Here is a 61,326-nt window from a genome sequence, read left to right as displayed (position 1 = left end):
CACCCAGCACAGCTGAAGCAGTTGGCTGTTTCTTGTGCAACAGCACATTATCAGTGTTTCCTCAGCTCAGCTTGTATCACCAGGGATGTTACCATGGATTACTGCATCTGAACAGAACAGTTTGACACAGTGCTGTTCTCGGCAGAAAACAGGGTCCTGAGCTCATGCTGCTGCCCTGGAAGCAGCACCTGGAAAGGGCCAGGTTTGCTGCTGCCCCTGCAGAGGCCACGCTTGCCGAAGAGCCTGACACATCACAGGAACCATCACAGCTCCCACACAGATGCTTTCCCACATCTTTTTCAGAGCATGCACAACAGTGTGTGTACAAGTGATCTCCTATGGCCACGAAGGAGCCTTAGAAGCTGCATCTCCAGGATGATCACAACCCTTATGTTAAGGTCAAGTGCTAAAATTAAAAACAGACAAGCTTTGTCTGTGTTTTTACAGAAAAGGAAGCAGGGATCATACAAGCCAAGACTAGGACCAGGAAACCTGGTCTAATTCAACAGCAACCAGGCCTAACCCAGGCTGAAAGACAGCGTGCACGTAGGTAACTGTAGTCATTGTGATAGATTTGTATTGCGAAACTGGAAATGTATTTTTAGAATCAGGCCTGGAAACTGTCTCTTCAGAAAGAGATCAAGCATGCCACAGCAGGGTCATTATGGGATTTGCAGAGCACCTTCAAAACACAGGACTGCTGGGGTGACTTCATGTCATCAAACCTTTCCAGATACCAGCCTCATTCTTGCAGGTGTAACTAGCCTGGCAGAGATGGGATTAGAAAGCCTCATCCCCAGCCTACACCACACATCTCAGAGCCACACCACATGCTCACAGTATTGCTTGAACCCAATGGCTGAGTCAGTGAAGGGAATAGGAATAGGGTGCTCTGTCAGTGCTGGGCTACCCACCACCTTCCCAGGGAAAGCCTCCAGCAACCTCCCCATCAACATGCTCCTGCCCTGCTGTGAATCAACACACCAAGCTGCCCCACTTCTGCTCGGGGGGGGGGGGGGGGGGGGGGCGGGGAAGGCTTCATTAGCCAGCTGCTATGCCAAGCTGCTGCCTTCTACCAGTGTTAAATCCATGCAATTTCCTACAGCTGAAAATCAAGTTAGCTCATTAAATCACCTGCATTACACATCACACAAAGAACTGCACAGAACAGAGCAGCCATGCACAAACCAACAGCAGAAAGCTAGCTGCTGATTTCCAGATGCACTTCTGCAGATCTTCACAAAACTTTAATGCTAGAAAAGGGCCTACACTTACCTCATTTCCACATGCATTCCCTCGTCAGTTCCATATACCTATGGTAATCTCACAGGGAATAGTCCTGTCCCATCTGCTCATTGCATCATCAATGCCTCTTTCCATTCAAACCAACCTTTGAAAGCAGGGTAAGGCCACAGATCTCATTTGGGGCTGGTTTTTGCAGGTAAAAGGGGCTGATTTAGGCTGCACCCAAGTGGAGCTGTAATCATCTCAAAGCCAGCACAGTGCAACCTCTTGTACTTCTGCCAGCTCCCAAATTTGTTCAGAAGCAAAAGCCTTTAAATTTCAGAGTGCTTCAGTCAGCTGGTTGAGTCAAAGGTATCATTACACTTTTAATGTGACATTCATTTTACAGTTTACAGAGTACGAGACCTTCTATTTAAATTGTTTATTAAAGAACAGAAGCCCAGAAGGAACTCAAATAAGAAACCACAGTCAAAGCTACTGCTTTTAGTTAGCTTGCATGTTGTATGGAAATTGTTTCTCAAACTACTCAATCACTGCTATCCTGCTTTTGACAGTGGGATTTCTGCGTCTCAGGCATTTGAATGCCCATGTTCTGCCCTTTTAAAAATGGGATTAACAAGCCCAGCTTGGGTCAAGAAAAGTATACAACAGACAGAAAGTGTGGGGCAGACTGTGAAGGGTTATCTTAGCGTAACCCTACCCAGAGAAGCAGCCAGTTCTGCTAAGACTACGCCGTCTTCTGTGGTGTTTGGGGTTTTTTTGGAGGAGGGGGGCAGGACAAAGAAGTATAATGAAAGCATAACATACCATCTTAACATGGTAGAGGCTTAACGATGGTTGTGTTGGGCATGAACCTCTCTTCTTCCCCTCTACAGTCAGACGTGCATGTACCCAACTGCACTATTGGCTCCACACCGGCATCCAGCTGTGCCCCCAACACAGGACAAGTACACCACTTTCTGTATGTCTGCCACCATCCAGTTCTCAATCTGTTTTCACAGTTCATCTTTTTATTACTCATACTGCTTTGTAGCTTTCATCATGTCCTTTTCTGATTTTTCATATCCCCATAATCAACAAGATCAGGACCAGAGAAGAAGCATCAATGTGATTTTGTGGAAGATGGAATCAAGAGCTCTTGACATTTTAGAAGAGCCCAGCCATTTAGTTAAAGTTTTTTGCTTACATTTCATTATTTGAACTTACTCAGGGAAAAGATCATTTAACTGTGTCTTTTGAACAACAATCTTGGCTTTGTTAATGTAACGTTAAATATAAAACACATTGAGAGGTCATATCTGAAAGGAGCCATTCAAATCCATGACCAGGATAACATGCAAACTCTTATTTACAGTTGCTTCTTTTTTATGATCTTAATTCACACATGCAGAACAGACACCTTGGGTGACAGCAGCCACCTCCAGCCACCTTTCTCATCTCGGAAACAAAGCAACAGACAATCCCAGAATTTCTATTTTTGAAAAGTGTTTACTCACATAGTTTGAATAAATTAATTTGCAAATAAAAATTAAACTACAGTATACTATAGTTTGAATAAAATGATTAGAACAACTACAATACAGGGATTTCTTGCTGCATAAGTTTCATTACTTAATGCATATAATCTGGAAAATGTCAAAATCAGTTATATTTCTATGGAAAGGGAGTAACAGCAGTTACTTGTACATGACAGCTAAATGAACTTATAATACAGGTTTCCTGACACATGCATTTCCTGAGTGAACCAAACAATATATATAATTTCTTTTTAAAAATGGAGAAACAATTGACAAAGTAAATAATTCATGACATCGAAGCAACATAGGTCTCTCTTTAACCAAGAAAATTTTAGAACAGCTTTGAAAGGAAAAATTAAAGCTATGCTATAAGGTACAGAAATTTGCTACTGTCAATTATGCAGTACGTATTTTGAGGGAAAAAAAAAAGTATGAAGACAGCCAAAAAAAAAGCTCAACTGAATCCTAAAAAGGTCAGGTTGTGTATTTGCCATGAAGCACAGTGGGTTAGCAGCAAAGCTGGATGTAGTGCACTGGCCTTTTCTGGTGGATACAGAGGGAAAGGAAGGGTAGGGAGGGGAGAGCAGAGAGAGACTACTAACTAGAGCCCACCGCAGCGTGAGCAGACTTTACACAAGCATCCCACACTGAGGTCTAGGAGCCCAGTCCAGTCCCGGCTCAAGCACTCCCCTAACAGATTGCCAATTGTGACAAGTTGCATGAGGATGCTAGGATGTGGGCACGCATCCCTTGGGTACCAGGCTTCAACTTTGTTCCGTGTGCAGCCTAGATGAGTATTTGCACCTTGCAGCAGGGTAAAGGCAAGCACGTGAAGCCCGTGGCTCCCCCACGCCAGTTTGCAATGGGCCAGAAGAAAGGCAGAACATCCGACTGACGAGCGTGTCACAAGTTGGGACTGCGGCCAACTCACAAATTGCTCCCTGCTCCCCACACAAGTGCAAGGACACATCCGCCTCTCCCCTCAGCCCCACCCCAAACAGCACAGAACAAAATGAGCCTTGTCTTTCAGGTTTGTTAATGTTTAGGATTGGAAAAACCCTCACAAATATCACTAATGCTAAATAAAGAGATGTGTTAGCATGAAGGGAGAAAAAATCCTTAATCTAGACTAAGTTGCATATTCAAAGAGTCTGGTAAATATTCTCCTCATAGCCAGACCTTAAGTACAGTCCTACCAAAAAGACATTTTAAGAAGTCCTTCTTACCTACCTTTCAACATGGTTAAAACATACCTTTATGCCCTCATAATTTGCATTAGCTTTGTTTAAAAAGCGTTTTAACTATTCTAAGAACTCAGTATTTTAGATTAAAAAAGATTTTTCTACCATTTCCATCTCAGGTTCTTCTCCATCCAGAACTACTCTACACATCCAATTGCTGGATGTAACACACTACGACCATGCTACTCTCTAAAGATTCTATGTATTTTCAATAATAAAGATAAATAGAAAAGAGTTAATATACACGTTTGTATTTTACAATGTTTGCATCCAAGCTGTAAACTAATGTTCTTTGAACTATTTACCCTCCATATACAAAAAGAAGGAAACAACTTTCAAACACTGTGGGCATCTGATTCAAAGCCATTAAACGGAAGGCATCGAAGTTCACTCTACAACACTTCCTTCACCTCTTCAGAAGTAGTTATTAACTAAAGAAAGCAGGAGTTCTCCCCCTTCTCCCCCCGTTTCTTCCATTCCCAGACTTTTCTCAATAGAGAGGGATTTAGCTGTTGTAACAAAAAAGAAAAAAAATCTTCATCTTAATGCAAACCAGCAAAGCCCAGAGAATACGAAAAACAGTCGATTTAAAAATCAGAATCGCTTAGCTTATCAGTTTACTGCAGTCCTCAGCAACACATGGGTTAGTCAAGAGGTCCTTGGAAAATGAGTCTGATGTAACCTTGCTCACCAGCCAGCTGATGCGCACAGAACGGACAGGCTGCGTGAAAAGTATGAGTACCATGAGGAAGAGGAATTTGGGACCAATATGCAGTTGTCTTTTCTGAGCACACGTGTCCACATGGGCTGAATGCATGTGTTGGAGGTCCTGCATCCACATAAAATCCCGCTTCACATCCAAGCCACAGAGGCACATAGGGGCCAACAGAGCGGCACATGGGACACTCGCGATCCTTGCCGTCTCTCTCCTCTTTGTTTCCCCAGTTGTGATAGCCATGGACATGGCCACAGTTCAGGTACACCCACGGCTGCTTTTCATCTACAACATCTTTTCTCTTCATGCTGGGAAATGCCAAGGTGTTAAACCCCACAGGACACTGAGGCCTTGCTGCATTTATTTCCTGTCTTAGTGCCTCCAGGTGCTTGACAGTAGGAGTGCGTGAAAGCCCTTCTGCAGTGCGCCACAGCAGTGTTGCTCCACACAAGTCAATTAGAGAGCCATCCTGGAGTTGGTTTGTTTCGTTCTCAACCTTGTGATGGACAAAGTGAAAGACAGGTGTCACCTAAGGTTACCTGAAGAGTAACATAATGCACTTTCATAATACAAATCTGCCTGGAAGATCCAGGCAAAAAGTTTCAAGCAGCTCCTTGACTGTCCTACACATGATACCTATAGAGAGCCCAGTTTCAGCTTCTCCCTCCCCTCTTTAAAAAAAAAAACAAAAAAAAAACCCCCCAAAACTTCTTGAGAAGTCTTGTTTAGTCCTCTATCACATTTTAGCCTGTTTTCTTCAAACACACCTTTACACATGGCTTTCCTCTCCTCCAGAAAAACTCAGCTGTCAGCATTCCTAGCTAAATGTATCACTTAAATAACAAAAAGAAATGCTACATGAACGCTTAAGAGATTCCGAGTCATACCAAACCCAATCATCTCCTGGAAATGTCACCGATGCTTTGGAAACAAGAGGAAAACTCAGAATGCCAAGGTGGAAAGGGATATCCAGGTATATAGGCATGTGTCAATAAAACTATAATTATTCTTTATTATTCTATAAAAAAGAAAAATTGGGAAAACCTTAGAAGTGTAAACTCAAGAGGGAGAATCAGAAAAATACTTGAGAATGTGTGCGTAACTATGACAGTTTGCAAAAGAGCATAGTAGACTGGCAACTCAATTTAGGAGAGCAGTCTAGATCTGCAATTAAGTACTATTTTGCACATAAACTCTGTCAGTTATTCAGGTTGAGCCAAGACACCTTCATGTACGAAGACAGACGTATAAAAAGTCAGTGTAACTGATTACAGTTGTGACATCTACACTGAATGAAGCAGATTCCAGCCTCTGTTTGTGCTCAAGTTTTACCACTTATAGTTGTACCCATTTTAAACAGGTTGCAAAAAACATCGGTCACTACTTTTACCATTTTTCCCCTCTGCTGAGCTGATCTGGTTTCACGGAGGCTGAACACATTCCCACATACAGATATCTCTCGCCACACCCCTGGCTTGGAGTCTTCTGTAAATCCATTACGAGGATGCATAACCAGAACTCCATTTGTGGTTAGTCCATCCATTTGCCCATCTGATGTCTTCCACTTTGCAGCTTTCTCCTAAGAGAAATTACATCAATGGAAACTTTTAATTTGGCTGAAGTGGAGCTATGAATTAGTTTAAAAATAAGCCTGCACTGAACTTGGAGGAAAAAAGAAGGAGTTACCTTACCCCAAGAAAAATGTTTTTTGAGGAGTCAAATCCTGCAGCATATATTCTTGCTGTAAAAGGAGGGTTACGTTCACATATGATTCTGCAGGCAAATCTTGATATAGTGCTCTGCACAGACTGCGTATCTGAATTACTCTGACTTCCAGGAACTGTATCTGTCACGACAAAGTCTATAGGACTCTCTGTTGACCGACCAATCTGGAAAGGGAGCAAAAAAAACCCCACCTGTTTAGAAATTTGCCTTTGGGTCCAGGAATATTCAAATTCAAACCATTTAAAAGTGATCAAGAAAAAATCATGACATTCCAGTTTGAAGTACTCCCCTCCACCAATCTAAATTTAGGTTTCTAAAGCCTAATCTGATTTGATGAGTTATTCCACTTCCATGTGACCAAAGTTATTCTGAAGGCTGAGTACAGCCAACTGAAGGAAGGGGAAATAAAATGATGTAATTAAGTCAATTCTGAGATGATTTCCCATTGAAGGCCTTCTCATCAGAAAGGTTACACTCAAGTCAGCTGGACCAGCTGCAGCAGCACCACAACAGCTAGGAAACAGCAGTTAGATGGAAGAAAAGTAATACTCTGTCACTTTGCATATTCACTCAGAATGTTCTGAACAACGCTAGACTAGGTGGAGGTGTAGATGTAGGAAAATTAGATGATGTGAGCTGACTCTCCAGCTCTGGTGGGGCACTAGGAAGCAGCAAATCTGTCAGGAAAGACCAGGTACAAGATGTTTGTGGCAGGGAGGGGTTACATTAATATGCAAAGAACACAACAAGAATGCAACATCTGACTACATTCAGATTTTTCTAGTAGCTGTGCCTTCTTTTCTGGTTGCATAGAAGAATGACTTTTGCAGTCCCACACAACTGTATCGGGTTTGATAGAACTGCATGGGTTTCACTGCTTTTCCAGTCAACTCATCTTGTCCTTTTCCTTATGAAGGATGAAGAGAACTTATATCCCTCTCCCAAACATCCATGTAACCAGGTTTAAAGCCCACTTACACACTATTACCTTTCACTCACTCGCAGAGCTCTCAGCCTCTTATAAAATAGCTGGTTATATTAAGACTGATTAACTGCTGGGCAGAAGACCCAAAAGCCTGAGGTGCTTTTTGGTGAAGGCTGAAGAGCTTTCATGAGACTGAAACTGCTTTGTCAGAATGTATTTTTCTATTGCTTCTTAGGCAGGATAACCCATCAGTACACAGGGAATGCCACTGGCAATTTTAGAGCAGCATACATGCTACAGCATGCCTAAAGAGAGAACGCTTACACAAACAATAGCTTATGCTGCAGTTAGTTCATTACAGCCCTTTTGCTCTGTTGTAGGTATTTGCAGTTGCATAGCAGCATCCTCCACCACTTACCAACACCTCCCACCTCCTTAGATCCTGCAGTGGCGTCACAGCTAAATGCTGTGACAGCAAAACTCCTTGCCATAAATTAGTGACAACAAAAAAATCAACACAAGATCAGTCCAGGAATCAGAAGGAACAAAGCACACAAAAAAAACCCAAAACAAAACCCTTCCTTTTGAGAAAAACAGGAAATAATTATAAGATATGAGCACACACCGCAGCTGCAAGTGTGTTTGTGGTTCCTTCTCATACATACAGCAACTGCAGCAAAGTTGCTCTGAACTGCCAGCACATGAGCATTGGGCCTCCTCTCTCCACACTGTCCAGTGCTTTAGACTTATTTCTGGGTTTGCTTAAAGGAGTTAGGGGTATTTTTCATATTAGTTGTGTCAAAAGCTTTCCTGTATTTTCACTTGGTATTTCTTCTACCCCATCTCCAACTGGCTGATCCCAAATCCCTTTGTAAATGCTAGAAGGAAAATTCCAAGTGCTTCAAAAAACTTTATTCTTCATTTTGCAAGGAGGGACTAGGACACAGCTTACGTGACTTGCAGACCAGCAATCAAAGGCAAAACCATAATCCTGTGCATTAGTCGCAAAAAAAACCCAACCCAAAACCCAACAACTTTCACCTCTGACCAAGCCTAAAAGAGGTGCACAGATATACAGCCTTGTTCATGCGATGGCCTTGGGAATGAACAGAACTAAACACCTCTGAATAGTAAAGTGTCAAAGGTGACACATGCAAACTTTTGGGTCCAAGGGAAAAAGCCTCTTGAGAGGATGTCTCATTAGAAACTACCAAAAGCGAGACTACATTTACATATCATATTAGTTCACATACCTGGAACATATCTGTGTTGCTGTCATGTGTATATTCAACAACTACTGTCTGGGCCCGAGACAAAGTGTAAGATATGCTGTGTTGGTCTTTATTACTTATTGCCTATGGAAAAAGTGCCAAGTATTATTGAAACAGTGAACAATAACTCTACTGAATACAGCAGCAAGCAGGCAATATATATAACCAGGCTCTTGTTCTGCTCAATTAATGCATTAAGGCAGATGGCTCTTAGTGACACACCTGTAGTTAAACTTCACAAAAACCAGTCCTGGCTATTAAAAAAAGCTGTAGGATTGATTCAGCAACAGACCAAACTGGTCTCTTTACTACACACTGCAACAAAATACACGTAACCAAGACATATTATTAGTCATGCTTCATGTTAAAGCAACACTGGCTATAACACAGAACAAAAACAACTGAGTGCAAAGGCTGAAACTGAATGTAACACCTTCATGGCCTTCTCAGCCTGAACTTCTCCAACAGCAAAGTGAGGACAAAAACTTAGAGACTTCATTCTAAAAACGGGATCCAAGTTCATACTAAAGTTAGCGATGATTAATAAGATACATAGAGAAAAAACATAACAAGTAGTCATAGTAAACAGGGTAAAATGGAGAAACTCAGCACAGGTTGCAGAAGTTGTAGCAAAGTAATCTAGGTTTCAGTTTGTTAGTCTAGATTTTCATTCTGCAACTACCTACTAGGAACTGAACACTCTTCTAAAAGTGCTTCTAAATAGCACTTACTTGAAGACCATAAAGAATTAGCAAAAATAAATGTTCTTTTCACATATCTCCTATAGATGTAATTCTATTACAAGAGCTTTGGTTAGCAAAATGCTTTTGATTTCAGAATACTTTATGCCATCCCCTGAATTTAGGAATCAATATTCTTAAGTGTCAAGGTATTTTAGGAGTCAAACACTTAACACTACTGTATATGTTTAAGGGCCTGATCTTGACACTGGAGATCCAGTGGAGATCTGAACAACCAGTAAGCATTCTCGAATTCCATTGGTTTTAGTACAAATCCTCCATTTGTTATTGAACATAACTGCACATACATTTGCATCGCCACAATACAGAAGTATTTAATGGTAATACCTTAGTATAATACATTAGTTTTGTCATGAAATACAATTCAACTTCAGGACCTAAGCCCTTCCTTTACTGCTTCTTAATGGGAACTCTGAAACTGATTACAAGCCCTATAAAACATGCCCTGCAAAAACCGCCTGTCTTCATCCCTGCGGAACTCCTACCCATTGGATGGAGTAGCAAGTGCACACAGAGCTTTGGCAAAGGACCATTTAAAACTCAGCTTCATGCGAAGCAAAGTTAGCCCTAAAGCACGAGTGAGTGCGAAAACAGGAAGTCTAGAACAGATGTCTGTAGTGAATTCAGAAGGAAAACAAAATAGAAGGTGTTTTACATGACTAGCCTGTGCCCTGAACATTCATGTTTCAAAAATAAACATTTTTCTTTCTGGGCACAGTAAGGACTGGGCACCAGATTTGTTTTGCTGAATGATTTCTTGCTAACCCTGACAGGTACCAAAAAACCCTGGATAAAAACAATCCATTCTTTTTGCAGCCAGAACTTCATGCTTTTTACATCATTTACATCTCAGTGTAACAGCAGTGACTCCACCGAACTCTTTAGACAGCACCAGGAGAAATAAGACTTACTCAGACAAATCAAGCTTACCTTTGCTGCTTGAGGGGTACAGGCAATATGCACAGTGCTAGGTTTCACCCCATTTGCCTTGGGCCTTTTAAATAAAGCAAACCTACTTTTTCTTCTTCCTCGATCTCCATTTGGGAGAGACCCATTGTACCTATCAAAAAGCACAGAAAAAGAACAAAGTCCATCTTCCTGTATTAGTTAGCTTCTCATGAGATACAGACCCACAAGAACTTTCATTCTAAGCACAAAGTCGTCTTAATTAGTGTGGTATTAATAATTACAGATTTCCAATTACTCACATTTAAATCTGAGAATTGATACACACAATATTGAAACATGCCCACAGAAATACAGCATTAAACACACAAAGCTTGTAGGGTGAGGAATGCTACCCAGATTAACCTCAAAGCTACTACCAACAAGCAAAAAAGATGTAGGTCCCAAACATGAAAACAAGTAAGGTTATATGCCTACCTGTAGATTTATCTCTAAATGATGTGTTCACATTGTAAATGAAAGATTCTAAGCAGTCACCAACCCTGGTGGAGAGCTAGTATTTTAGAGAATTTTGATTGAAATAAAACCCTGTAAGAAATAGATACGCTGTCCTACAAGACTCCAATTTTACCCATCAGAAAACCCTCAGACTCTCACTTTGAACATGTCTAAACATAAACAGGCCAGTTGGCAAACTTGCTTTATTAAAATCTTCTGTTTGCACTTGGATATTATAGACAGCTACTACGTTCTTATAAAACTCCTTTTATTTTATTTCAAGTCCTAGGGAACCTCTCCTTCCGCATCATCACGTTAGTCATCTGTCTTAGCCCAACCTGGAACCAACTGGGAAACCCTTCACAAATTGGCTGCCTTTGTCATGAAATGCTTACCTGGGAAGAACACATCTACTCAAGTGTTTAGAGTCCTACCTCCACGCTCATGCTGTCACAAAAAGGTATACATACTGCGGTGCAATTTTCCAATATATCCCATTACAAATAACATCCGGTTGTCACTGAAAAAGGCAGCCCTCCCTCTACTCCCTCCCTTACATGAGATCAGCTACCAAAGAAAAGCTGATCAGCTTATTATTCAGTTGCACACTCACTAGATACACTGTGAAAGAGGGAGTTCAAGTGGTAGGTTGTGGGACCATCTCATGGCAACTTGCATTTTATCTGCTTTAAGTGCACCCTGAAATTCTACCTTCATTCTCACTTCCAACCAAAACACAAAACACTTACCCTAATACAATCAATTCACCATATTTTACTGGTGCTTTTGATGGATGATTTTCTTGATCAGGAGAAAACATGAGCTTAGCTAATGACTTCTTCTCAAATTTCAGGTCTCTGATCAAGATTTGTGGCACACTTTTTTCATTATTTCCTGTAACAACAAAGATAAAAATAAGTGTAAGAGAAAAGACTCAAATCCATCAACTACACAAACCTGCACACCTTTCTGATATGGTAGGTACAATGTTTTGTGTTTTCCACATTTTGGTTTTGCCTGAAATAATTTAAAAACATACATATAAAATCAATTAAGGCTGAGTTGCCTGGAAGAACTACCAGATCACAAAAAAAACAAAAGTGCATTTAAAAAATTCCAGTATGGCCTTGATAAAACATCCACAGTTGTTTTCCTTCATGCTAGTTTTTAGTATAAACTGTATATAGCTTCATTTAGTATGTTTGGTTCAACTATCAAGAAGCATAGATGGATAGGGATTAAATTTAAAGAAAAAAAAAAAACAACAACATAGCAAGACCAGTCATTAGGTAGAGAAGTAGAAATTTTCAAGGAAAGTATCTGGTTCAGAGCTTTCCAAGAAACTTCTGGATTTGTAGATGGAAGGAAGTTGTATGACAATTTGATATCAAGTCTGCCATATAAGTCTAGGGTGTGCAATGTGATCTTTCATGTTTAACCACAGACAGAAGTGATACAAACAGCTATTTGAAGGAGATTTCCTGAGGCAATTTCACATAATTCTTAATGAGTCTTTTGAAGTGCAATTTTTTTGTTATATTTCTGCTTTGAGGAACAGTTCACCCTAGCATTTTTTACAGCTTCTCATTAGTAACATTTCCAGACTCCTCTGACCTACCCAACACCCATCTCTGACCTTCCTATAAAGACAGCCTACCCAACAGAGCACTGGGTCAATAAAGAATAAAGCTGATGCTAGCCTGTTTGAGACTTTCTTTAACAGAAATCAGAACATTCCCTTGGTCCTTCCAGGTAAGTTTTCATACCAACTCAAAAAGCTATTAAGCTTTTTTAGTACTGATGGTTAACATTCTGCCTTCTGCACAAATACACATTTTGGCCCATGTAAGATTTCTTGAATCCCATCATCAACTTCAATCATGACTACAGTGCTGTATCTCCATTTTCTTCTACCTCAACTAGATCACAGATACTAGCAGAAAAGACACCATCATGCAGATTTTATCTAGCCCCCATCTTACGTCCTAACAACAGAGAAAAGGATGTGGCAGTGCTTGTCACCCTGCTCACATTCATTCACAGGCTGATGCAAAAGATCCCTTTACTGACCCGACCTCTACCCTCTCCCGGTCCTCTGCTCCTTCATGGAGAAGCCTGGCCTTCAACATCTCTTCTCAATCTACCAATTTCTTATTCAGCATGGATATGTTGATCCCCACCTGCAATCAGCTCACAGTGCTCTCTGAAAAACCAGTATGCTCCTTCATGCTTTCTTACATGCTATCCCACATGTTTGGGAGGGCTTCACACAAATACATGCAAAGACATCTTACTGTCCGACAAACTTTTGCTGTGATGCCTGCAGAACACAACCAGGAGGCTAAATTGAAACCCTTCTTTTTCCTTTCATTTCTCATTATTTTCCAAATCTCTTCTCCTTTGCTCTCAAGTCTGGGTACTGTGGATTTCATAGTGCTTGAAATAAGAAGTTAACTGAAGACTGTCTTTGTGGTTAGCATACATGTAACATTAGCACAACGGTATCCTGACCCACTGCTAGATGTGTGAGCGCAGTTAATAAACCTGACCTGCCCAACACTACTGTGAAACATCTGTGTCCTGTCTACCTGACAGTTACACCAACACATTTTTGTTGCATAGGAAGCAGTGTGTATTTTCACTAGGCAGCTATCCTGGTTCAAGCTTTAGGGTATCCATCATTTAGCTGGTGCAGAAAGTACCTTATACTGATTCAACAGCCCCCATGTGTCACACAGGAATAGCAACAGCAGCACAGGAGCAAGCAAAGCAGTACAGTTTGTTCCAAAGCATTTCTAGATTGCTGACCCATGTGTAGCAGTAACTTAACTGGGATAGTGAAGGTACTTACTGTTGTAGGTAGGACCCCAGGTTTTGCCTTTAAAATTCTAAACCGAAGAATTTAAAGCAAACTTATATGAAAATGTGACCTTAAACTCCTATCATGCCAATAGTCATAACACATCAATGTGGAGATTGTCCCATTTGATAAATGGAACCCCACAAGATTAACCGTGTTCACAATTTTCATGCTTGCTATGGCCATCTGGGGTCTTCCTTGCCTCCTGGCATCACAACCCCACCTTGGAGCACCACACCAGCAATTCTCTGAAACCACATGCCTTTGAAGACACCACAGGTGTGGTTTACTGACATTAATACTAAACTATCTAGCTCTTAGTATTTAATAGCGCTTGGTTCTCTAGCCACATCTCTTTTCTGAAGTATTTCTACTCAAGAAGTGAGTATAAATCTTAAGTATTTATCTGTATATAAAAGGATATAAATACATTTTCTATAAAGTATTTTTACTATCAACTCCAGCATTTCTTGTTTTGCTTTATTTTAAAAATCTTCTTGCATTATAGTTGCTTATATATTGCCGTCTAAAAACAGCTCCTCATATTTTAATCTCCTCCCCAAATGATTAACCTATTTTCTACTTGAATATTGATCTCCTCAGCAGCCTCTCCCCTGCAATTCAGTCTTCTGTACATAAAACTAATTTCAACCTGGCCACTGCATTTCACATACAATGCTTCACATTTCTTTGCTAGAATACATAATGGCTGTCCTTTGAATTGATATTTAACAACTTGTAAGAAATACAGCTATGAAATCTACAGCACCGCCCATTAGGAAATAGCATGACAGGGTAAAAAAAGATTTGAATAGTATCCACCCAATGCTACAGTGTTTGATAAAGAGCTAATCCATTCACTTAGAGAAGGTGGGAAGAAGGCAAACTTTAAAAATAACTTTAACTTTTGCCATTAGTACAATAAAAGGCTTGATGTAACTTCTCTGTTCACCCAAGTAAACAATTCCATGGAAAGCTAAAAAAATACATCTCCCAGTAACTGAGTCAGCTTCTGAGTCTCATTAAAACTAATTACACAGGAACAGTTAAAGGATACTCTTTTAGAGTTACCTGAACAGGTGGCCAGTAACCTCCTTTTAAGACATAACTGAGCAGAAACCATAAAAGGGACCAACAGTTCCAAGTGACAGACTTCAGCAATGCAAGAAATTAATAGAAAGTCTTAGTATAAGGACAAGTGTCCAACATCTAACATGCAGCTCCCCCTTAATACATTTTTTGTTCCACATTTAAAGAAATACAGTCAGGTTTATTTTGGGACCAGCACATATGGTGGAAACCCACTTCTTATTTGACTTAAGGAAGGTTCAAGAGTTAGAAATCTAGAGCTATCATTAGTAAAACAGCTTGCTTGTATATTTTCAAAGGCATAGCTTGAATGTTTGAACTTGATTTTTTTTAAATACATCTCAGAACCTGTATGAGCTGCACAAACCACTTTCACAACTACTAATACCACCCAGTTAACTTCAACTCAAGCACATACAAAATTCAGTGCACCCCCCCCCCCAAAAAAAAATCAGTGCAACATACACACTACTTCTCACCCAGTATGATCTGCTTGATACACTGTACCCAAAAGGAAGACTCATTTTGTTCCCAGAAATAACAAAGATTATTTATATTCTTCCAATGAGGTCCCAAAGACTAGCCTAAGTGAAATCTGACATCTGCAAATAGAACTTAAGTGTTGTCCCACTGCAGACGATCTAATAGGCCATGGGATAACATCTCCACTCCTAAAACAGAGCAGGCTTACAGATCATTTAAACCTGGATAAAGCACTTAAGGGAGGGAATGGTCTTGAGAGGAAGGATGCGCTAATTTATATAATGGGCCTTCTCCTGTAGTATAATCTGACCAGTTTTTATTCCTAGAATACTACAGAACACTTCTTGAAAGTGTTAAGAAAGGCTAATTAAATATGTTAAAAAGACAACTTCGCCCTGAAGTGCCAGTATACAGCTAAGGAACTGACTGCTTGAACAAAATACGCTCAAGTTAGGTTTTTGCTGCTTTTTGCAGTAGCATTTCCAAACACCAGTGGAGTGGGCTTCATCAGAGTAGGCTCTGAACAACAGATTGTTTTAAACTCCTCCAAGAATATTCAACACTGATGAGGAATAAGGTGTTAATTACAAGATCCTACCCCATCCAATTCTTCCAAAAATCATAGAACCGGCAGCAGCAAATTTTTCACGTCAAGATCTCTACTTCTGCTGCAGAGAAGAGACGAAAGCCTGAAAAACACTACCTGTGCACAGTCCTGTATTATAGAATTAAAGAGATTTTCCAAGTAAAGCAACTTGCACACAGAAAAAACTATTTTGGAAAGGCATTACTTGGTTGGGTAAAAGGTGAGCACAACTGTTTGCAGTTAGCATAAAACCACAATGGGTACCAGTTAGCATCTTTCAGTCTCAAAAATAGGAAACTGGAACAGGAAGAAGTCATGAACAATTAATACCTTTTTATTCTTAACACTGGTGCCTCTGGAGACAGGAGAAAGCTCAATGAAGGTAACTTGCACAATGCTGTCACATGCAACTGTTTTGAGGGATTGGAAAGAGATGACATCTAAACTGAAAAAGTATCTAAAATTTGTTTTAAGAATAGAAATCCAGTTCCTTACAAGCCTTCTTGTTCTTCAATATTCACTCAAGTCACAGAAGGCAAAGATTGCTATGGCAGAAAGGAAGCCACAGATTTCTGATTACATTCAAGTAGAAGGAAAAGCCGTATCATTATACTTTTTCCTGTCACATTCAGACACTAGTGTCTGAATCTAGAGGCAGACTATTCTCCAGAAGATCTCACAAACCATGCTTCAGAGTAGATGAAGAGTTTAAGAGTCTGCCCACTTTCACTGAATGTGCCATTTTCAGTGGGGGACATAGAGATATAATGAATTTTGGTTGGTTTTGAACTATCAGCTTTAGCTTACCAGCCACCCTCAATCAGTCAGCTGCCTTTTCTGATCATGAGACTCATACACAACTAGTTTTTGGTGGCTTCTACAGAAAGTCTTCAGATCTTGTTTGCGCTAAGTCATAGCACTTTGTGAATAAGTTCACTATTTAGTAGACCAAGTACAGCTTTTGGAATTGCAGCAAGAATAGCAGTATCTTAATGGTTAAAATGGGGTAGGGGGAGGGGAGAACATAAATTCAATGAGCCCAAGCAGAGATTCATTAAACACTCGGCTGTGAGCTAAAAATGCTAGAATAAAAGTCTCTTTGTAATAAATTACCATGATTTTCTAAACACAGAGCCAGCATTATAGACTGCTAGCAACTGTAGCTAGTGCCAGACTAGCCCTTTTCTAAAATACTGCATAAAAAAACCCACTTTCACAGTATAAAAAGAAGTCCTCTGTCAATGAGTATATTAAAATAAAAAAATGCTGATTCAGATGCAAAAATTGGATTTTTTTTCCCCCATTTTTATATTATCATCATCTTTATAGTCTATATCTACATATTCTAAGGTTTGGATTCTTTTTGGCTTTTAGAAATAAAGCATAAGACAGCTCGTCTACTGATGTTTTTATTTTTATACAATTTGCTATTTGTAGCTCTCCATTCACTATCCTTGCAATTCTCATATCCAGCTCTTCCCTCAGCAATTCCATGTTAAATCAGGTAGGATACGGACAAAATATAATCCAGTCCTTCTGACAAGTATGCAGTGACAGGACAAGAAGCAACAGACAAGCTGCAACACAGAAAATCCTGATTAGCTATTGGGAAAAAAAACAATTCAGAGAGGTTGTGGGATCTCCAATCTTGTAGATACTCAAACCTCAGCTGCATGTGGCCCTGAACAACCTGATCTAAGGCAGTCCAGTCCCACTTTGAGCAGGGGGACTGGACCAGACAACCTCCCAACCTAAATTATTCTAGGAATGCAATTAATTTTAGGAAGCCCAACTCAACTTCATCAAGCAACTGAAACATGCACCTTAGCTACACTTTTGATCAGTTCAACATAAATTATGAGCAACTCCATTACCAATGAAACAAAATTTTATCCTTACCCTCCTGATTTACCCTTACTCTACCCTGTGAGAGTTACACGTTACAGTCTATAGCTTTATTTGGATTTAAAATCCCATACTGCTCTTCAAACAAAGAATTCACATTGAATAGTGCAGTTACCTGACAAAACACAAGTAGGACCCAAGTTTGCCAACATCCATTTACACATTTAAGTTCTTTAGCACTCCAATTTCCACTGGGCAATCTTGCGACTGCAAGATCAGAAACCAAACTCCTCTGAACGCACGCACAGTATTTCAGTGCTGCATATTCTCTTCTATGGTTACGTCTCATCTCTTCAAAGGCAAATCTTGACTTCCAGATTCAAAGGACCAGAATATCAAAGTTACAGTCACTGTGAGACACAAAGGATCCATGCAGAATACTAGTCTCTCAAGATGAAGATATTTGCAAGCATGGAAGAAGGAAGAGGCAGTAAGTGACAAGAGAAGTAAAAAAAAACCCAACAAAAAAACCCCCAAACCAAAGTAATTCCCAGCAGACCAACTTCTTGTTTGATTACAAGTCCCCATCAAGTCCAGGTTGGCAGATTTCACAAACAATATCAACGATGTTACTGCTGATCTCCACAGGTGCGAGCAACAAGGAATCAAGTCCTTGCATCACTATGTTTCTGAAAGCCGAGACAAAGATTGAGAAATCACTTTCTTCTACATGACTGTTAAATCACCACTGGAAAGTTATTCTCCTTTAACTGTTTTTCCTAGCAATCCTTTTGGAAGCTTTTATTAAAATAGTTTTTACTGAAGCGATCACCTGGGTTAAAGAACATGCAGAAGAGTGTATGTTTATCAACCATAGTTTTCATACTTCTCCCAGTCTCCAGTTAAAAACAAGCTCATATTTCCTTCACACACACACCTGAAACTAAGTTCAGCAGGTTTTATATTCCACTTTCAAGATTACCCATATTCTGTCTTCACTACAGATGCATAGGAAAGGTACTGTGATGCAGCTGTTATGTATGCAAATTGCATTGTCACTTTAGATCAGTAGCACTACTTCACCTAAGGAAGGATAATTGCCTCCTTTCTAGAAAATGGAGTTTTTCAGCACAAAGGAAAAAAAAAAAGAGTAAGCCTTGGTAGTGTGGAAAGTCAGTCCAGCCTTTTGCTTTTGTATGGCTTATTCTTTTCTTAGTCTACACTGTTCACCTTTTCTTTTATAACCTCTGAATAAGCTTAGCCATCCACTATACACACAAGAGTGTCTTATGATATGAAAGCATTGAAAATAGGACAACAAGGCCACGCTCTGAAATAAGTGAGTGGTCTCTCCTGCACAGGATACCAAGCATAAAACAATGCAAACAACTATCTGCTGCTGTGCCTTGAGATCATCTGAAAAATCTCAATAGAGGGGTTTTTCATTCTCACAAAGAGAATGAAAGCATATTTTTACCATGGACATCTGCCAGTAGTAGGCTGGTCATCCTGGCAACAAGTCATGCAAGAGTCACAGCACACAAAAAAAGCACGTTGCCTGTAGACACTTTCAAAGGGGCATTAATTTGATAGACAAGAGCAAACCTCCTGCTTTGCACCAAGGTTACAGCTAACTTTTTCCAGTCTAAGAAACAGCAGTTTTAGTCAGATTGGCATCCAGTGTCCTACTTCAAGTTCTGTTTCAGCCTCAGAAGCAAATCTGAGCAGTTCTCAGCAATTTTATGAAAGTCAGAAACAGCGCTGTGAAGACAAGCATCTTTGTTCAATGAACAAGGCAAGTGTTTTACAACAAGACTTCTATTACAGGCACCTATGTGAAAATCTGTACTTTAAGACAGTATTCAAAAATAGCATTCCTGTTCAGAAGACAGGAAAAAAACCATCTAAGCAGAGGGGCCTGATTTCAATCATACCTCTGCTAATTTCAGTCCTGTTATTCTGAACTGCTGTTGATAAGATGAGAATGTGGCTGGGCATATTAAGCCTGTAAGATTTATGTAACTCCTAACGATCCAGTCCAACAGACTGAAAAAAAAATCAATTCTGAAAATATTCCCCCGGAAAAAAAAATATCCAGCGTTTTTTTCAGTTAAGAAAAGTAACAGCTGATCCTCCCCTGAGGAAACCATGATAGCCTCCTACAGGTTATGAATGATGTAATTCAGACTGCATGTGGGAAGCTGAAAACATTTGTCTTTTAGCACAAGGTGTCTATTTTAAAGCTGTCACTGCAATATTATGTATAACCTTAATTAGCTGAGAAAGTTCTTCACCAGTTAAACTGCTACATTTACATGCAGTCTACACCCCCTTAACACCCATGTTCTCCACGTCAGCTTTCGGATATACCAGTGACGATGCACACAACCTCGCACAAGGCAAAGCTCCTCCATTGACCACCCCTGCAGCACAAGGGCCAAATGCTACAGGTTGTACTTGCTCAATCAGCTGAGCTACCTGTGAAACTTATTCACACGAGCTACTCAAGAAGATTAATTTCCAGCTTTCTACATGAGTTTTTGGCTGTACTTGCACTTTGGCTGCTACTACAAGCTCAGTATGTTTTGTTAAAAAAGGATAGTTTTGACTTCATACTCAGATTATCAAATGAAGATTATTTATATAACCTGTAATAGTGAAGCCATAAAACAATATAATAGAGGCATGCTGGCAGAACAACATTAGATGTTCATTAGCCATAGCACTACCTATTTGTATCTTCAGGGAGTACCTTGCAAAATAAAAGCAGTAAAACAAAAAACTTCATACAATACTGGTACAATGTGGTGAAAGTGTGGTTCTGATACAAAGAACTTTGCAGTCAGGATCCTTGAAAGTTATCCTCTTTACTGCCTTCAGACAAATTACACAGTATTACCTTAAAAATAAGCAGTCCCAACTTTCATTGCAAGTTCGTGACAGAAGCACAACTTCCATATACAGATTAAGAGTTTATACCAAAAGAGAGGCATTTTATTTTTAAAAGGGCCGTTACGCAAATAGATAGAGCTTTTTATGCTTTGATAACTGAGCCCAAGGAGATCTACTGTCTGATGCACCTGAACTAGAATACACTGCCAAGGACCCTGTGCTTGCAGAAAACTACAATGACTTCTTGTTCTACAGATCTGAATGTTACCATTTTGCTTTTTATGAGCCTCTGACTTCCTGATGAGGCAGTTTATGTACCAAAGTGTCAGCTAAATAGGTGTTTGTATTACACTAAAGCCTTATCACATAGCATACTACATCATCTTGCAAAAATGAGTTATGATTATATTTAAAGCCTTTTTTTGGTTTAGACAACACAAATATTTAACAGCTTTATGAGAAATTCCCCTTGGTATGGTTTTGTTAGGTAATGATGACAGTTTCAAGGCATCCTGCTCTGCACCCTAAAAACGAGAAACGACTGATACTTCTTACGAATGAGAAGCATTTTTCATACTATGCACTTTGAATGTCTCTTCCTATTTTAGGTGGAAGGGCAGCCCACAGACACACTGCCTGTTCTCAGATTTCCTTTCTACCACATCACTGAACTATCTTTCAACTTCTCACTGAAAAACACTGCAACTGAGGAAGCTTTTAGAAGAGAGACTGAAACAGTACAACACTAGAAGGGAAAAGCGATGGCATGCAGAGCACTTACCAGTATCTTTTTGTCCTTTCAGTATTTCTACAAAGTGGAGAAGAAAAAAAAAACCACCCCTTTGATCTTGTTTAAAACCAGCCAAAATCCACCAACTCCTTTAAAACCCCAGCAACTGCCAGACCGAGTGCCTCTGCTCTGTGTGCTTTTACTTAGGCTGTGGGTAGCGCCTTCTGACTAAAGAGGGGCTGGCTCTGCCTTGCGTAAGCTAGGTAAACACCACTGCACCACGCACCATTGGCTGGAGTCAGAGCCTGCATCCTGCTTGCCGCTCCATAAATTCATCCATCTCTGGCCCCAAAAAGGAAAAAAGGAAGCAGAGGGTGTGTTGAGAACAATCCTGCAGCCCAGTTCTCCAGCAGCATTGTGGATGAGGTTCTCAGAGAAACACTGATCTATTTCCTTCTCCACTTCTCTTACATAACTGTACCCAGGCATGCTATACCATCTTTTTTTTTTTAATCATCATTTATTAGCCCAGCTAGCTTTCCTCACCTCCCACACAAAAAGTGATTTCTTAATACAGTGAGAATTAAACCAGCAGAAACTCTTCAGACATTGCTATCCCCATTTTCACTACTGCTATAGAATTGGACATAGGACACGCCTGCAGACACCACCTGTGTGTACAGGACTCCCATGGTCAATGATACTGTAACAGCTCACTCTTGTAAGATGCACATTTAGCAAGGCAAATCTGCACATGCCAGACCAGGTTCTGAGCTCATTTCTTACTCCACTAACATCTAAATCACTGCATCAATCCAGTGGGTGGGATAATTTAAATGTCTGAGCCATAAAATGGTGATCAAGTTACCACAGCTTCCAAGTTTCTGCCTCTTAGATTTGATCATGCAAATGCTCTGAGGCTGCTGCAAGCATAATATGATGCAGAAGCTTAACCTTTACATCACATTTTACGTCACAGTTGTAGTGGGCCAAGAAGGTGTACATGGTTACCCTGGCTCAAGCGATGTATATGCAGGTTGACATTTGACATCTCCAAGTTCGACAGGCAACTATCACTCCCATTTCTGCTGCTCCTTCCTTGGCTTGCCACCTCAATTTTGCAAGCACAACTTTATGGACTGGTTTCCCTGATCTGTCCACATTTTTAAAAGTTGGTTTACCTTCTCGGTTGTTTTTCAGCACTCAAAGCTAAGCACTGTCGAACAAGCTTTTTGTTCATAATGCCATAACACAGTGTAAGTTGCAAGTCCACATAAGTCAGCTTTGCTGCTGAGAACAAGGTGAATGCATACCTGTTTTCTCTCTCCTCGACCTGTACTCCACAGTCAACCCTCCCCTAAGTAATACCATAAGGCTGTCCTGTTACAGGATCTCGTCACCTACTTGAAAAACTCAACTGCGCAACACCTTACCACAGAATATTCTGGATAATAAAACTATACATAGGCTGAAAGACACTTTTTTTTTCTCCTATCATAGATTACTAAGCACAAAGATATCACTTTGCTCTACAGAAGTGATTGAGCTGCAGCTGCTGAACACTGAGAAGTACGTGGAGAAACATCAATGTACAGGTGTCCCCCTTGTTCCCACTCTTCTTCTGGCCACCATAAAAACCATGCTACTGAATACTGATCTGAGATGGTATGGTCATTATCACCGCTATCAGATTGGTAAACTGGTAAAGGGCTTACAGAAAAACCAAAACAACACACAAACCCCAGCTATTTTAACCCAAATAATTTTGCTTATCTGTTTGTGGGTTTATTCTGTAAACCCACTAGACCAAAGCAAGTGAGGGGATAGAGACCTTCTGAATCAATCTCATCGGTAAAGCCAGAGACTCATCTTGAGATTAAAGTTGAGCCCTCTTCCCTGCCCAAAATCAACGGCCTCACGCTACTGGCACATGAATGTAGCTTTTCCTCTGGTTAACTTGCAGAACCTTAAAATGGCACTTTTTACTGGGGTGGAAGCGTCGCCCCAACCCCACCTCCCCCATCACCTTCAAGTATTTTATACTTTGTCCTGACCTATATACAAGGTTGGCAGCTTTAATACTGTTTTAATCAGAGCTAAGGGTTTGGGTTTGTGGGGTCCGTCCCCCCCCCCCCCTTTTTTTTTTTTTTTAAAGAAAGCCACATCAGGACTGTATTAGTATAACTTAACACAACAAGAGTACAAAAGGTGCTCTGTATTCAGGTATTCAACTGTAGTGATAAGTTACATTAGTATGACCACTTTTAGGTTGCATTACTTTTCTCACACAAGCCCTAACACTTGAGTTGCACTGTTTCAAAAGCGTTCATTCTGAAAAGCAGAACTTAAAGACTAATTTTCTTCTAGAGCTCCTTTATGTTTTCATTTTACAGATGCCACTGTTCAGAGTCCAGGTTAATAAGCCTGTGGATTACTTCATGCTGCAGCCACATAAGAAGCTACAGAATGAGCAACTGCAGGTAGATATGCCTTCTACCGCCCAGCCCAGTCTCCCACAGATAACAATCCTTATCTGTACATCCCACCTGCTTTTGTATTAGTGATCCACAGTATTCTGGAGCAGAGTCTTCTGCTATCAAACAAATACACGATATAATGCCCTTTTCATAGCTAATTGTGCCCCATCTTAAAGCAGGTTTTTTGAGGGTTTATTTTGCCCCTAGCCACACTGCTACGCAGCTGCTTCTGAACCTCACCCTGCAGAGTTTTAGCCACTTTGTTTCCCTGCCTGTGTTTACTCATCTGTTCTTGTGTCAACATTGTCCCTCACTTTTATTAAGAGGGGGGTTTAATGATTTCCACTCCACACAAGAACCATGCAATTCCTTGAGGAATGGAAGCAAATGCCTCAAGTGTGCTGTCGCTAGGCAAGCTATCTGATTTTTCCTGGAGCAGAGATGCTGCCGACTATGCCAGACTAAAACAATGAAATCTGTAGCACTGCTAATTTCATGAAGTGATACTTAACTGCAGGGGAGGTTCTTTCCTTGAAGTTGTTAAAGAAATAAAGGGCTGTATCGTCATGTTCTTCTATCTGACTCATGAGCAGATGCTGTACAGTTTGGAATAATTATGCGATTTCACATGACATTCAAAATCAGCTTTGAAGAGGAATGCGTTTCTAGCTATATCAGTTAAAAAGACAGCCTTGCAGATACGGGCAAAGGGCAATGCTATGTCTCTAGCATGCAGACAGCCGAGAAGCCTGAATGGCAAGCTCTTCGTCCTAGATAGGGTTAACCTGATCAGTATATTACTGCTAAATTTCAAGACAGACATTTTAAACATGTCTGTTGATAATTTTATATAACAAAACAGGCAGGGAGTGGAATAAAAGCCCCACACAGGATAAGTGCTTGAAATTGCTGCACACAGGGTACAGAGGAATGGAGACTGAAGGAAACACTGAGAAAAGAGAGCAAAAAATGTGGAAGACTAGCATCTGTAACAGTCCTAAGGGGAAAGTGTATTTGTACACTCAATACTGAAGGTTGAACATACACTATACACCACCTTAACTCTGTTTCCCACGAAGTCAGTGGCTGAACTCTGATCAAAGCCAATAATACCCAAAAAAGACATACTATTTCATGCGTTGCAAAGCATTAACACTGTTATGGGGTTCTCAGAAGTCTAACCCCAGGTGCACAGGGGAAAAAGAAAGGAGGAAAGATTACTGACTTGCCAGCCCCATTTATCTTTCACTGTGTTATGTCACATGTAATCTCTGCAAGGAGTTCCCATGTTATACAGTTAATAAAGTCATACTACAGTGCTTTAAGGAGATTATGGGGGGGAAGCAGCCTGAAGCCAAGAACATGCTAATTAGAGTATACAATAGAAATGTTAATCAAATAATCTGCAGGAAGAGGAGGGGGGAAGGAAATGACCTAATCCCCTGCCTTACTGTGTGGTGCCTTGTGGCAAGAAGTAAGAAAATTCTTGTAAGGGCAGAGCAAACAAACGTCCATTGTTATAGCTACAGCTTTCAGAGAAGAACACTTCTGCATCTCAAGTTTCTGCAACATGAAGGGTAGATGGTACTTTATGAACTCTTCCACACTGGCCACTTCTGGAAGGGGCAGAAGCTAATTAGATTTGCAGGACAGCTGAGTAAAAGACCCAAGTAGAATCCTAAGTTCTTAAGGCACAGAAAATTCTCCTTCAAAGGGATTTGCCAACTCAAAAATGTCTGTCATCCAACAACCATGGTGATCCTTAGGCAACTGTGGAGCTATTCGTCGCTGAAGCTGCAGTAGCCTAGTTACAGAGAGGCAACAAATCATCACGCTGCAGAGGCATTTCCCGTGACACAAGTCATACTTTGCCATCAGACAAACCCTATCAAGCATTTCTTACAAGTCCTATTCCACCCTTAGATCTTTGTGTGCCTGCTCCTCAGGTACACCAGGGAAGCTCCTCTTCTACTCAAGAACAGCATGTTACCATCAATGCATATCCCATCCTGCAGACAGGAAGAAAACAAACAATTGGCCCTCTGTCTTAAGTTTGATCTCTGCTTTAGTAGGCACACATGGCTTTCAGCACTACCAACTCAGTATTTTCAACTTCCTAGGGGGGAGACCCCATCAAGAAAAAGCACACACAAGATTTCTGATCCTTGGACTGAGAACATATTTCATAGTTGACCTTACTATAAGCTGAAGGAACCGCAGGCAGGAATAAAGAAATACCTACAGGAGAACAGGACTACTGACTCTTATGTACTTCTATGTTTCCAAGAGTCTGAGTCAACTCCTTTCCTTGTAAGGGACTTCACAGAATCACAGCATAATTCAGGAGGTCATTTAGTCCAACTTCCTGCTCAAAGCAGGAGCTGGCTTCCCAGATATCAAGCTATTACTGCAAGAGACTGGGAGCTTTAAGTATGAAACAGCCTCTCAAGACACACATTCCCTCAGGAAATAGGAAAGACATACCAAATGCTAGAGAACTGCAGCTGACAAGCAGTCTTGCAGACCAGTCTGGAGCTTTGTATTTGTTCACAGCCTTCCTATGACTGTTTGATTCAACATTTGCTTAAAAAAAACAATTGGCAAAAATTACTGCAGAGAACTCACTGTAGCCACACCAAAGATTGTTTGGACTGATTAAACACTTGAAAGGGTGAAACCCACAGCATACCCTCAGCTTCACACAAAAAATGCGTTCCAATAAGCAGTTCAGTACTGACAGTACAGAACTCTATATACAGCAATCATTGCCCAAGACAGACATTCAGGAATGGAGCTGCTCTTAAGATGGTCCTTCATCTGGCTTCTCAAGAATGGCCTGAAGCATCTGACATGATGGATTCCTAAAAGTCCAAGACTGAAAGGATGATAGGTAAAGCATCATTCTGAAGAAAACACATTAGTTTCCCAAAAGGTCAAACTGACGTAAGCCATCTGCTAAGTCAGAAACACACAGATGTAGTTGTACCAGGCTTCTTTCCAAGACAGTAAACTTGAGTTTCCCAGGTACCTGGAAACAGCTATTGTGCAAGTTTGTTTGTGGTTTTGGTTTTTGGGGGTTTTTTTTGTTTGTTTTCGTTTGTTTTTTTTGGGGTTCTTTTTTTTTTTTTTTTAAGTTCTGCAGGAACATTTCTGGATCTTGAAAACTCTGCAAGTCAAATACCATACCTGCAAGTTCAATTAACCTAGGCTACGCACAAGCACTTCCTCGAAGAACTTTTTATCTGTAGTTCTGCGTTCTTTGAACAGCAGAACTCAGATTCACTGAGCTTCAGGTATTATGGTTTCCCCTAAATAAAGGGAGGCCCAATTTGAATTCATTTCCAAGAAGTAGTTTTCCTGCTTGCAAAACTTTTAAGGTACCTTCTAGCAGAACTAGCTGAACCTGCATTACCTGAAAGTTTTCATTCCCACAAAGCTAGATCGTTTGACCATGGACTTCTTCAGAAAAAGTTAAGACAGACAGTGGCTAGATGTATTAACACATCTTTGCCTCACTTTCAGTGATGAAAAACATTTCACACTGATTAGCAAAAAAAGGACAGAAAAAGTATTCAGTTATAGAAATTCAGCTGTAACTGGCTGGCTCCTCACACTCACATTCTAGGAAAAAAGTATCTTAAGAGGGACAAAGTTTAAAAACTATTTGGTACAGTTTCTATTCAACTCCCACATCACACAAATGAGTATCTTAAGGTTCACTAGGAGAGGTCATCAAGCACAAAAGCCAATATTTATCCAACAGAGTTTCCCTAGGCTTTATCCTAATTCCTCACCACACTGTCACTACGCTCTTTACACTCACTATTTTAACTGGAGTTCATCTGCAATTCCAGTAAAAAAAGCGCTGGATAACCTCCACACTGCTCTCCTCACCTCACCATGTGAACGTCCGAAGCCTGTAGTTCATACCTGAATATTCTCTAAGTCACTACTAATAAACATACTGTCTTACTATATTCCTCCTCCTCCTAACTTCAAGCTTTGGACAGTCTTTATATAAGGTATAAAACCTGGCCTTTTCTAAATATATCACATCCAGCATTTACATATAAAAGCATATGACCTACATACCTCTGGATAGCTGTCAGAGGTCTGCCTACTCTCCGCAAGCAAAGTATCAGGTTTTTATAGTGGCCTGATAGGAAGTATTAGAGCCCTACACATAAATGGCTGGTTTGGTACCTCAGTTTCCTGTATTTCTGACATTCAAGCATATCTTTCTACAAATATTTTAAATAGTGCTGTATAAGCTCAGGTACAGAACAAAGGTTACTTGAGGCAACAACCCAAGAGAACAAGAATTGATTACTTTGCATATGCAATAGGTTTTTAATAGAGGTATATTGAAATATCTCCAGATACATGAAAAGCTGTCTCAAGAGTAAAGTGAACCAGCTTTTATGCTAATACAACTTGTATTTATACATAAACACAAAACTAACTTTTTGCACACTTAAGTTTCCATGTTGATCGTCTCCTACAGCCAGCAATTCAAACAGGACAAAGTTCAAGTATCTCCTCCACCTCCTCATGTTAGATCACCTACCTGTTCCCAGTTTGTTACTGCTTAGAGAAAAAAATCCCATGCTATTTGGTTATATCTTTTTCTTTCCTTTACAATCCAATGGGCAATGCATGATTTAGCATATCCAGAAAGGAGCAATACTTTACTACCTACACTTCTAATCCAATTTGGATAAGAGGTTTGCTGCTTATAAAAATAAACAGGCAGTTGCACTTTACCTCTATGTGGGCACTAACACCTAACAACAGGAAGATCATTCCCAAAGAGTAGTAAGAATTCAGTGCTAGCGATGCCATTCCTAAATTTTACTCCTTGGTTGAAACACAAATCCAGTTTCTTGTTTACAGGTACAAGGAAAGAGCCGATAGGTACTCTTGGCTCTTGTCACATATGACATTTGGCATTATTTTGCCAAATAAATTGTCACCAAAAAAAGCCAAGGATAGAGTACTTCAACCATGGAGATGGAGCTGTACTATCTCTATAGGGACCCAAGGGACTTTGGTCTGACCATATGGTCCATTTTTAATTAAGAGCCAAGAAAACTGGTATATTTAACTTTTGACTTACAGTTGGAAGTTTTCAAGGTGTCACTAGTTTCAAGTTTTCAATTTGCTATGTATACAGAAGAATGTTACCTTCAAATAAGAGAAGGTATCTAGCTGAATATGGCAACTTTAAGTTAGTATAGTGCTCAGTTACAACCAGAACAACTCTGACGGAAAAATATTTTCAAGTGTGTGGGTTATATAAGATACATTTTTGCAAAACACCAAATGTGGTTTTGTACCAAGATAGTGGCATGTTTGTTTTTTAAACTAGCCATGCTCTCCAGAATCTCTATTGCTTTTTGTCCTCTCAGAGTATGTCAATGAGGAAAGAAAAATCAGACAAAGATCTAGCCTATGAAGACAAAAGTAATGTTAAATTAGTAGAGTACAGGGATACTGACAGTCACTGTGGCAGAACACTTTTCCAGCAATAGTCAAAGTGTGCACCCATTGCTAGGCAGCATTAAAAATGTTCAGCTGGTAGTTTCATGGACTGCCCTTGTATTTTCAGTGGTGTTAAGTCATTTCACTAACCCTAATGAAATTACATTAGAAAGACAGCAATTTGATTCTTAGTAATTCTACCAGTCAGGAAAGTGCTCCTGAAAACAAAAAATATTATGTTCTTCCTTGATCCACCAAACTCAACAGAATTCAGTGTGAATACAAACCTTCAAGATTTGGCCTAGAAATTGCTAAGATTCCTAAAATTAAGGTTTGGGGACACAAGCTCAGTGTATTTATCATCCAATGCAAGTTTACTTATTTTCCACATAATGTTCTCAAGCAAAATGGCTATCACTGGTTCTCTGTAGATATCAGCTCATATTTTAAAAGTTACCTGAAGAAGCCTCAAAACCAAGTGTAGCTGAGCAATTACAGATTGGGCTAGATTTGAATTAGCACATGCATGAAAGAAAATCTACATTTCTTTCCCATTTCAGGCATTTCTCTGACATGCAAAGGCAAACGCAAAAGTATCTTAACACTCGCAAACTCACTTCTAGCAATTCCCTTGGCTTTGCACTTTGTACCTGTATGCATTGAGAGGCAGGCTTTAAGTTGTATAACGAATTACTCGTTTTCTCTCGAAGAAAAATTTTTCCATTCAGGAAATAGGAAACACCGATAGGCAAATATACCGAAAAGAGAATATATAGCCACAAAAAGTTGCAGTTTTGACAGCACCATGACTAAGTAATTTTTAAGCAGTCCCAGACAATTCAGAACACAGTAGTACTTTACACAGTTTTGAAATCAATTTCACATGATTTACAGCATGCACTTATTTACTAACCAAAGTGACTGGTTAATATAATACAGACTTCCTCCTTTCTGAATCTTGAGAAAGAGGCTGAGAGAAGTCTCCACTTTAACCCACAGTGTGCACTCCAGATACCCATACAGGCTACCAATGGACTACTGTTTGGGTACCTTCAAGTGCACCTCTGCATACCACAGAAACCTTAAGTCCTGTTTTTCTAGTATAGCTAAGTTACTAGTAATAATCTAGTATGGAGGAACTGTTTCACTTGCCCTTTTGTAGTCAGCCATTCACTGCAGATTCATTCATTCCAAGAAATCTGGCTCTTCAGAAGTAATCTTTGCAAGTTTTTAGGGGTAGAGTAGCCCTCTCAGGACTGACATTGTTTATGAACATTTCTTCAAATTACTAATAGCTGCTCATACTGAGCACAGTGGTGCCTCATTCACATGCATTCATAAAAGGTTTGCAGAAGTCCCACTTACATTCAATTTGCTGCTTGTCATTAGTCACCCTCCTGCTTACAGATGTTTCATGTCATCCACTTGCGGAGCAGAACACCACCATACAGCTCCAGAGGGTATGAACAGGCATAGACAACCAAGTTAGCGCATGCTAAGAAGTTATTACCCAGACTCAGCAGAGATGTGTGACCACATTCAAGCTCCTGGACCAATGCAAATTCAAAGTAAAAAAAAAAAAACCAAACATTTAAGGAAGCCCATTCAAGTACCTAACTATACAACCGACATACTAAATAAACTAATGAACTACCAATATGGCAAAGTCAACATAGCCAATTTGACACTGAACAACCAGAAAGAGTTTATGAAGTGTCAGGCAAGTGGGACAAAGGCTACAAGTTTGTCAGGCTGATCAGCTGAAGACAACTAACAGGCAAGTTGCTGCCTTTAGTAGTATGTATTGCCTGGATGCAACTTAGTGGCAGACATTTCACTTAGAATTTCAAAAACAAATTCTCAAGCATGCTCAGTCTCACTTCAGCTTCAACACCAGCTATAGAAGTAATGTACATTCTCTAAACATAAAGGAAAGAAAAGACTCTCTGGCTTCACAGCCACTGTTGTACTTAAACTCTTTAGAACTCTGAATTCATTCTGTACTTTTAGCATTTCACTGATGAAAGTGTGTGAATTTCATGCTCCCAAAATAAACTCTGAACTCTACACATAAATACAGCACTGTCACAAGCTTGCCCTCCTCTAGCCTCTCTTTTATAATACTTATTCCTTGTCTGTAAACATGACTGCTAGGACAAAAAGATGCGAGGTCAGGGGCACCAAACAACCCTAAAATGCTATCAACACTATAGAATGTTACCAAACCAACATAATGAGGAGTTTATCAGCTCCAATAATTTTACTAGTTTCTGAGGTGAAGCATTTTTCTTTTGGTAACCACTTCCAAGCTGACTGAGGCTTTTTTTCCTTGTTAGAAGGGAGACACTTCATTTTAATTGCATAAAAATTTTAAAAAACAACAATAAAAACAGGCAAATACAAAAACCTATCTTCTAAAAAAAGTCTTCATTTCAAAACCAAGCTGTGATCGAAGCTTTTTATTTTGAAAGTATAGTTTAATAACATGGTGGAAAAGAACATGTATCAGTAACATTAGATATACGGCTATATAATTTTCATCACATTTAAAATCTATCAAAGTTATAGTACCTATCTCATATTAGAACTAAGAATTTTTTTCTTATAATTACTGAAGAGAAGGATACAAACATCATAGCCAAAATTCAGAAGCACAACTGTTGACACCAAGCTTCAGTCCTGAAACTTGCCCAACGAGAACTGTGAGTTAGAGCTCAGCACCTGTGAAGCAAAGCACCACTTCTGGGAATAACTGTGCATTCCTAGTTCTGCGACGGAGAGCTATTTTTTACTGCTTCTGGTATTAAAACTAAGCATGCTCATGTTTGCTGGACTGGGATTTGCAAAAAGTCCAACTGTGGGAGTAATTGTGTGTTTTACTTCTAGATCCTTCTTTTAAGAACAGGATCAAGCCTAACATTAAGGGGTGCAAGTTTAGCAATTACTGGGCTTCTTTTTATACCTAGACCTGTCTTTTCAGGTCTCCCGCCCTCACTCAGCAAAATGAAAAGGTTAATACAATCACAATGTGATTTCTGTCCCAACATCCACATATGTTACCAATTTTTTTTATTAACATACTTAAATATCTGTGTTTCTCCCGAAGTTATAGCATGGTGCTTATTCCTTAACTTTTGATATAGAAGTCTACCTAAACCCAAAACAATACCGCTATAGTTGTATACACTGAAGCAGCAAGATTTGTCTTTACCTGCAAAAATAAAGGTCCAGAATACAAAAGTTAAGCAAAGATAGCAGAAGACCTAACACAAAAGGATATTGAAATATTACAATCAAAACTCCCAGTGAAGTGGCAGCCAACTGAAATCAAAGATCCTAAGAAAAGCTTTCTTGTTAATCGGAAGCAACATGGAATCTCTTTCCGACCAGAAATGCACAGAGTAATCTAAAGCAGCTCCAGTGCACAGAAGACCGCATCCTTTGACAAAACTTCAGCCTTTCGGATAGCTGCTTGCAAACTCAACATGCTCCAAAGATAGTTTTTACTGTGACACAAATGAAGACTCTCAAATTAAATAAAAAAATAAAAACACTTGCAGCCTCTAAGTTTAGTCCAGATTGGAATACTGCAAAAAGATCCTCTACCTTAAGTGTCTTTTTAAAGCATCCCAAAACCATTAGTTAGAAGGATAATCTAAATAAAGCCATTGTTAAAAAAATATAACTACATCATACCATGGCTGGAACAGCTAAGGAACTGGTCAGGGAGGAAAGATTATTTCCTGGCACAGTAATGTAGCAACAGACCAAGTTCTCTCTCTCTTTTTATTATTAAGCCTTCAAAATGTTTCACAAAAATAAAGCTGAGGTTTGTAGCTCGTCTGTTTAACAGATGATCAATTGTATTGGGCAGCAGGACTAGGCATACTGTGCAAAAAAAAAGAAAAAAAGTAAAAGCATACTTAGCAAGGAAAAGAAACTGAAGTCCAAATTCTGGTTTTGTTCATTTACCAGGCCACCTCACCAAACCTGATACCTAAGCCCAATTATGCAGGTACAAGTAAGGATTCAACTGCATTGAAGGCAACTGAATTAACCAGCATAAGCAAGATTGCGATCAGCCTACTGAAGCAAGACTGTACTAGAGCAGATCTGGGCTGGACATGTAATTTAATTCACCACTCTGATTTTGGATAAGCCCCAGACCTTCAGAATAATTACAGTGTCGTCAGAGACAATGCTTAATGTCAGTTATAGTATTTGAGTTGTGTACTGTTTGTCTGAAGAGATGAAGCACTCAAAAGCCAGGTACCTTCCAGCTTCTCAAGCCACTAGCTTCAACTGTGTTCCACAACTCTTAAGGAATGACCCTCTTACTAAGTTTGTTGCAAGTATTTTGGCTTATACACAAGTACTTGAACATGGTAAGTCCTGTCTGACCTACCACATTTCATTAGATAGGAACTTCTTCCTAACAGATGAGACTCCTGAACTGATAAAACAAAGCTCTAACAGCTATACTACTATTAAAGCTTCAGACCACACTGTGCTATCTGTTGAGCTTCACCTTGAAATGCACTGGCAGAGTTAAGTAATTTTGAAATAAGAGTTCACTCATGATAGAAACTTGACAGAAAATTGAGAGGCACAGTGGAATACACAGCTGATGAGAAACTAAAATAAACATGCAGCATGAATTCAAGTCAGCAAACTCACATGAACTAATGAAGTGGCATTTTCTATACTTAAAATGTTTTGGGCTGTTAACCACCAATACTGACTGCTCATAACTAGTTTTAGGACTTCAGCAGTTGAAACAAAAATAGCAGCCATTGAAGTACTGATACCTTTGATCATGAAAAACATTATTATGATTAGTATCTCATGCCTATTTGCTCCAATCCCATGAGATGTAAAATAAAACTGTAAACATTTTCAAAGTTATATGCCAAAAGTCTTCTCACTATTAATCACACACATTGTACTTGAGGTTGTACTCTCAATTTCGCTAGCATTAACTTGGTATGAAAACTGGTCCAAGCAAGGAAAAGTTGATATTCTCACAACACCACATTACTACTTTGGTGCAAGCAATAGTGAGAGGAGGCAGCAGCTGTTGTCCTCAAACCAGAGGGCTAAGGAAAAAGAACAAGCCACAGATCCATTCACAGACAAAGCTATGGGAAGAAATGCAATAATTTTAAGCCTACCACATAAGGGCATATAGTCAGTCTAATGACAAAACATAAGACACAGCTCCCTGAACCTCTTAGAAAACGCTTGCGATTAAATTTGTTTGTCTCAAGTTAGTGAGAAAAGTCAGCTTGTGGAAAAACTCTGGTCAGTAGGTCTGGAGCAAAAAAGGGTGCAGGGCTGCACAACTCAGATCTGGGGAGCAGGGGGTCTATGTGTGTGCACAGGCCAGGGAGATGAGAGGGAGGAGGCATTGTTCTCAGCAGGCAATAAATATTGTATCAGCTCAGAGCCTCTGGAAACAACCTTCAGCAGAAATTCAACATTAGGGCATGAGAAAGTACAATTTGGTACAGCTTAGGAGGCAGCTCTCTAATATAATCATCTGCAGTTTTATAAAAGCTGCTGGTCATTGCTGTACAGAGATGCTGTCCAACGAACAACTTAAACCATTCTCTCTCCACTTTAAAAAAACCCACAATGTTTAGAGAACAAATAGTGTTACAGACAGTAACAGCAAGACAATACTAATAGTTTGTATTGTTCTACACTTGTACTTCTAGCAACTAATCTCAACCAAAATCTTAAAGATATAAATAAAAGATCTATTTTAAGGGAATTCTAGAAGTAGTTACTGAAATTTCTCTTCAAATTTTTCATCTGAAGAAGTTTAGGTACAAGTAGACAAGTCTGTTCTCTTAAAGCAACTGTGTAGATGTAAACTCACCATGTCCAAGAACCATGAGATTGTAACCGCACTTCCACTTGGATTTACGATACATAATGAAAAGTCACACTCGCAGAGGGAAAATGACCTGTTGATGATGGTGGCTGTCAACAATGGGTTCAGATCAGTTAGCTGCTAGTGCAGACAGGACATTTTTCAACACTGCGAGAGAAAGTCAGAGCAAGACCATATGGTTAAGCCCCATCCACATTAGCACCAAATTGCTAGCATCAGCAATTGAGAACTGTCAGCTGGGAGAGGCAGAGGTGGGAAGTCTACCTGTTGCTCACAGCCACTGTAAAGAATGGTTTCATAGAGTTTTATCAATGTTGGCTCAGTGTCCACTGGAGTAAATGCATTCTGAGAAAAGCATGAATAACATGTCTTTGAACATAGCATATACTCTTGTGTCCAGTCAGCATTGCTAGTGCAGAGCAACTCATACAGTCAGTTGTTCAAAATTATTCAAGGAATTCAGTTACCAGTCAGTTGGTTTCAGCATGCTCAAGATTTACTGAAATTTAAGAGTATGTTCTGGAATTATACTGGATAAGTCTAAGTTTTACATTTACAGAAGATTTGACAGTTGCCAGTAAGCATTAGACAAGCAGTGTCAGCAGACCCCCTGGCTATATGCTATTCAAGACCATGCAAAATAAAGGGATGAAAGAGCTGGCTTTAACTTCAAACTACTTTGAGTAGGGGGAGCTGGAGCAGATGATCTCCAGAGTCCCTTTCCAAAATAAATTATTCTATTCATTGATGAACCTGGCCACGAGTGCAGAGGCATGAGCTTCACATGCAAAGACAGAAGCACTACAACACAGAACTATTATTTATCACCTATTCTCATGACCTGCAGGAATGCCTGCACTTAGTTGTTACCACTAAGATATAGCAGGAGTGCATTCTGTCGTTAAACAACTTTAAGGCAGCATAAAACACCACTGCCTCCAAAAGCAGCATCCCTGCCTGCTGCCCTGCATTTAGACACTTAAGTTTCTTGCACAACCATAGTGTCCACAGATTCATGCCCCAATCTGTTCCTCAGTTGGATTTACTAGGTTCCATGCATGCATCTGAACGCAGGACAGGAAGAGACAGCTGGGACCACCTTTCATATAGTGGACTTTGTGTTCGTTTCCAGAAAAAGAGCAAATTATGTACTTTTAAATGCATGGGCTAATTAATAGTGAGACGACAGGAAATAGAGTTTGTTCCTGAGCAGTACTTAAAAGCTGTGTTTAATCTTGAAAAACAAGGGAACATAACTACTCCTATTCTTAACTTTGGAGCTATTTTTTTCTTTATACTCACTCTTCTATTAAACTGATTTTGTTCCTTTAGGTAACAAAAGCTACATTCACCAGCAAAGGACAGCTTAGTACAGCAATAATCTTATTAGCATGCATACTGAGTTAATACTAAGCTTATATAAAGGAAATTTGAAAATTAAGCTTGAAAACAAGCACAGTAACAGCAATCAACTAAAAATTTTAAATTCTGTCTCAGTTACAAAAGCACATTTATAACAGTCTTTTCTACTGTCTTCATCAGATTTAGTCATTTCCTGTACATTTCTCCATAGGACAATTTTTCTATTACAGTTTTTGCTATGCTTGGGTGTCTAGGACTTGGGACAACTCGAGAGACAAGAGGAAGACAAGCACCATCAGTCTGCTCAGTTCTGCAGCACAATGTAGTACCAATTCTTATAAGGAACACCACCAAGATAAAAATTACCAAAACCCTTTTGGGAGGCAAAAATGAGGCACAGTTTGTCTGCTAACATTAATGCAAGTTACTTCCATAACCAGTTGCTACAATAAAACTCAGGTATACTAACATTAACACATCTTAGGATCCAGTTGCAAAAACTCTTCTACCAATAATTCTTCCAAATCGGTCATCTGGTTGCATGCTGGGAAAGCATCTTCTGGCACCGCTCGGCAAAGGTAAACTGCAGAAATTGAACAGGTCCTAACAGAGACTCCAGCACGTGTTCTAAGGTGGAATGAGTAGACAGGTGGAAGACAGAAAATACAGTCTCTGAAGACTGTGGGATAGTATCTGAAGACTAATCCCTATCCTTAAGATGGAGTAAAGTCTGAACTATAAACTATGGCTGAGGACTGGACAACAGAAGTTAGACTTAAAACCACACTCAATCCATCAGCATAAGCGTTAGGCCTAACAAAAAACAGAGTGACATGATTAAGCCTAAAATGAAGACTAACTTGGAATTCCCACATACTTCAATTACAATAATGACTATTAATAGGGAGTGTAGAACTCCTCGGGATTTAAGTCTCTCTGTATCAAGAGATGCCTCTCTTCCCCACTTAGATGCACATCTTTGAAGAGCTGAGCAACTTTATCAACACTAGCAGAAGGTAAAGTTGCAAAGCAGAAACCAAAACAGACTGTCATTTAATAAAAGGAGGCTCAGCAGAAAGAGTAAGAGGCAGAGGAGGAAAAACTAGGCTCCGCTGAGTGCCATGTTCTTCCACACAAGCACAATGGAAGGGAATCCTGCTCCACTCTGCGGGCTACGAGCCACCTGGCCAGAAGCCATGCTTATGCACAGCTACTTGGCCCTGAGGGTTGAAAATAAAAGATGAACATCCAAAATACAAGGCCAGCAGACATAGCTGTCAGGCAGGGATCAGCAGACCTAACGACTGTAGCATTATGAATGCTCCAACCCGTGTTGGTTGGCTGTTCTGCACTATACCCTATTCTTTCCCTCAGTTATTTCCTTCCTCATCTACCTACCGTAACTCCTACTTGTGCTCTGTTTCTCTCCCCTACCTCTTCCCTTTTTTTGTCTCTTCAGAGTCCAAGGTCTTACAGGCAGACTTCTATTCATACAGCATACAAGCACTGCAAAATGAAACTTCACAATTTTTGGTATGTTTAGCTGATTGTTACAGTCCTTTTCCATCTCAGGTTTTTATAAAATTCAAGTTTCTTGAAAAACAGTTGATGTACTCTATAATGCTAACCTTAGTCACAGAATACCAGTAGTATTAAAGACGGGAGTTCACAAATAACGCAGTGTGCTGATTTAGCTTCTGTAAATGGAGAATTTGGCCACTGCAGAGACATCTGATCTACAGCTCTCACTCACATAAACAGTCCCTAGCCACACAAATAAAGACTGTCAAGATCCTTCCCCAAATTCCTGCAGGGAAAAGAAATTAAAACGATAGCAGATTGGATGGAACAGCTCTAAGAAAAATCAATAATGGTAGCTGTAAAATCTAAAATTAAAGTAAGTCTGGTTTTGATGCTTTCAGTACACACAGTACATTAAATTTGGCGTAAGCCCAATGGAACATGAAGTACTTGTGGACAATGTCTGCCAAGAGCTAGAAATATAGCACTTAGACTTTAAAGAACAAACAGAAAGCCTCAGACTATTTCTACTTTATGCATCTGAAAAAAAAAATAAATCAAGGTGATCTTTCTGAGGGAACATTTGTATTAAATCTAATTGGTGTGCTTTGTGTAATACTGAACTGAGCATATGCCGACTGGCAGAGAATCTGTATTTGTCATTTTATAATCCATTCCACTTGTGACAAAGGTTACAAACAGACATTATACCTCCCCATATTCCAAATCACCATGATTTCCTCCTTAGCATCAGGCTTATGCCTCAGATAAGCTCTGTACCTGGTCCTTCGTCACACTGACACTCCAAACATCTGACACGGTGGAAGCAGAAGACAGACATGGGAAGCATGAACTTAGGGAACTCACACTGCTCTGTCAGTTTTTTCACCCACCTTCACATTTTTTGGTACTTCATTAGTTTACATGCCTCAGAGCAGAGCTAGATTTGATTAGTAACTGAATACTAATTCACATTTCTGTAGCAGCCTCCAAACATTAGCAAATTAAGCATCAACACACCTGTGAGTTCCTCACCTTTATTAAAATAGGGACCAAAAAAAGGGGAGACAAGACTAACACCCATCTGGGGCTTTGGAGACATCATCCATCACACAGGTTCCTCTCCCCACCACCTCCCATACACTGAGCTCCTAGTTGGACAGAAGACTAGAGCACAATTCTAGCTTTGTTAGGTTTTCTGCTATTATATGTGGGAGGGCTTACACATCCTTTTCCACATCTCCCAGGGATTCAGGAGGGAACACACCCCTCCTGTCTTCAAGGCCAGTACAAGGCACTGACAGAGAAGGATTGCAGCCCCAGCTCTGCTTTGGGAAACTGGAGAGCAAGAGAAGAGAAAACAGGCGATGCTACACTTGACATCTGCCCAGAGCAATGCAAGAAACTTCTCATGCTATCTTACTCTACATGCAAGCCAAACACTATCTAGATCTTTAAAACTACTACTTCTTGATGACTGAGGTTTTGAAATATATAACAAAACAGCCAGATAAATTTGACTGTTAATACTCCTCATTAATAGCTGTAAAATAATAGCAGCATGCCTACAGTGGTTGCTATTGCGGACTAAGACTGAAAGACACCAGATGCTTGCTACACATGCTTATTGACACAGTAAATAAGCTCTTCACTTCCTCCTGCAACTGGTCCCTCTTGGCTTTAAGGTAAAGGTTAACTCTTCCCTCATCTTGTGGATCAGGCTCCTATCTCTGCTCCTTTTTAGACAGTGCCAACTTAAACAAGCTCCTCCCCAAAGTTACAGTAAGTGAAAGATTGCAGGAAAATGCTTGTAACACTTTCCCTCTAGAGGCAGGAGTTTCCCTTGCTAACTATGCATATCTCAGAACAGTGAAATATGAAGTTATTTCAATGAAGAAAAATTAAATAGTGCATATATATTGGCATAGAAATTCAAAAGTAGTTGCTGTATCTAAGTCACAAGTGGCTTATAAGCTCCCAGATTTTACTACAGTATCCTGGCCTTTCTCAGCCAACAGTGAGAGGTACAGGGACCTACCCTATGTTCACATCTGCTGCTCAAAAAGCCTCAGACAAAGCTAATACACTGGTCACAGTACTGACTGTAAAAATACGCACATGTGCAAGAAAAAAAAATAGATAAAAATAAAAGCTACTCATGTATTTATCTGTTCGCATGATCAAGTTGACTTCCTCAACTTCAGCAGGTGGCTGACTGCCTCAACAGAATAATGCAACACTTCTTTAAAAAAACAAAAGAAAAAACCAGCCAGCTGCTACCCTCACCATGGTACACTCCAGCCCTCTGCAACAACCTTGAGTAGTTTACAGAAACCTTAACCAACAGGCAACAGTTCATGCTGCACCAAAAGGGAAAACTCTACTGGAATGATATTTCTCATCCACCACATACAGCACCAAATGAACGCTAAACAATTGATGTGGGCTATCAGCAGCATAGTAATTACCTCATTAAAAAAAAAGAAAGATCAAAGAACAAAGATCCAGTATGATGGATCCACCTACCACAGGAATCAAGAAGAGATGACTTGGCCATGAAAGTCATCTAAGCACAAGGGGGTGATCAACTGTCTTCAGACTAACATGCATTACAATATAATTTGTCTTAAACTTGGTCTGCTAATCCCAAGGTATGACATGCAATTATATATACATATGATTTTTATATATATGGTTTATATGTATGTATATAAAAACATATATAATGGTTTAACTATAAGAGGTGCAGGGACAGCAGGTTAGAGCAGGAAGCAGCCCTTATCTGAAGGGTCAGCACTACCACCACAAATTTGCCTCAACATTATCACACGAGAAAAAGAACAAATGAAACACTCCAACAGCCTACTTTGGGGCCTTCTGGTTCTCTGCACTACCTATCTGAAAAAAAATGTTTAGATCTTTTCCCTGTTAAAAAGCAGTTTTTGCGGATTGCCCCCATAAGTTTCAGGGAATTGGAGCTGGATCTCTCCCAGCTCTTTGCTTAAAGTACATTAAACAAATACCCCCTAACACAAATAGCAGGTGTTGAAGTTAGGTGTTACCACGATGACTTGTTTTACAGTTTGACTATTATCTTCTCCCCTCTAACTATTCAACTTCTAATCATCACTACTGATGTTAAAAATATTTTAACATTACAATGCCAATTAAACAGAACCTATATCCAACACAAGAACAAGCTGGAAACATTTCCTGGGTAAAAAGAGAGATGGTCTTTACATGGGGCTTTAATTCATTCTTTTAAAGCAGAAAAAGAGGACAAAAGACTAAATCACTTGAACATACCAAATCTTTAACAAGTAAGCATACAGCAAGCAATATTCCTCCTCCTCTTGAGCCCAAGTTTACCGAGCTCATCTGTGTTGGCCATTCAAGCCTATGTTGTGTCCTAGTGCTAAGATAGGACCATCCACCACTCAAGCACAGAAGATAGATTATACTAGCACACACTTTGTTTAAGGAAAAACATCCCCTAGGAAGCTGTGCATGGACAGCCAATCACTCATGCCACTTGTGGGCATCATACAGCTTTTTGTGGAGTTCTGAAAGCGGCATTCCTAAATTCGAAACTAAATTACCATCAAAGTTTGATCATGAAAATGGAAATAGCAATATTAGCTGAACAGTCCCTAACTCTGGTTTCCCATACATGAGTAGTCAGTAGCTCTGGTTTCCTACACATGAAGAGCTCTCCCAGTTTCTATCGGAAGATTTTGACATCCTTAGTAGCATGTTACATTTTCTTTCCTAAATTCAAAACAGAGCGCTTGCCCAGTAGAAAGGAGCCAGATTCAAGAGGAAGCAGATACCCTACCTGCAACATCAGCTAAGGGTTGAGGCCCCTGTACTCCTTTTCACTGTAGAACAGAAGTTCAAAATCATCTTCCATAGCCTTGAAATACAGCAATTCAAATACCTTTGTGCATTTATTTTCTTCCATGTTGAGCATTCCTCAGAGTATTTAAAGTGGCTCAGGAAAAAGCAAACTAAGCCAAAGAAAAAAATTAGTGGGAAATGGCGGAACTGACATTTTTAGAATTAGCATTTTATCCCAAGAGGTGCATTAAAGAAGGAAAATAAGCAACAAGTTCTTTAAAAGGAAGCAAATTACTTTGTAGTAAGCCTCCATGTGTGATGCATTTTGGATTTTTTCTCCTAACCTCACTCCAAATAAATAGTTCAGCTACAGGATATGACAAAAAAGCCATTACTTATTTGCCCAGTTGAACCTTGTGTTAAACCATGATTAAGGCAACATTTATTCTTGCAAAAAATATTGTACTAAACTACAACTGCTTCAGATAAGTAGAAAGGATATCAAGGTAGCATCAGACAAAAATCTCAGCATACATATTAACACTTAAGAGAAGGAGCCTTGAGATTTCTTAGCAGGAATTCTTCAGGGACCACTTTTATCATTTAACACAAACAATTTGTCTTAAGACAAAGAAAATACATATGAAGTACTCAAGTTTGTACGATTTCAAAATCAAGTCCTTACTATTTAATACTGCTCAACCACTAAAAGCAGAAGGAAGTGAGGGCAGAGAAAGTGGGCACTTTGGGGCAGATCTGTAACCGTCAGAGAGGCACGATCTTAACACAAGAAAAGGAACTACAAACACATGAAACCCTAAGCTTGATTTTGCTATTAGCTTAATGTTGTCTTACAGCATCCCAATGGACTTGATGGTTAAAAGGGCCATATGTGCAGGCTACATAGAGGCACATTAGTTCCCATACCTAAAGCCCACAGTTCCGCCTAGGTGCTTCATTTGCTGCCCTGGCTGGTGCTGATCACTTTTGGGGCAAAGATGACCAGCTGGATGGAAAGATTTCAAGCTACATCTAACACAGAGATGCCAGTTTGGTTGCCCTGACCCAAAGAGCAATTAAGACATTCATGTTGTAGACCCAGGTCAAGGGGTTACCATCCTAAAGGACACGCTGGCAGAAGGGAGGGAGAAACTAACTCAACAGCTGCTACTTTCCATTTGCTCGCTACTCCATTCAGATGAACAGACAGACAATTAAGCGGGAGCACTGAAGAGGCAAGCAGGACAGGGTGAGATGCTCAGATCAGATCACTAAGTTTGCTCTCACTATGCCTCCAGAAACTCTTGCAGGCCTTGAGCTCCACCAATGCCAATGGCAAATCTTAACAAAAACAAATCAGTCCCTTCACATCTGATCTCTATCCCCCACCTTGCCCATGAAAGAAAATGGGTACCCCAGCTCAGGAAAGAGTATTTTTAAGTGTTTGTAACAAAGCCCAATGGGCTATATACTTGCAGAAACATTGCATACTTGAAATACAAGCAGCTAAGTACATCCAGGCAGATGAACAAATTGACAATAGAAGCAAAACAACATTGATGGTGGTCTACCTAAAGAAAATTCTGGCTAGGCAGCAGTTCATGTTTTGTTTATTGTTTTTCTGGTTTGGGGGGTTTTATTTGGGTTTTTTTAACCATCTTCTCTTGAAGTCCTATCTCCAATAAACTATCCCCCAAAGAATCTTACTCAACCAAATTGCTCCAATAAACTATCTTCCAAGCACCTACAAAATATTTTTTGATATATCCCTCTCGCTCAAAACCTCAATCAATCCACAAAACAGCATTCTCTAGTAGCTATTCATATTATCAACTATCCTAATAATAATTAAAAAAAACATTCTGTAGATCATTTCTGGTTTAAGTCTATTTAACTTCAGCTTTTTCCTGCCTTCCTTGCTGTTCATTTCTGTGCTATGCTGGAGACTTGTCTACAATGCAGAGCCTCAGCCACTATAGCAAATGTTACAGACCCACAAATTGAAATGCAGCATTTAGTGACAAAAGCTTTTCTGCCAAAACCACCATGCTTATCTCCCTGAATACCAAATATGTAAACTAACAGGCTGACAAAAGCACTCTATCATCAAAAGCTTGCCTACATCTGGGACTTTGATTAACTTCTGTTAATTAATTGGTGCAATTGCTCACCCCAACACATACATGCCCACCCTATCTAATATAGCCAGACCAGCACCTCTCCAGCCCAACTATCTCTGTACTATTAATAAAACTCCTCCCAAAAGGAATGCTTTTCTCCCTTCTAAAAACACATTTATGCAATTATCTGCTATAAACAGGGTCGGCACAGAAAAACATCTGGTTGACATAGCTTTATAGCTAACATCAAGGGAGATCAAGAGCATTTTGAGCCAGCATGACACGTATCCAAAGTCTTCTACCACATACTCTACTGGTGAACAAGGAGAGTACTGCAATGTGAGTGTGAATCGAACTCATCCTCTTCCCAACAGCAATATAATTATGGGACCCCAGTAAAAGGTTTTGACCGCTCCTGCTCTGACAACTGCCATATACCTTCAATTAGAAGAGCAAAATTATAGGACACTCCCAATGTTGAAACCACAGCCAGAAATGCACTGCAAGGTTCAGTCCACTCTGCTCTTGACTGCATGAGATTTGAGCCCAAAATTCAGCATTTATATAAGTATGTACCATGGATGGCAGTCAAGTCACTATGATTGAATTCAGCAGCATGGATTAAGAAACAAGGTCAGAAGATTAACTTTAACTACCTAGTCATGAACTGAACTGTGCTCCTGCATGGCAGGGACCGAAGGATACCATCAATCTTTAACCAAATGCTTCCAGCCAGGCGCTGCATTCAGTCTGAATCAAACAAGCTGCTGACTAGTTCACACTTGAGCCCACGTCCCCAAACACCACCTTACAGCATTTACACCTGGTATGCCAGCCAGGAGACGCTGCTGGAGCAAGACTGGTATTTATGACCACCTACCTTCAGCACAGGGTGTCAGCAGAGGAGAACAGACTTTTGCTGTAGAGCCTGTAGTTTCTAGTGAACTATTATACATCCACTCATGACTACAGGGTTATTCCAGAAAGGTCATTTTGAGCAGCTAGCAACATTTGGTGCTCCAAATCACATGACACGGGTCAGCAAAAGACGACCATGGCATAGGGCTCACCTAGGTAGCCCGTAAGCCACGCTCTCACTCGTGCAAAGCACCAAAGCACCTCTTCCTACTTGAAGCAAGATCTCCTTTTCAAATAAATATAAATACAGGATACTTGGAAAAGAACATATTCATAGTGCAAAGCTGTAATTCTTCTGCAAATTAAGTTATTGTCAATAGTTTTTACTGCTTTTAGGAGAAAGTGGCAACAGAGTAGAGCTTGGTTTTTTTAGTTTAAGCATGATTCCTAGCATGCCAAAGAACTTCTGTCTTTTTCAACCTGGAAGGCAGGTTTTTGAATAAATCAATTCAAGCACTTTAAACAAGAAACACTTACAATCGCTTGTGACTATTAATTGCAGCGTCTACTTCAAAACATTAAGGCCACAAAGAACACCACAATGCTACCCTATTACCCCAGCCCACACCTAGCTGCCCACTGGAGAGCCTACAGCAGTACAGGGAGGGAAATCCATCCCACAAGCTGCCCACAGACTCCTGGGAGACACAGAGCCACTTCAGCTTCACCCAACTGACACGAGTTGCACCTCATGGGATCAGAACTAAACTCCTATTGACCTTCTTCCCCATGAATCTTTCCATCCAGGTAGACTAACTGAGCCCGATTACAGATGCAATATTAATTTCAGTAGAATCAGGGGACTATAGTAGGAGTATGAGATTTACTGGTGCATCCTGTTAACCAGTAGATTGAAAGGAAACAGAAACTAGATCAGATGGAAACATGCTTAACTTTTTTCCACTGAAACTCTCTCAGCAGTATTTAGAGGTGCTCAACCTACTTCCTACACCATCTCTTTGCTGTCACTTCCTTTGACAGTTCATCAGCACACTTGTGAATCTGGAGATGAAGGAACAAACGTCTGGGAAGCAAAAGAGCTGGACTTTTTTCTCTTGATGCCACCTACAGTCAAAACTTTTACGATCTAACCAGCAAGGCACACAGTGACCAGCTAGCAACAAGTACCTCCAATTACTGGCATCCTGCAGAATTCCTAATCAACTGTGTAATTCCATTTACAAGTATGCACTTAAAGGTGACTTTAATTTCTCATGAAACACCCTCATTCTTCCCTTTTTAACTCAGGGCAGGGATTAGCATCTACAAAAATCTTTGGTTTTCTCCTTTCCTGTACTCCAGAGCTCCTGTCTAAGAAGACATTTTATATCAAAATATACTTGTAATTAGTTCCTTCCAAATGAGTAAGAGTTTTAAATACCACTGGCTCCAAGCAGATGATGCTCTATTTTGCATCTACAAACACACAGTCACTAGCTAGCAATCCTGAAGTGAAATGATCCTGTTTTCCATGCCTAGTTTCTTAACAGAAACCAGTATTGATACCAAAATACAAAAAGGTTGTAGCAGATAGACTTTATACTAACATCTAAGTTCTGCTTTAACTGAAATACTAGTAGTTACTCAAAATTTTAATTTCCAAGATGAACACTAGCACGGTGACCTGCTGCATTGAGAAATACGTTTGTGTTTAGTAAGAATGGAAACGTTCATTAGGCACACTTCACAAGACTATACTCAGCATAATGTAGGCACTCCTACAAGTTTAATTCATTTAAAATAGGAGACGTTTAAGCTTAAGGTACCCAGCAGTTGCCTACATAAAACTAAACACATTCCTAAGGCTTCCTGCCTGGCCATTGATATGACTTCAAAAAGAGTTAGGACACTTTATTTTACATGGCACTAAAAGAGTCTAATTTACCAACTATGGGTGGTTAATTTTCTACAAACCAGGCTTTTTCTTGGGGGGGAAGGAGGGCAGGGGAGAGGAGAGGGGGAAGCGTCCCATGCAGACATCTGAATTTTGGCACTACATTACTCACTCTGAAATTGTTGCACTAAAATATTACAAAGCCACGGACCACACAACAACACATGCAAAAAAAAATCTGGGTAGCCTGTCTGGCTGAAGCTTTCACCTCCACTAACCTACTGACGCCTTTCGGCGCAAAAAGCAACAAAAGATGTATCATCAACAGGTCATCTGGCTGCTTCTTTGTGAAGAAAAAAAAAAATGAAAAGCTGCTGAACAGAAACCGGAAACGGCCTTTTTTCCCCCGGCTTTCCCCCCGCCCCTCATGCGTGTTAAAATGGAAAAAATAAACCCATCGTTATTCAGATGCAGAACCACCAGCTCTATCTAGCTGAAATGCTTTGTAATTTTACTTGCCAAGTAGTGTGTTTTCAAGGCAGAGGAGTCCCAGCAAAAACAAATGGGTGGCCTTTAAAAGGTAAGGCCAGAAAGACGAGCATTACAGCTAGACTTGCTTTTTGCTTGCATGTATTCTAGAAGCTGCATTTTTGCAGAGGTGAAATAGCTGCAGTTTTTGAGGGGGTAGTTAAAACAAAAACAAAGCGGGGGAAAAAAAAAGAAACAAGCTTTCATTATAAAAACATAATAATTACTTTAAAACATCCCCTTTAAGAGGCAAAAATTATTCAGCTGAAAACACAACTGCTCCTCCTCTCCCCTGCCTTTAAAAATTTTCTCCATGGCTGTTACAGGCAGAAATGTCCCCCTGTTATTAGCTCTTCCTGAAACCGCATTATTTAACTACGTGGGGAAAAAAAAAAAAAAAAAAAAAAAAGAGCGAAAAGAAAAACCCGACTAAAGTTGCACTGGATGGCAGGCTGCTCACAAAAGAGCCAAGGCTAGGGATACGGGAGAGAAACCTTGTAATTTCCCCAAGAAGCTTAAAATTAAAAAGACACAACTTACCTACCGGCTATCTGGATTCTTCCAGAGTAAAACAACATCAAATTTGGGAGAGCTAGGGGCTGAAAAAAAAGAAGCAAGCTTTCCCACCAAGATTTTGCAGGTTAACAACAGCAAAACAAAATCCCCCTTTGTTTTGTTTTCACCCGCCTGCGTGCTGCTCCCATTCAGCGCTCCAGCACAGGGGGCTGCGATAAATGGAGCCTAGACTTCAGGGGGGACTCTTTCCTTCCCGAAAAAAAATAAACGTAACACCACCACCGCCAAAAAAACCCACCCCCCGAATTCAACAAAACCTCGGAGTCCAAATACTGAACGATTTTTTTTCCTTCCTTTTTTTTTTAAAGTGATGTTTTTCCCGAGGGCAGGCGGCTCGGCGGCCGCTCCGTGACAAAGAGCTTCCCCAGCACATCCAGCCCCAGAGCGGGGCTCGGCCAACTCCGGTGGGTGGGAGGGAAAAAAAGAAACAAACAAAAACAAACAAACAAACAAAAAAAGAAAACAAACTCCCCAATCCCGCAGGAAAAAAAAAATAAAAATAGAAAATTATTTTTAAAACAGCAACAAAAAGGCAGCCCTGCCGAGGCGCAGCACAAAGCGCGCAGGGCAGCGGGGAAGGAAGGTACGGGGGGAGAAGCAGCCCCAGGAAGCGGGCAGCCCCTGGGCAGGCCCCCAGCCCTCCTCACGATACGGACGCGCGGCTGGGGCTCTGTCGCGACTGGCGCGATACTCACCCCAGGGAGGAAGGAAGCAGAGGGAAGAGGCACCCCACGCCGGCAGCCGCAACTCCCCGAGGCGGCGGGAGGAGGCCGGGAGCGGGTGGAAAGGAAAAGGGCAGCCTCAGCCCTCAGCCTCCGTCCCCGTCTCCTCACAGCCGCACGGAGGACGATAGCCCCGGCTGGGCGAGAGCCGAAGGAGCCTCCGCAGCGCTCCCCCCGGCCCCCGCGGGCTCCGGCGGGCCGGCGCTGCGAGCCACAAGCCGGGAAGCAGCGACGGCAGCTGCCGGGAAGCGGCCGGAGAGAACGACCCGACCGACGCCGGCTCCACCGCCCTCACAACGACCGACTCCTCCTCCGCTGCCGCGCCTGCTCTCCCCTCGCCTCGCCTCCCCTCACCGCGCCGCCCGCCCTCTGGATCGGCCGCCGCCGCGCGTTCGCGATTCCCACCGGCGGGGGCGGGGCGGGGGGCGGGGCGCGGGGCCCCGCCCCTCACGGGGCCCCGCCCCTCACGGGGCCCCGCCCGCCCCTGCCGCCGCCCCGCGGCATGACGGGACTTGTAGTACCGCCCCCTTGCCCCGGCCGCGGGGAGCTGCGCTGTGTCCGCACACCTGTACGGCTCCGCGTCGGGGGGGTGTCTACGGGTATGTATGCACATATATGTGTATACTCACACATATATACATGTGTACGTATATATGTGTATGTACATATAGGTGTGTGCGGATCTGTATGCATAGTTTTATGTGTACACGTCTGTATATGTGTGTACATGTATATATGTGTGTGTATACACACACGTATATGCATATATGTATGTACATATGTATGTATGTACATATGTATGTGTCTATGCATGTGCATATATTTGCATGTATGTATGTATGCACACACAAACATGCATAAACATGCATGTGTGTCTATATAACACCTGTATGTATATGTGCACGTATTGCATCTATGGTGGGGTGCCACCATTCGCAGGAGGGAGTCCCTGCCATCAGTGAGCCCAGCTCCAGCAAGCAAAACCCAAACTGCAGCCCTCCATCCCCCTGAGTGCGGCTCAGCCGTGCTGGGAGCTGGGTACCGCTGCGGCTGTGCGGTGGGGCTGCAGCACACCCCTGGGGCAGGGATGCAGCCAGCGCTCTCCCTTCCTCCAGTAAAAGCTGGTTTTCTAAACATCTGTGCACATTTATGGATCTGAGTCCCGGCCCTCAGGTCCTCGTGGTGCAACGCTGCGGGGGTATGTTGGGGATAGATGGCGGGGCAGCAGTCCCCACCGGCTGGGATCCAGCACCAGCAGCCGCAGCCACGCACACGTTTAAAGCTTGGGAGCCTCATGTCACTTGCAGAATTTGAACGAGGGATGTTTCAGCTGATGGATCCCTTACAGATACAACAAAACCCTCCCAAATATTTGTTACAGGAATGTTTCTGCACGACCAGCCCTCCCCATCTCCGCAAAGCAGAGGCTCCCTATTTTTTAATAATGACATCAAGCACAGTGGAATAAGAAAGCCACTCGCTAGGAGTCAGGGGTGGTGCTCAAAGGCTCACACAGGCTTGGGGCTGAATATGAACTGGATGGAGCGGCTACTGCTTGGTGTGAAAGTCTGACGCCTCTCAGTCTCATACCCAGTGCTGCTTTGTGGATTTTTAGCCTCATTTCTTTGCCAGAGTGAAATAAATAATCCTGGATATTATAACCCGTGGTGTGCTGCCCCGATCCTGTCCAGATAGATATTGCTATATGTGGGGGGGTGTTTAAATAAATATATAAAAACATATTTCAAGCAAGGCAGGGAGATCGCTCTATATCATAGGCTGCTTCAGCAGTACTGCCAATGATGACTGTTACAGTGGTTCTCCAAGACCATTCGTTTGGACAAAATATATTCTTGAAATAAATACCTTGAAATAATGACAGCTGAAAGACCCTTCTAGCAATGGAAAGAAAGACTACGTTAATTGATTTTGTTCTATGTTTTCCATAGCTTAAGGGAAATCACAGCCTGGATGTGGCCCTCAAATGTATTTTTGTTTTCTTGTACATACTGAGAAAAAAATATACAGACTTTTAAGGGAAATGGGAGCTTTCACCACTGTATCACTCAGAAAACAACATGGTCCTGCCCCAGCACAACACAAAAAGTCAATGGAGATGCTTTCATTGCCATCACACTGAGAGCTGCTGAAGAATTAGCAAGGGTTAGAAATATTAGTGGTGCCGGGCTGTGTAAGCACAGCTCTACTAGTCGTTAATCTGAGTTTCATTGGCCCTGGGAATTTAAAGAGAGATTAAGAGATATAACTCGCTGCTCCCAGATTATAAGAACAAAAGGGTCAGGGTGATCATCCCTTCTGACCTCCAGCACATAACCTCGGGCATCCCAAAACCAGCTTTTGCCTCAAAGGCGGTATTTCTTTCAAAGAAGTGTCAACACCTGAGATGAAAATAGCCCTGATGGTAAATCCACTCCCACTTTTGGTGACCACTGCAAACAAAGCCCAATGTTAAAACTGAACTCTCCACAGAGCGTTTATTGATTTGCTGTAACTTTGCTCTCTGCGCGTGGCAGCCCAATATCTCTGCTTTATTTCCAACCTAGGTATTTATAGCCCTCTGATCGAGGCATCCTTTAATCTCCTCTTTGCTGAGCTACTGATACCAGCATCCCCTAATCCTTTGCTACAGGGCAAGTCATACCCTCACCCTTGAGCAGGAGCGTACCCTGCATCTCCCCGTAGCTGCTGGAGGTGTCATTTCCCACGGGACTCAATGACGAGGGAGTAAGGAACACGCATGCGGGCACGTGGGAGATGGGTGGCGGGTAACAGTGGTGTGGAAGAATGGGTGGAGAAGCTCCTGGCATGAGCCCTGGCACCGAAAGCCTGCTGGGTCCTGCCTGGGAAGAAGCCACGACTCTTCTCCCAGGGACCAGGCACTTCCTTCCCTGGGATGGGGGGCAAAAATTGGTGAAGTTGAGATGGGGAAGAAGGTGAGGTGGAAAGCCACTGCAGTCATGGAGAGGCATCACGCTGGGATGAGCCCAGTGCTGCCTGACCCCTGTGTGCTGCCTTACGTGCTTGGAGCTTTGTGTGTAATGAATCACTTGCCACACATGTGATGTAACGTGACAGTGTTAATAGATCTCATTATTATCCAATTTACTAGGGGAAACTGAGGTGTGGAGAGGTGAATATTATGCCTGGGGCGTACTGGGGCTAGATTGCAGGAGACCTCACGCTGCCATCCCATGCTTACTTTACTAAGCCATATAAGAATTAGGTGCAGCTGGCAGAAGCATCCGTGGAGGATGCTAAAGAAAGCCTGGGGGGAGAGGATGAGCTCAGCATTCATGGTACAGCACCTTGCCCCTAGCATTCATGTCCCAACACAGCCAAGAGTCCCTCTTGCCATGTTGAATGGCGTCCCGTTCAGCTCCCAAGAGCTGCTCCGGGCTGCTGTCACCTGCTGCACTCTTCTGTGGTAGCTGATGGGTTTATCACCTGGACCCTTGGGAGGCTCTTTCCTGATTTCACCCACCTGTGCCACCCTCCCGCAGAAGCCGAAGCGCCAATAAAGGATTTCCAGTATCCCAGCATGCCTGCTGCAGCCTTGTCCCTGCTGCAGCCTTGTCCCTGCTGCCTCAGGGATGAGTCCCAGGTGCCAGCGGTGCCGGAGACGAGGCTGGCCCTGTCCCGGGAGAGCATCCGCAGCATTCGCGGCAGGACTAGGGCTCACGTCCCATTGCCGACCCTCTTTTATTTGACTCTAAATTAGCACCTTTGTGGTTAATAGCTTTTGATGGACTTCTGTTTCGTGAATTGGCCAGATCCCTTCTGAAATCCATGTAAGTGTTTATGCTTCGCACAACCCCCTGGCTCAGGCCCACTCGCAGTTCCCTTTCCGATCTCCATCCTGCCTCAGGGTTCATTTCTTTCTCAAACGCAGTTCAGAGGAAGCTTAAGAGACAAATCAGCATTACAAAGCATTCCTCTTGTAGGAGGAACAGTTTTCAGAAAGCTTTTCTTTCCCCACTTTAAAAAAAAAAAAAAAAAGAGGAAACAGCTGAGTTCGGTGGCTGCTTTTGGTATTTCCTTATATTTAACACATGCCCCTTGCTATGGAAAAAGAGCAACCACCACTCGAGGCTTGCAGTCTTCTGCAACATGCCCAGAAGAAGCTGGTGCTAAAAGCTGGACTTCATAACTCAGCTACCTGCCAGCAGCAAGCTCGGGGGCTGGTTTTCCCTGCGATTCCACCACATCCCCATGTCCTGTAAGCTTGTACCACCCCGTGGCGAGACAGCAGGGAGCTGAAACATAAAAGACTCCATCTTTTTTGGGGAGCCAAGTTGGCCTGAGGTGACCCAGCACCACAGGTAATTGGTTGGAGAAGAGAGGGTAGGCAGGTAGAGCATCACTTCTGCTGATCCATCTCATTTCAGACCATTTTTTCCCTCCCGGCACTGAAATAGAAGCTGCCGCCCAGTGAAGCAGAGCTCTGAAATCATCTTTGATATTTAAACAACTATTTTCTGTTTTCTGACAGCCACATACTGTTCCAGCGTTCGTGTCAAACAGGCTTTCTGAGTCATATGCAAAATAAAACAACACATGGTCCCCTCTAATGTTCCCATAAGAGCACGTATGGTCCTGTGATCTCTCTGCAGCGATGAAGAAGCAGTAAAGGCTCTTGGCCAGGTTTCTGTGCTGCTCTAAACTGCATACAGGCCCAACAGCAACAGCTCATCCACACCACACTGCTCCTGTCTATATTATTAAATAAAATGACCCAGAGCCAGAGTGGCTTGGCTGGGGTCACGGCCACACTGTTAAACACCCTGCATCCCAAAAAGCACATGGCTGGTCCAAAACTCCCTTTTTGGCTCCAGTGCATCTCCTGGCCATATCCAGATCATCTTCTTGACCTGGGCTGCCAAGTTCAACCTGCCAGGATACTTCACCAAGTCCTCCCCAAAACCTCGGAGATGCCCCTCGTTCCTGGGGGAGAACCTGTGTCCCCAAGGGGCCTCCTCATAGCTCTCTAAACCAGCTGCCTCCCCAGGCTGCAAAATGGAGGTTAGCATCACCTTTGTCATCCAGCCTGTAAGATTTGGAGGGGTTCAAACCTACACCCAAACAAACTTCATCGGGGATCAAAGCTGCTGCGACCGGGCGTGATGACAGGGCACTGAGTGGCTGCTGGTGCCACGACGTGCTGCCACGTGTGCCTGCGTAGGTAATCACTGTGGCTTGGTGCCATGAGCTGTGGTTAAGTCATTAGTCATACACTAGTCGCGTGAAAATATCTGAGATTACAAGTCAACGCTGAATTCCTTCTTGGAAGGGTTAAGCAAATTAATATTTAGCACTGGCTGACAGGAGGTTGGAGTATGTCAAACATAAGACATGATGCTGTAACCCAGAGCACAGCCATTGCCCTGGTCATCAGATTTTGGGTTCCTTGAAAGGAGAGTGCTGATTCCTCCAGCTCTTTACAAACTCAGCCTTTGGTTTGTCAAGGACTCAACATTAAATCATGGTAGAAAAAACAAACCACCCTGAGCCTGGCAGCTGGTCCATCCTTTTCCATGCCCAGTGGTGGGGATGTGTGCTTGCACCTGCGCTTAGGCAGAATAAAGGGGTGGCTATGCTATGCTATCATTCCCAGTCAATCAGGCCGATCCTGTGCACCAATTAAATTATGTTCTTTCACCAGTTCTTAGAAATGTAATTTGCTTTAAGTTAATAAGCAAACATGTATCCTCTCAAAGCGTATTTGCAGGGATGTAAAATCAAGGGGCACTTCATAACGTCAGAGAGGAGGCAGGGATGGAGCTGTTGTATCAGCACCGTGTTTAGCAAGGATGCTGCTCGTAGTTGCATCACAGTCGGCCACCCAGATGGACATGTATCAATCCCACTGATGTACATTAATTAATGATGAGGGACAAAACTGCAGTCCTTTTAGAGGACCTCACTTTGAAGACAACTGCAAAAGAGAAGCTTAAGGAGCACATGAAGCCTCCCACTGTCCCTCTGCTGAGGACAGGATTGCACTCCACAGGCTCTGGTGTATTTCATTGCTTTTCCTTGCACGTGGGTCTAGAGGGAAAGTTTGTTCAGCATGTGCAGTGTTTTCCCCACCAACTGTACCCCACTAGGTGCAGTCAGCCCTCCACCAGCAGCACCCCAGGAGCATCTCACGGCTGGCTCAGATGGGAGAAAGTGCTCAGCTGCTGCTCAACCTCACAGTGGTCCTCCCACGGACTATGAAAACACACATCTCAGCTTTTCCAGACACCCACTCCCAAAATTAAAGGTTTTTTTTTCTTCTTTTTCTTTTCTTCTTCTCTAAAGCACAATCTCTGAAGCTGTTGGCTGGAAGGACATCAGCCCCGTGCATTTTCCCAGAGAGGAGGACATGGTCGCATCTCCTCCTCACCCAACCCACGACACAACCAGCAAAATGGAGGAGGCAGGTGTTACTTTAGCAAGGCATATTTAAATGCTTAATTAGGCAAAATGAAAACACTACACATCGCTCATTAGAGCTGGTGTGTCAGTCTGGAGGGTGAAGTAATAAGAAAATCAGTACCTAAACATCAGCTTGTGAATGCTCCTGGCACCCACAGGATGGGTCCGCTTCATAGGTGACCCCCACAGCCCCTTTTACACATGAGGAAACTGAGGCAGAGAAAAATGAAGGGGGTCGGCCTAGAACATCATCAGCATTAGGGCCAGCACAGGAGCATGAGCAATGGACACGCTGAGATGGTACCTTGCCTGTATTTTGAAAGGACTGGCAAGCAGTGGGGACACCCATAGCACCCATCTCCCATCCAGATGATTCAGCCTTCCCTCTCATGCCCTCCTTTGAGAGGAGCAGACACTGTTCCCTTGCTGATTTACCACTTAGAGACCAGTCCACGCCACATCCAAGTCTACACTGTCTAACCACGGGTTAGTTGAAGAAACAAAGCGGCTTTTGAGCCCTCAAATCCCATGAAAATACACAAAACCACAGATGTCTATATATTTTTGTTTGCATTAAATACAGGCAGCCAAAGCTCTTTCTTTTTTTGCTTTTTTTTTTCTTTTCTCTCCACATGTTATGGAAAAAATTCTGTGCTTTCTGCCTGGGAGCTCATATGCCAGAAGGCCCATTGTAGCTATGATTTAAGCCACATGAGCTGGCTGCGTGGTAACAGAGTAATAGACTTTCCTCGGCTTTCCCACTCAAAAAATATGATTAACATGGTGTCTTCTGGCTGGTTGAAGGCTGGCAGTCCAGGGAAGAACTTAAAGGGAAGGAAGCCACCATAGGCTCTGTCAAAACAAGGTTTGTTTAATCATTGCTCAAGGGGGATTTGCAGCCTGGACCTGATTAAAAGCCCGCCCTCCCCCCCCAGGGCCAGGCTGGCATGGCCACCTTCAACCTTTCCACCCATTTTGAGGGTGGCGAGATGCTTACAGCAAGACCCACAGTGGCCTGGCTGGGACTGGACCCACCAGGTCTCTGCTGGGGATCTCCAGCACTACCCAAACAGAGACTCAGAGACCACCGGTGGTGTGGGTGATGTGTTTAGGGTAGGAACAGAAAGGCTGCTACCAACTGCAGAGGTGTTGGGCAATGAGCTTCAGGGGCTTTATGCCAAACATCTCAAACGCCTCGTTCTCTCTGCTTGACTGAGGGTCCTGGGGGACATGGCCAGCAGCTGCTCTTGATCTTTCTTCTCTAGACCAGACAGTACCCACTGTGTTTGCCCCTTCCATGGAGTCTGCTTCTGGATCCTGTCACTGGTTTGGGGTTTCTTTTTGCTTTTAGGGGCACTGCTGGATTTTGGAGTCAACACTTGGTGTCATAGCCATGTTTCATCCCTGGACTGATGCAGGTGATACCAAGTCCCATTGCTTTCATCTGAAAGATCAAAATGTTTCTAGCCATTGCACTTTAATTTGCATTTACCATCACTGAACTTCATTTGACACAATCTTATCCTTTCACCTGGGAAAAATCCCCTTCTGCAGCCCCTCAGTTTTACTTGGGCTCGCCCGAAGTAAATCACTGTGATATGGGTGAGGAAAAAGCCTTGCTCTGAACATTATCCAGACAATGAGGAACACTATGTCCCAGGCTGGTGTCTGCAGGCTCAGGGTATGGCAGCTTCCTGCAACCCAGAATGAATCAGAGCTGTGAAAGCACAGGCTCACTCAGGAGCCAGCATCCCATCTTCCTAACAAATGCTCAGCCCTGCCTGCGCACCAGCCCGGGCTCTGGTGGCTCCATCAGGTCCTGCATGATCCTGAGGAAGATGCAGTGTTGTTCCAGTGATCACTGGTGGTCTTTGCCAGGACCCCATCACCAAATGGCCTCTAATAGCTTGGTGGTAAACGGCCCCCAAAACATGTTGGCTGTGTCTGCGACAATAAAATAACCCATTCCAGAACCTCAGCATAGTTTTGGACAGCCTAAGCATTGCCCAGGCATGGTTAGGAAATCACGTGAGCTGGGGACAACTCAGGGAGGCATGGGGCCACCTTGTCTGGGACTTCAGGAGACTTTGACAGCAGTAGTACATTGCCAGCTGGCCTCAGGACCAGGAAACCACGCGGGACACGCTTACTTTATTAATATATCTGTTGTCTTTGAGGCTCGATGATAATCCGAGAGCCACTAGCATAACCCAAGCTCACTCCATTTCCTCCATGCCGGCAGCACCGATGCTCCTCGGCAGGAGTGACCAACATGATGCCCACCAAGCCAAGGTTCACAGCCATGGGAAACAGAGCTTTCCCAGCAGGAAAACTAGGAAATGGAGGGGGAAACATGCTATTTTTCAAAAACTCATACCCCGGTTGTGCAAAAAGGGGAAGAGAAATGAAACCATCTGCTTGTGGAAAGCCTCGTGAGTCACTCAGATACTAAGGTGTGGTATCACAGCCTGCAGAGCTCAGTGGGTCCACCCTTGCTTTGCTGCCTCTGCAGCAGGAGCCAAGCAGTTTTTCAGGGCTGGGTGTTGACGCTGTTTCTGGGTATGGCCGATCACCCAGGGAAGATAGGCTTGCTCAGGGGCCGCCTGGCATCAGCAGCCTGGCAAATCCTGACGGGAGCAAGCTGTGCTCCGACACAGCCCAACCATGCCACGACCAGCTGCTGCCTGGGCTCTGGTGCTGGCAGAAACCATCACTTGTGTTGCCTTGGGATGTGGCACACAGATGCATCCAACGGTGTTGTCTTGCACTGCCCAACGTACCAAAGAGAATAACAAAAGCTGCAGAAGCGACACAAGCAAAGCATCAGAGAGGCCAAAGGGAGGATTTTTCTGGCTGCATGCTCATAGAAAAGCCAGGCTTTGACCTCTGCAAGGCCAGGAAATGTAGGTGCGGTGTCCGCGCTTGGATCCGGCGGCAGGAATTTTCTCTACGTAGCAACAGTTGTTATGTAGCAATAATACTTGGCAATTTTCAAGGCACTTGAGAAATATTAATTAATCTGCACATCAGCTTTGTCAGGTAGGCAGCTAAATATTTTCATCCATGCTTTACTGCTTGGGGAAGTGAGAACAAAAAAAATGAAGCAGCTTGTCCATGGTCACAGCAAGAGCAGCTGCCAAGCTGTGGGCAGTGCTCAGCAACTGCATCAGGATAAGAGGGCTGATGCAAAGGAAAGCCCAAGGAAAACCAGCACACCCATAGGTACATCAGGATGTTCAAAGGAAGCAGCTAGTTTTCAATCCAGTGAAACAAACCTCCCATCAGAAGGACTTCTCTGCTGCTCGTGCTGGCATTTCACAGCTCGGTTTAATTATACTAATCACTTCGATGATGACTCCTGACATTCACCTTCATTAGCCACTGGCGGCTGTACTCAGCTGCCTCGACTTCAGAGCTATCAATGTCTGCTTTAAATAACCCATGAGTAAAATCAGCTGGGAGACAGCATGTCTAGGCTGTCCTCTGGTATAGCCTGCACGGAGGTGGCTGGGAATGCAAAACCAAAGCCAAAACTGCAGTTTAACCCTGGCTGAGCATGGGCATGACCTTTTTCTGGATGTCTTGGGGTGGGGAGAGCTTTTCTTTTTGGCACTGAGGGTAATGACTGAGTGAAAAGGGAGAGAGGGGATGATGTGCAGGGAGGACCAGGTGAAGTCAAAAAGTTCGGTCCATGGCGCCATCTTCCCAGTTGGCTTGGGAATGGTGTCATTGCTACAACTCGTCCCACATAAACACATAGCTGATGCCATAACTAGGCTTCAGCCAAAGGGTATTTTTGCCCCAGCACCCATTTTCCCCAAACAAACAGAAATTCAGGTCACGCCGGGGGTAGTCACATCCTAAAGGCAGGGAGTGTTGACAGCTGGGAGGGCGAAGCAAAAGGCAGGACGTGTGGTGCTACAACCATCTCTCAAAGCATAGGGCTGCATGGCCAGAGAGCAAAGCCAGACCTTGTTCTGCACCCATGAGAGCCACTGAGGCCACTGTCACAGTCACACTGCCCTTTCCAGCAGTATGCTGCACTTACCTTAAACCAGAGTGAAATGTAGAAAAATCACAAAATCCCAGGCAGGTTACAAAGGCAATTAGGTGCTGTGATGCAGCTGCTTCATTTTTCCTTCCTTATGGTTTAATGTGCTGTTTACAGCTTGTGATTTCCATTTTACTTGTTATGCTTCTCAGGGAACACAGAAACAAAACTTTCAGTGCTGCCGTTTGTCAAAGCAGAGGAATTTGAACTCTGCAAAATAAAAGCATACAGAGAGGTGAGATACTGTTGCTTTGCAGTTAAAAATGCTGCAGCAATGCTAAGTGCCATTTGTCACTTCTGTCTGAGGAATCCCAATTATAATCCATGAAAAGCTGAAGAGAATGGTGATTTCAGCCTGCTAGCAAGCAATTTTCCCCAATACTGACCACAGTCCAAAAGCCTCTCATTGCAATGTTTCTGTATGAAGGTATTATTTTGCAAACTAATGCCCACAATAAATCCACTCATGCAGATTTTATTAGCAGGGACCAGTCACACATTAACTGCTATGGCATTCAACACTTGTTTAAAACATAGGAAGGCACCTGTTTATAATTAAGAATAAATAAAAAGCATAAGGATTTTACACTGTAAAATTGGGATCATTTTAGCATGAGTAGAGCTGGTCAAGATATTGGGCATGAATAGTGCTCTTTGTGCCTGTGGCTCTCCCAAATGCCTGGTGGCATGATGCGTTTATGAATGATGCACTGGGTATGGCACCACTGCCCTGGGGTAGTTGGACACTTAACTCTCATTGTATCTTTTGTACTTTACCATGAGATGATTGATGCTTTAAAAAAAAGAAAGTGAGGAAGAAGTGAGGCGGTTTCACTATGAAGGATGGGATTTAAGTATTCTTGCATTTCATTCAACCTCTATAATTGGCATTTTTCTGACTGTGAAAGTGCATGGGAAAAAGGTAACGTTTAGCTGCGGTTTTGGGGAAAGAGATGGCCCATGGCAGGTCCTGAGTGCTTATCTCTACCTTGAAAATCCTTGCTTTGCATCAAGTTAAATTTCTTGGTGCTGGCTCTGCCATGCTGTATCTGCTGTATATTTTGGTTGGCTTCTCTGTGGTGCACCTTGATTTTTGCTGTGACACCCAACACACGGTCTCTTAGGAACACGGTGGACTTTTGCACTCTTATCGAGAAGGATGTTGTCACTGCAAAACCTTCCCATGTAGCCACAGGAGTATTTGTGAGAGAAAACTCCCCCAAGTCCTAAACTCATAGGAGCCTGCACCCCATTGCCACTGCCCTGCCCACCCTGCTGCAGTGATGGGCAGGATTGCACTCTGCCGCGCTGTGGGAAGGGAAGGGGTACCTGATGTACATGATGTACGCCAGGTACCCGAGCCTTTCAGTGATGCCAGTAAAAACCAGCAGTTGTACCGGTTTCCAGGCTGCGGCAAAGGCGGTGGCAGAGCAGTGGGCACACACAGACACTGCTTGCAACCGGGCAACAGTGAGGCCAGAGCAGAGAGAAGAAACCTGGATTTCTCTTCGACCGCTGGGCCGGTGGGTCTGTTTATGCCAGGGCAGGGAGGGGAGGACACGGCATCCTCCTGGCTTGGCCCTGGCTGGGAAGGAGCAGGGAGGGGAGAGCCAGCATTGGGCTCATCCCTCCCCACATGCTGCTGCTTAATCCAGCACCTTCCACCCTGTCCTCCTTCAGAAAAGGGGCAAAAAGGGGGAAAAAAACCCCCAAACCTCATGGAGGCTCACAAACTCCTAGTTTCTGTATGTCTTCCCGAATATGTATACAGTTTTTGATACAACAGACACACTATTTTTAGTTTCCTTTGGGGTATGTTTGGGAGCAAGCCCTTAACTGTTGCTGTGCTGCTATAGAAACCGTATCCATGTACACTGACATGTTTACAATTGTTTTAAACGCCATAAACTTTCAAGGGCAAAGTCGAGCAGCTTATTTCCATTAAAGTCACTGCCCTGGTGTGGGTTTCTTTTACTATTACATTTATTAATTTAGGACCCTTCTCAGCTTCATCTGGCCCCATGGAGCTTTCGTTTCGAGAAAGGCTTGCCAGCTCTCACTGCCACGGTGCTTGGCAAACCTGGAGCAGAACAGTTGCAAATCTGTCTTGGGGAAAATAAAATGGTTTTTGCTAGCTCTCCTCGACCTCAGCTATAAGAGGGGTGTGTAGCAGATACCAGGGTGCTCATGCAAAGCTTGCTCTGCAAGCAAAGCCGCCTGCCCACTGCCTTCTCGTGCTCCATCCTGGAGCTGGGTAGTCGCTGCAAAAGGTTGTT

The 61,326-nt window shown here is 42.2% G+C and overlaps 1 protein-coding gene across 7 annotated transcripts; it reads right to left on the bottom strand.

The window, feature by feature from the left end:
• Nucleotides 1-1,602: 1,602 nt before the first annotated feature.
• PELI1 (pellino E3 ubiquitin protein ligase 1) lies at nt 1,603-48,945 on the bottom strand. Of its 7 annotated transcripts, XM_075035565.1 has the most exons (9): nt 48,535-48,945; nt 47,804-47,862; nt 35,129-35,290; nt 11,554-11,698; nt 10,331-10,460; nt 8,622-8,723; nt 6,410-6,607; nt 6,109-6,297; nt 1,603-5,214 (listed from the first exon to the last, which is right to left on the bottom strand). In XM_075035565.1, the coding sequence occupies exons 3-9, from the start codon at nt 35,181-35,183 to the stop codon at nt 4,648-4,650; spliced, it is 1,386 nt and encodes a 461-aa protein (XP_074891666.1). In that variant the 5' UTR covers nt 35,184-35,290; nt 47,804-47,862; nt 48,535-48,945; the 3' UTR covers nt 1,603-4,647. The 7 variants fall into 7 exon arrangements, with proteins under 7 accessions (XP_074891666.1, XP_074891668.1, XP_074891669.1 ...); XM_075035567.1 differs by lacking the exon at nt 8,622-8,723; XM_075035568.1 differs by lacking the exon at nt 35,129-35,290.
• Nucleotides 48,946-61,326: the final 12,381 nt, after the last annotated feature.

The sequence above is a fragment of the Buteo buteo genome, chromosome 9 (assembly GCF_964188355.1).
Source record: "Buteo buteo chromosome 9, bButBut1.hap1.1, whole genome shotgun sequence".
NCBI classification, from domain to species: domain Eukaryota; kingdom Metazoa; phylum Chordata; class Aves; order Accipitriformes; family Accipitridae; genus Buteo; species Buteo buteo.
The sequence above is the reverse complement of the archived record's forward strand: the minus strand, read 5'-3'. Positions and strand labels throughout refer to the sequence as shown.

Bases quoted from the DNA above. Each gene is read 5' to 3' on its own strand.
- PELI1 (XM_075035565.1), bottom strand. From the start codon at position 35,183: ATGTATCGTAAATCCAAGTGGAAGTGCGGTTACAATCTCATGGTTCTT. The intron at 10,461-11,553 runs GTAAGTGTTTTG...GCTTTTTGATAG, and splicing joins GGTGAATTGATTGTATTAGG to GTACAATGGGTCTCTCCCAA. The intron at 8,724-10,330 runs GTAAGCTTGATT...CTTTTTCCATAG, and splicing joins GTACCCCTCAAGCAGCAAAG to GCAATAAGTAATAAAGACCA.